The 72,089-nt window shown below is 38.3% G+C and overlaps 1 protein-coding gene across 2 annotated transcripts; it reads right to left on the minus strand.

Moving 5' to 3' along the window:
- Nucleotides 1-1,043: 1,043 nt before the first annotated feature.
- Nucleotides 1,044-60,098, minus strand: LOC148846389 (DExH-box ATP-dependent RNA helicase DExH6-like). Of its 2 annotated transcripts, XM_088956113.1 has the most exons (14): nt 59,791-60,095; nt 36,483-36,573; nt 35,458-35,767; nt 35,237-35,311; nt 34,691-34,735; nt 20,805-20,895; nt 20,641-20,699; nt 20,050-20,211; nt 17,011-17,063; nt 10,805-10,838; nt 10,591-10,680; nt 9,497-10,501; nt 6,783-7,856; nt 1,044-1,966 (listed from the first exon to the last, which is right to left on the minus strand). In XM_088956113.1, exons 1-14 carry the CDS (start codon nt 59,915-59,917, stop codon nt 1,454-1,456), a joined length of 3,729 nt encoding a protein of 1,242 aa, XP_088812239.1. In that variant the 5' UTR covers nt 59,918-60,095; the 3' UTR covers nt 1,044-1,453. The 2 variants fall into 2 exon arrangements, with proteins under 2 accessions (XP_088812239.1, XP_088812240.1); XM_088956114.1 differs by lacking the exon at nt 20,050-20,211 and having other exon boundaries at nt 59,791-60,098.
- Nucleotides 60,099-72,089: the final 11,991 nt, after the last annotated feature.

The following is a 72,089-nucleotide window of genomic DNA, read 5'->3' on the forward strand; positions in this document are numbered from 1 at the left end:
TGAAGAGAAAAAAAAAGAAAGAGAGAGGATGTTGTTAAAGATCAAAAAATGATGCAACATGGGTCTTACCTTCTGTGAAGAACTTGGACAGCATCGGTGGAGAACAGCGAAGGCGATGGAGCACATAGAGGGAACAGCGAAGGCGATGGAGCACATAGAGGCGATGGCGGCGGAACACAGCAACAGAGGTTTGACGGAGGAGCACGCAAAGCCGATGACAGTGGAGAACAGCAGCAAAAGCACGGCAATAGAGGTTTGGCATAGGAGACCTTGCACAAGATATAGGGTTATAGATACTGTGCGTGAAACACATTATCAAAGGCAACCTGTGGAAGAAATCCATCCACGAGAAGAAGTCGTTGCCGAGAAATTAGGGTGTGGATGGAACAGGTCCACAAGATAATATGGACCAGTCCCATCTAGAGTGAACCGAACGCTACTTCCATCTCATGACGTGGACCAAAATGGTCCATACACAAGATGTAAACAATACCGAACAGCACCTTACTCGGAAATGTGGGTCTTATCTCTTATGGTCCACCCAAAGAACTATTGTTCCAACACTACTCTCGCTCTATGTAATGTTATGAGATGACAAAGCTGAGGCGCCCCTTCATGGTTGGTTCATGCTTGAAAACGTATCCTCTGCGGTTTACACCATTTCATTTGAACACAATAATCTGAAGAATCAAGTCATGGTGGGTCTAATTGTCTAATTCAACCTAAACCGAATGAGTCATAACATATTAAGCTTAGCATGACTTCAGTCATGGCGGTGGAATAGATAACTAAAGGAGAGATCAAACAAGCCAGCAAGACAACCCTAGCCCATAACACATTCTACTCTTTGTATGGCTGATGAGTTCCCACGGTTCTAATTCAGGACAGAAAGTTGTTGTGTAATAAGCTGCATCCATGTAATGGAGGGCCGTAGTCAATTGAAAAATCAAGCAGTGAGTTCTTGATGCCCATTAATTGAAAACCTCTAGATTTAACTTGTTATGATGATTCAGCATATCATAGTTAGGTAGTACAGTGGAGAGTTGCACCAGAACACAGTAGACGAATTGATTCATTGTTTGAAAACATAAGGCTAGGACTGCTAAGCTCCACATATCAACCCACACAAATATGTACAGAGGAATGCATGTTTCTAGGTTCAAGCAGAGAAGGCGATTTTCTAAGATACAATCATCCAATCAGTTTGATTGGGGAATTACTGAAAAAAATAAAAGAAAAGATGGAAAGAATTTCCCTTTTTTTCTAGTAACGTTCAATGTTTGGCCTTTTTGCTTTCTGTGTTAGTGTACAAAAAAGATGGATGACTGCCTATTACACTTAGCCACCCTTCCTACTATCTGTTAATTTCCATGGAGCTGCTTTGGCACAACAAAAAAAAAGCCACCTCTTGCTTATCTTCCATCTACAACATTTACCCCTCCACCCAATTTTCTTACCGTGTCCCACTGCCACGATGTCGTTTATATGATCCACTTCTTGGGCCAGATGATCCTTGCCTGCCTGACCCATGTCCACTCAGACCTTGAACTTGTGATGGTCTCTGACTCCCATGTATGGGTACAAATGGCAATGATGGTGACCTGATTTGGGCTGAGGAGCCACTCAAATGTCCACCATTAGATACTGGTTTTCTTGATTTGTGATAACGTGAAGGAGAATTATGGCGTACATCGTAACCTATGTCATCATTCATCAGCTGCCTCAGATAATTATTTGAATTGCTAATGTTTTGCCCAACTACTCTCTTCCCCCCTGACAATGCTGATTTGGAATCTTCACCGGCTGCTGAATTGTTGATCCCTGCAGCATTGACCATTGATGTCAATGAATCAACAGATTCCAAGGGTAGGGAGATCCCAGATAACCCGTCATAAGACAAAATGCAGGCAATTGCATATATTGATGCTCCAAGAGCTGGAGGTAGAACTTCACATGGATGTTTTACCTGCAAATTGAATTTCTTATGATCAGGCTCAGAAAAGAACTGAAACAGGATGAGAAAATGGAAGACCACTCTGAAACAATAAACAATAAAGTACGATTTCATAAGTGATTATAGCAGCAGTTGCCATCGTGATGCCAAAATATAGCTGCTTGAAGTTTTGCAGATGCCATATGCAATTGAACATTATTAATTTATATAACATACAACACAGTAAGAAAGAATGTCAAATATTTTAGAACATTTGCATCCCATTACCAGGCTTCTCTACTCTACAGTGTTCCATTGCAATAACTCTATGTTCAAACAGAATTAAGAATGCAAACCATAGTAACTGTAATCTCTATATAATACCTACATGCCTCGTAAGTAAACCACAACTAATATGAACAAATGAAAAATGACTTAAGTTTCTATATTCTTGGGGAATCCATTATAGTAGAATACCCTATTAGCAAAGTTCAAAGTATCAATATATATCTCTGGGTCTCTGAAACGCTAAATACTTGCGGTTTTTAAGTTTTATTTGTTTTTATATATTTCTATATGATGTGACAACATGTCTGACAAAATATCAAACAAAATAGTAAAAAAATATTAAGCTTTGAGCTTTAAAAACTCTAAATACACAAAATGTGTGTATCAAATGTATCAATACTTTGAACCATGCCTACTAGTAGTTAAGCATATAAATTATAAATTATGCAAAACCAAACAGTTGTGTATATTGCACTGCATGCATGTGGGAATGCTAATGTACAAAATAATCCAAGATTATAATTCCTCCTAAATTTAATAACAATTTGTTTTTTTTGTGGTTAGATTTCATAGAAAGCTGTAAAGACTAAAACGTTAAGTTAAAGAGTGGAATAAAGATCATTTCGGAAAAATTTAGGAGAGAAAACTAACTGCAATCTCTCAAATCGAGCTCTTGGATGTAAAGGAGTGTCAATGTGTGATAGGTGAGGAATACAAGGTTATGAGATGGTCCTTGAAAAGGGAGCTGGAAGAAATCCTATAGAGGGAAGAGACAAGTTGGAGAGAGAAATCAAGGCACCAATGGATTGAAAAGGGGGATCGTAATACTAAGTTTTTCCATGCACTTGCAAATGACAGAAGAATAAAAAAAAATTGTGGAGAAATTAGAAGTGAATGCAGAAGCTCTAGTTGATCAAGAAGAGATTGCTAGTTGTTCACTTGAAATCAGTTTCCAGGAGACAAGAGAATGTGGGGTCTACTTTGGAATGTTTTGATTGGCGTAGGTTGAACACGGAGTTGGTAAGAATGTTGGAAAAGGATTTCGATTTAGAGGAGATAAGGGAGACGATGTTCTCAATGGATAGATCAAAAGCCCCTAGACTAGATGGTTTTATTATGGCTTTTTGTCAGGATTGTTGGGAGATAATTAAAGTGGGCCTTTGAGCAGTTTTTGAGGAATTTGCTAATGAACACTTTATTGGTCTAAGGATTAATTCGACTTTCTTAGCCTTGATTTCCAAGAAGGGAGAAGCCACCCAACTAAGAGATTTCAGACTAATTAGCCTGGTAAACTAGCATTTATAAAATCTTGGCACTTTGATACTGAAGCTACTCATTCCTGTCTTGATAAGCTACCCTCAAGCGGCATTCATTCAAGGTAGATAAATCACAGATCAGAAATTGATAGGTAATGAATGTGGAGGATTTTAGAAAAAGGGGAAAGAAAGGTAATTGTATGTAAATTGGGCTTGGAAAGCTTATGACATTATTGATTGGTCTTTCCTTTTGATCGCTTTAAGAAACTTTGGGTTTGGGGAGAGGTGGTGTGGATGCATAGAATGGTGTTTTAAAACGTGTTATTACTCCATCTTACTTAATGGAGTGGTTAGAGAATTCTTCCAAGCTACTAGAGGTTTGAGGCAAGGGGACCCCCTCTCTCCCTTTTTATTTACCTTAGTGGCAGAGGTGTTTAGTTGTCTTATCTCTAGAGCTCATTGCTTGGGACTCATTAAGGGTTGGAGGGTTGGGGAGAGAATATAGTTGTTACACATTTACAATTTGCCGATAATACAATTATTTTTTGTGAGAATGATGATCCTCAAAAGGCAACCAATTTGAAGCAAGTGATAAAATTGTTTGAATTTGTCTCTAAATTGAAGATCAATTTGGAAAAGAGCTGCGTAGTGGGGTTTAGCTTGGGGGAGGAGATGATTGGGGTAGCAAAGACCCTAGGCTGTCCTATTACTAGTTGCCCATTGAAATATCTAGGTATAACTTTAGGAGCCAACCCTCAGGAAGGAAGATTTTGGAGTCCAATCATTGAAAAATGTGCCAAGGAATTATCAGCTTGGAAGAGGAATTGTGTCTCTAGGGAGTTGTATTACCCTAATTAAGTCGACCTTAGCAAACCTTCCAGTTTTCTTCCTTCCAGTCTTTAATATGCCACATAGGGAGGTGCTAAAAGTAAACAAGATCATGAGGGAGTTCTTATGGGAGCTAGGAGAAGGAAGAAAAGATCACCCAGTGATATGGGATATAGTATGGAAAAGTAAGGAGCAAGGGGATTTGGGGATTGGAGATGGCCTTTAGAGAGAAGAGGTAGTAGGAAGTATTCATGGATGTTTACCTAAAGGTTGGGATGCTAGACTGTCTCAGCAGTCTACTTTGAACTCTCTGTCGAAGGTTATTCGCAATATCCTTCCCCAATTCCTCAACCTCCTCAAGTATGACGTGTGTACTGGAGACTAAGTTCTTTTTTGGAAAGACCACCTGGATTGGTAACTCCATTCTTAAGGACCTTTTTCCAGCTTTGTATTCCCTATCCCCTTTTTAAAAATGAACCTATTAAACGGTTTGTCTCTTTCTCCCAATCCCAGGGTTTTAGTTGGAATTTGGGGTTCAGAAGAGACCTGAGAGACTCAAAGCTTGATCAAGCTGCTTTGTTGCACAAAACCCTTGACAATGTTTGTTTGCAATTCTCTAAACCTGATGCAAGAAATTGGACTCCCAACTCTCAGGGGTCTTTTTCTTCTGCCTCTTTTTTCTTTTAGTTGTGTTCTATCCCTAACCCTCAACCTTTCTTTTGTAAGGAAATCTGGTCTAAACCCGTTCCCCCTTAGGACAGAGCTCTTTGTTGGGAAGTTTCCCTAGGGAAATTAAACACCTTGGATAACTTACAAAAGAAAAGACTCAACCTCTGTATCTCCCCAAGTTGGTGTTTCCTTTACAAAGAAAATGGAGAGAGTTGTTACCATCTTCTAATATCTTGCCCTTTTGTTGTAAAACTTTGGGATAAGATATTTTTGGGGTGCAGGCGGAGGATGCCTTTGCAAATTGGGGGGCTTTTCGACCCTACAACTTTCAGGTGGCCTAAGAAAAGAGGAAGAGTCTTATGGAGTTGTATTAGGGCTACTTTAGTTTGGAAAGTTTGGGAGGAATGAAATAACAGAATATTTAATGATAAAGAAAGGGATGAGGATTCTGGGTGGGAATGTCTGCTGTTTAAGGATAATAATTAAGCTAAAGCTTTGGATCTATTTTCACTTTCTCCTTTGATGACATATGGAGAAACGGGGAACTAGTTGCTAAAGCTTCTTCGATTAAGGACAAATCTGTTATAGACTGGAAGCCCCCAGAAGAAAGTTTCAAAAACTAAACTTTGATGGCAGCAGCCTCAGTAATCCTGAGCCTTCTAGGATTGGGGGAGGAGTATTCAGAAATGCAGGGGACCAGATAGTGGCTTTATTCTCTGGTCCAATTGGAGTTGGGAATGTGGTTAGTACTTAGTGCAGAGATCCAAGCTGTTTTACAGGGGGCTCAAATCGCTAAAGAGATGAACCTCAGAAATCTGATCATAGAAGGAGACTCTAAAGTGGTAATTGGGTGGCTGAAAGAACCAGAGACAGCGGCTTGAACTTTCAGGGGGGGAAGGGGGGGGGGGAGTGAGAAGATTCAAATGGCTAACTTCTAATTTGACAGTCAGAGTTCAGTGAGAGAGAAGACCGGCAAATGGGCTGGCAGACCTACTAGCTAAGCAAGGGATGAATAGGGGTCAATTATTCTGGGCTACACATTAACTTATCTTGTTTTTTAAGGGACCATCTTGGGCCTCTTGAGAAAACTAAATGCTGTATTAGTTGTAAATCTATCTTAAAATTTTTTAAAGAAATGCTTTATTATTCATCGAAAGAAATAAAAAAGATAGACATTAAGGGAGAAATTTGCAGAACAGCCAAAAAAAACCTCAAGAGATCATTAAAAGAAGAAACCAAAAGAAACAAACTCAGGTTGGAGTTCTAGAAGTGAAAACTCAATTCCAATGAATTGATGATGGCAAAAAAGTAGGAAATAAAAATAATCAAAATACAGCATCATCGACAAATGAAGTGGAAGGTCAAATGTTCAAAGGATTCTGACATAAAGTATGATGTTCACGAATAAAAGAAGGCTTCTCCAGGTGTACAAGTTGAAAAGGAAGAAAACAGTGGTTGTCACCGATCAGTGCCACCATCTGCAATAATTTCCTCAAGACACCATGAAGGGGGAGGGGGGGAAGAGAGAGAGAGAGAGAGAGGGCATAAAGATACAATTGTAAACCATGAGGGGAAAGAAAAACAAGGAAAAACAGAGGAGAAACTGAATAATGAAAAAAGAAGTACTTAACCAAAAAAAAGGTAACAAAAACGATGCACTATATTTCCATTACTTTTAGCACTTTCTTTAATGCTGACAAGTAATACCTACATGGCTGACAGCTAAGTTATTCCTTTAATTGCAACCCCAACAGACACAGGAGGCATACATGGCACAAATACACAAGTAATAGAAATAGGAAACTTACTTTGAACAGGATTGCTGCAGACAATCTTTCTCTCAAACAGTAAATTTGAGCAACATCAAGTGCTGTTGACTCAAACTCGAGCCACCGATCAACAACAACAGAAACGGTATTATCAGGGGAGGACATTATTCGCTCTCCTCGTTGTTCAGAAGAACCAATATGCATCTCCATTTCATCCTCATCACTCCCAAATGCAGACACATCTTCGTCGCTGTCCTCCTCATGGCCCTTCGGAGGAGCAACAACCATTTCTGTAGCAATTAACAGTAAAGGGTATGGTCCCACAATGGTACAGTTCCTTATATGCATACCTCCATCACCACGGGTTATCTCATCATATACAACCAGCTGATGTGTTTTAGATTTAGTTTTTGCTAGTTTCATAATTGAGGATTGATGGTGCAATCGAACTTTAGCACCACTAGCAGTTTCCACAAATGGTTTCCCACTTTTATATGGAAGCAATCTTCCAACCATTGGATATAAACCAGCAACAAGGACTGAATGAAGTATGCCTGGGTCCCGTGCATTTAAGCTACAACTTGACACATCTTCTGGGATAAGCCCACTCCGTATTAGTTCATTTTGAAGCTGCATACGCAGGCATGATAACATATTCATAGTGTTTGAGGAGACAAAATACTGAGAACAAAACCGTGCCTCTTGACCCCTATACTTTGCACGTTGCCAGCACTCAAATGCTGCAATGACAATTAGCTGATCACTGTACCCACCATATAATGAGGCAAGCTCAGATTTTGCAGCTGCAGCCTTCTTCCTTTCATCTGGCACCATGGGAAGAATAAAAGGATCTCTATAGTCCGATGCACATGCTAGAGTCAAAGCTGGATCAAGACAGTTCATCAATATGGCAAAGAAAAGCATCTTGCTTGTTGACGGGTGCACTGGTAGCAGACCAAGTTTCTCCCCCAGTTCTGTAAGATCCTCATTCTGTGATAGAGCGCCAATATCCTGAAGAACAATGATGGCATTGCGTATGCTTTCAGAAACAGGAGGATCCAATGTCTTCTGCAAGAAATCTACTATTTTGCAATTTGGATCAAGCAACTTCACCTGTCAGTTTAAAAATAAAAAAAAAATCAGCACAATGCCTCAGCAACGTACAAATCCAAACTAAGTTGATATTCTGAAATTTTAAATTGTGCAAAATCAAAACATTAAATCTGGCAATAAAGCACTTTATTTCAAGAAATTAAGAACATGTAGCTTTAGTTTATTTCAAACTCCATTGTCTAGAAACCTGATTGAATTGCATGATTGGATGGGTTAAACCAGGACCCATAGTTGGCAAATCATCTAGGCGGTTCTAGGCAAGGCCAAGTGAACTAATTGTAGGTTATTTCCCCAATTTTTATTAATCAGCATGCACTTCAACTGGAAAAAAAAATAGTAATGCTCTTTACTAAGAACAACATTTCAAACACAACACTTTGACATGATAAGTACTTAAAAGTGCAGTTGTGTGTCCAAAAAGGATTAAATGCAAGATTGAAACTGAACTCTTGAATCAAGCAGGTTTATTGCAACTCTTGAATTTAGTAAATACCGAGAGAATCAAGGAATAACTAAGACTATAGTCATAAAGATACACCAAAGTGGCTGGCCACATCAATTATTTTATTTTGATAGTCAGCAGACTGAAGAGGATGTTGCTAATAGAATTTGAGTGGATAAAGTGGAGATGGATCTATAGTGTTGTTTGATCAGAGAATACCAATCAGATTAAGAGGAAGATACCACATGAAAATAGGTCAAGCTATTTTGTCCATAGTATTGGGCAGTGAAGAAGCAACAAGCCCACAATCAAAAGGTTGTGAGGTGTTGTGAATCTTATTTATTGGCTGTGTTGGTATAATGTTAGTATGTTGTTTGGTTCTGTGTTAGTATGTGTTAGTATGTTGTCAGCCTAGTCTATCTAGGTGCTGACAGCTAGCTTTCTTTTTTCCTTGTTAGTTGTTTGTTATTAGGAACTGCCAGGGGCATTCTTGTAACTTCAGTTCTTATTACATTAGCTGAATATAAATAAGAAGCTGGGAACCGCCAGCCCTGAGTTTTTGAGTCTCAATCGACTCTCTCTTCTCTTCTCTACATTCTCTTCTCCTCTTTCTTCTCTTCTCTCTCTCTCGTCTCTCTTAGCAAGGAACACATGAGGGTTGAGTGACAGAGGTAGAAATCACAGAATTGGAAATGACTATTTGCGGAAATCTAGGGCTCCTGCAAAATAAGATGAGGGCAAGTACACTAAGAAGTTTAGCACATATGCATGGAAGACCAACTACTGCACCAGTAGTTAGAAGTAATTTATTGCAAGCCAATGCTTCTAGAAGAGCTAGAGATGGACTGAAAAGAACAGTACTTAAGTAATGGTTAAAAACATTTATTATTTGCCAGAGTTTTAGCGTATGTTGTTCTGACAAAGGGGCACATCCACATTGAAAAAGACATACTAACCACTACCTAGTCTTTTTTTCCCTTTCACAAGAATACTTTGCACTGTTAATTAGGGATTTTCCCTATTTATAATAAATGTGATATGCCAAACCTCTCACCACTGTTATTTAAAGTGTGCAATTGTATGCATAGACATATCAAGCTATGGCTCTAATGCATTTAACCATGGTTGTAATAGCCATTCTGAAACCATATCATCTACATGATTTAAAAGAAAGCACAAAACATTCACTAAATCACACCTGTAAGCACAGTTCCTCAATTGGCATCCGCTTGATTTCAGGAACTTGAAAATCTGGCAGAGACATACTTCGAGTCTTTGAGTAAAGATGGTAACAGATTCCAGGTTGGCAGCGACCAGCACGTCCTTCTCGTTGCTTTGCACTAGCTTTTGAAATCCAAGATGACTGGAGTGTAGAAACATTATTATAAGGATCATAACTTTTTTCTTTCATCCGTCCACTGTCAATAACATAAACAACATCCTCTATTGTAACAGCAGTCTCTGCTATATTAGTAGAAAGAATAATCTTACGACTACCGGGAGGTGGTGCTCTAAAAACCTTCTTCTGCTCCACAGATGGAACCATAGAATGAAGAGATATGATCACAAATTTTGAGGAATCCTTGAAAACCGAGGAAGCTAGCAATCTTTCCCGTGCCTTATTTATATCATCCCACCCTGGAAGAAATACAAGAATAGCTCCTTCTTTTGAATCATTACATATCTTCTTTAACAACTTCTCTATAAGAACAGTATCAATATGTTCAGGATTGACAGTAGCCAGATATTTGTCAAGTAGCTGTTGTTCTTCTTCAGACTTGGAAAGGACATTCTCCATGTGTTGTTTGATGGTATCAGCAACCTCGTCTTGATTTTCTCGTTGTGCCCACTCTAATGCATTTGTCCCATCCTTGGCACGTAGATGGCAGTCTGCACCGAATGAGAGGAGCATGCAAACAACACCAACTCTACCTTTACCAGCAAAAACCATCAATGGTGATGCTCCAGTCAGAGAATGCTGGTAATTAAAAATTCTTGGTGTTGTGTTAGAGGAAATTAGTTCTAGAAGGGGTTCAAACTCATCACTTGACCAGGCCAAGTCAATAGCTTCATCCATGGAAACTCTACAATCCTCTGTTAACTCATCATCTTCAACTGTTTCAGCTAATAAAGCAGAATCAAGATGGTTATCATCAGATGATTTCAGGATAGAAAGCACATCCTCCAGGTAGAAAATCTTGACCTAAAGCAGAACACTTGAGAAGTTATAACAACAACAAAAAATCAAGACAAATTAGTTTAGATATTTTACACCTTATGGAAAGTGCTTACAGGATAAGTGAATCCAGGAACCCTGATGACCGGACAACCACCAAAATATTGTGAAAAACGTTCAGCATCAAGAGTAGCACTCATAAGTATCTGTTCAGTTGAAGAATTGACAAGGCTGGTAATCAGATTTAATCTAAATAGGGTGAAAAGCATGTACTGAACAACAGAGGTAGAAAAAACACATAAGCTAAAAATATAGTTCAAAGACACTGACCAGACGTAGATGAGGATATAGTGGGAGCATGTCTCTGCGGATAAGCAACCAAAGTCAGGAGAGAATATATTTTGAAGTGTATTCTATGTAAAACAGATTAATTCTATTACACAATATAAGATGTTCTCAATTGCATTTTCCTTCATTAAAAGCTTCACATGTAATTTAGGTTCTTTTTACTCCAGAAAAAAGCAGTAAAGGTCGAATCAGAGAGAGTGATGGATAACAAAGGAAATTAGAAAACTGAAAATGGTTAACAAGAAAAAAAAAATCCATAAGGTATTGTGTTTGCTCTGGAACTATTGTTACATTCTAGGAAGACTTATGGTGGGAAGACTCTCCACTTAAGGATGCCCAACTGGACTTGCACTCCATCTCCATTTGCAAAGGCAAGCATGTTTCCTCTTTTGCTTCTTCATCTTCTGAAATTTCTTGGAACCTTGGTTTGAGAAAAGACCTGTGAGATTTCAAGGTCCCATCCACCTTGGCTTCCTAATCCTTTGGAACTTCTCTCCTACTCCACTTTGTCCAGTGCCCATACATCCCCCTTTTAACCCATCATTTCCAGCTAAAGAAATTCTGAGTAAATTGGCAGCACTCATGGTGAGAGTCTTCTTATGGGAAGTGCATCATCATAAATTAATACCTATGATGTCATTTGGAGGAGAAAACCAATTTGGTGTTTTATCCCTTCATCTCTGCATTCTCTATTTAGTCTGTGGTTCCATCTACTAATCTCCTGCTGCTTTATGGCTGGATTTTGGGAATGGTTCTTTTCTTCTGGGAAGTGCATCATATCTATGACATCATTTGGAGGAGAAAACCAAATTCGTCCTTATCCCCTCATATCTGTATTCTCTATTTAGGCTGTCGTTCCATCCACTAATCTCCTGCCCCTTTGTGGCTGGATTTCGGGAATGGTTCTTTGCTCTCTTTGGATGCAAGTAGCTCCCTCCCTCTGGTGTGACATACTTGTTCAATGCTTCCTTTCTTAATCCACCAGAAAAGGAGAAAGGCCCTCTGGAGAAGACAAAAGCAACCATTTTGGGTGAAAGGAACTATATAATCTTCAAAGACAAGCATAATATAAGTGACGAGCTACTTGAAGGAACAGCAAGAAGGGTGATATATTGGGTCAAAACCATGAAGACATTTTATCCTTTCTCACTGGAAAATATTAGGAGAATGGTTTTGGGTGGCTGGATCTTCTAATGCTAGGCTAAAGATATACCATCCTTGGAAGCCGCTACACCCAAACTTCGTAAAGTTGAACTTTGATGGGGGCAGCGTATGCAACCCTGGCCCATAGCATTGGAGACACTCTTAGAGAAGAAAGAGGATTCATATAAGCTTTGTTTTCAGGCCCCGTTAGCCAATGACAACTGAACAAAAGCATAGGCTTACTCCACGGAATAGAGCTGGTGGGATCCCTTGGAATTGACAGTTGGTGGAAGGTGACTCTAAAATGGTGCTGGGTTCGCTTTGAAATAATAGCTTGGTTACTTGGCAGTTCAAAACAATTAAAAGGGAAGTAAAAGTTCAGGGAAAGGACATTTACATTATCAAGGGTTTTCAGTGAGTGCCTAAGAATACCAACACAATGGTACACTTTAGTAAAGCAAGGGGTGAATGGACAGCAACTCTATTAGAATACAGATGGGCTTCTTAATGTAAATACAGTGTTCAGAGAACTGGACTGGGCATAGAACCGGAAAAGGTAGAGGTTCATAGTTTAATGGTTCAACCATGGTCTAAGCAGATGTTGAACTGTGATGATGTAATATATATACATATATACTGCAGGTCACAGAAATACTATATATTTTACAAAATATTATCAAACTTGAACATGATGATAGATGGCTAGTTTTTTAATTTTTAAAGAAAATTACCAAGGTTCAAGCCTCTCAACACACATTTTCTTTAAGATATGTATGTATAATTGTATTAAAACAATATATACATTAAAGAGGTATAAATGAGCACAAGTAAACATGTGGATTAATGGTAACGAGACAACACACACAAAATAAAGGTCATGGGTTCAAGTCTTACCATTAGCATTTTATAAGTTCGAATCATTTAGTCACTAGGCAGTTTTATAAAACCAGACCAGTTCACCAGTCAGTTAAACTGGCTGGTGATCCAGTTTTCACCAGTTTTTCATGAGTTACAATTTTTTGAATTTTAGTGTATGATGGAACCAGCCAGGGGCCTCAGTCACAGTTTAACTGGTCCGACCGGCCAGTAATTAAGAAAGTTTTGTTGATTGGGTAAGTGTTGCTGGCCTGCATTGAGTGCTAGGCATTGATTGTATCTATTCATTTTTTCCTCACAACAAATAAATTTGATTATGTTATCCATCAAATAAAAAAAGGCTAATGAGAAAGTCTAGTTCTCATACTGGTCAGCAGGTGTTTATTCTTCTTTTTTAATTATTCTTGGCTGTAGCACCAAGAAACATTGTTTGTGATGACTGAAGTTTAAGGATGAGAGTGAAGATCGTGTGGTATGTCGACTGTTAGGGTTTGTACCATGAGCACTCTACCCAATCATGAAGTGTATAAGAGGGCAAGTAGCCTTGGCAGATGGAGAATTATCATTCCAGGTAATTAGTTAAACCTCTAAGAAGATCTGGTGGGAGTACTTTTCTGTGTAAAAAGGTTGGCTCGCTCTTCTTGATCATATTCTTTGAACCTGTGGACCTCAGATGACATATTTTTGACAAGCATCAGGAAAAGTGAAATATTGCCTGTGTGTTGCATATACACATGGCCTATTACACAACTAGGAGGGTCTGTATGGACTGTTATTCTGTTAATCCATTGGCTGGTGCCATGTGGCCTGTGACAGACGTGAATCTGAATGAACTAGGGGTAGACAGTTTCTTTCATATGTTTTTTGAGTAGGCTGAAGTGCTATTAAAAGGTGTCTGCTGTTTTTCTCATGGCAACTGAGGATTCAGCTGCATCAAGGGTTACCTCCATTCACTCAATTTTAGAAACAGTATGCAGAAGATGAATTTCCACATTTTTTTGAAAAGGTAAGATAAATTTATTAGATCAAACTCATAAAAGTACAAAACAGAACCTGCCAACAACCAGGGAGATTTGAGGGACCCCCATTATAAGCACCAAATTGACTGATTTCTCAGTAAATGAGTTACATTTGTGTCTGAATTCTGGGGTGACTGAAATCCAAGAGAGCAGTTTACCAACAGCTGTCTGAACTATATCCTCGGGTCCTCTCACTCTTTGATTAAAAATTCTGTTATTTCTCTCAGACCAAATGGCCCAAATCAAAGCTGTCGGGATAGAAATCCAGACCAATTTCCCTCTTTTTGTCAAATTACTGAGCTTCTAGCTACATAACAACTCCTTAGCCGATTTAAGCATGACCCAACATATCTCCCCAGTCTTCAAGAAGTAATACCACACCTGGGCAGCAAACGGGCAATGAATGCAGATATGATCCATAGACTCCAGATGATCATTGCAAATGGCACAAGACTTATCTGGGATCTGCAATTCTCTTCTTTCAAGATTGGTTCTGGACAGACATTTGTCTAAGGCCACTGTCCAGACAAGAAAATTAACATTAGATGGGTAAACTGAATTCCAAATCTGCTTAGCAGGGAAATCCTCCACTACCACTCTACTACAGAGTCTACTGGCCATTGATTTTACTGAGAAAACACCATCTTTGGTCCAGACCCAACTCCACTGATCATCCTAATTGTGGTTAATGATTTGAACCAGTAGAATCTCAAACAGTCTCGTAGCTTCTTGAATTTCCCAGTCAAAAAGACCTCTTCTGAACTGGGGAACCCAAAGCACCTCATTGACCAAAACTGTGTAGACATCAGCAACCAAAGCATTCAGGTTGGAGGCACATTGATAAGAGGAACCTCATTAGCCAAGGAATGATTCAAACACCAATTATCTTTCCAGAATTTGATCCTATTGAGGCCGATTCCCCCATCAAACAAGGGGAAAACCTTCATGATACTTTTCCATAATGAATAACCCCAATTAGGTGGGGGGGTTGTTTGGTTCTCCAGTTACCCCATTCAACCCCAAATTTAGATGCAGTTAAGCTTCTCCACCAAGCTCCCCTTTCAGTGGCAAATCTCCAGATCCATTTGCAAAGCAATGCCGAATTTGTCACCTTAATTATTCTCAAACCTAGGCCTCCTTGCTCCTAGGGAGGTAGATTTGGTTCCAGTTCACAAGGTGGGTTTTCCTTTCTTCCTCCCAACCCCTCCACAAAATGTTTTTTGGAGAGTCTCAATTTTCCTAGCCACTTTATCTGAGATAGGAAAAGGAGAAAGAAAATAGGTAGAAAGGTTGGAAAGGGTACTTTTTAGAAGGGTGACTCTACCACCAAAGGAAAGGTACTTTGCCTTCCATGAGGACAATTTCCTTTCCAATCTTTCAATTATTAGATCCCAAATGGCAGAGGAGGAGCATTTCACCCCCAATGGAAGGCCGAGATACTTCACCGGAAGCTGGTCCACCTGACTAGCCAACATATTAGCACATTCTTCCAGGTTAGGGACTTCACCCACTGGAATAATTTGACTTTTATTAAAGTTGACTTTCAAACATGTGACAACTTCAAACCAGCTAAGGATCTCAAGAAGATTTTCCAACCGTTCAAGAGAAGCATCAATAAAGCATAAACTATCATCTACAAACTGAAGAATATTCACTTTTTCACCCTCTAGGGAGATTGCAAACCCTTCTCACAACCCTAAATCAACAGCCCACAGTCAAAAAAGAGTTAGAATTTCAACAATACAAACAAAGAGAAGGGAAGATAAGGGGTCTCTCTGCCTTAACCCTCTAGAACTCTCAAAGAAGCCTAAATTTCAGCAATACAATTTCTTCACTTTTGCCCAAAATCCATTTTTTCCAGAATTTCCACATTTATATTACTTGTCTTGATGGACTTAAATACTTGAGGGGTCCAAAGAAGAGAATTTTTTCATGGGGGGAGAGGGAATTTAGTATACTTGGATGGGGATATTGCTCAACCCAAGTGGATTCAAGATAACTACATGATCATGTCATAGCTTCTCTCTACTATCCAACAAACTTTGAGGAAGAATTTTATATCAGTAGACATTGCAAGGAGGATTTGGGAACAAGATAAGGCTATGTGTGTTGAACAGATATATCATGCTAGAAAACCTCTCTACGTACTTTTTAGCCCTAGCATCAATGTGAAAGGAACTTGATCATTACCAGTCAATATATTGGAAATGTGAAGAGGATGCTAAAGCCAATTGCGCATTTCTATCACAATAAAGAGTCCTGCCTTTTCTAGCTGAAGTAGCCCCTCCAATAAGGGTTCAATCTTTTTTTTTTTTGGGTATGGAGCTGCCCACTATACAGGAGGTCTATGCTCTTATACAGTCAGAGATAAGCAGGAAGATTGCAATGAATCCTGTACAAGGAGAGTAGACTGCCTTATTTGCAAAAGGAGGCAGTAGTTGAATTAAGATTGGAGATATGAATAAGAAGACGTACAGAGTGGAGAAAACCAAATCTCACAAGGAACAACCAATTTCACCAAAGACAGATTAGAGAAACATGGGAAGGATTTTATTCAGATAAGACAATAGTTTAGATTATAATAGCATAGGATTTAAGAAAAAAGCCATATAATTTGCACTATACCCTGTTCTGTATATTTTCTTTTCATCATTAACAGATCAGATAAGAGGCAGAAAACACAGTAGCAGAAAGACAGCAATTGTTGAAGATTCTGATCATACATACAGTTTCTAAACGACATGACTAATACAGGATCCAATGACTAATGAACAGAAAATTTTCTTATAAATAAAATCTGAAGAGACAAACACGGGAGTCTCCTTGGTCCCCACACCAGATTTCCCTGTGGGAGATACCTGGTCATACATATGGTTCCCCAAAAATATAGATACCTACATATACTCGCTAAACAAAGAATCTTAACTTACATTAGTGTAAAGATATAGAACCCAAATTGATATATGCAATGGAGTTCTCACCTAAAAGGTTTGTTTAATTAAACTTGGAATTAAATATTACTCAATAATTGCAACATTTTCAATACATATGCATGGGTTGCCCCCTTACATAAAAACTACCAAAGATATTTATTGGTCTTGTTCAAGTAAGACACCAAATAATTGAATGGATAGTTTCATATGCAAATACCTGAGAATTGCTAAGATGAAGTCAGAGAACCGATCCCTTTCATGAATTTCATCCTACAAAAGTTACAATTGAATGAGTAAAGCAATAAACAGTTCCAATGTACAATCAAACAAATATAGTATCTTCCTAGTTACACACCAAGAAAGTTAAATAAGAGCACAACATATCTCATTGAAAAGTTGCAACTTGGTTTGGTTTCCTTTGAGAAACCACTCCACAGGTGGACGCTCCTAATAGGAACACTAGACCAATACAATCTGGCACTTTCATTCATCATAGCATGCAGAGCTGTTTACAAAGAACGCCAAACCGATCAAACTGACCAAACCGACCCAACTCGACCCAATATGTTCAGTTAATTGATGCTGTCAGTCAGTTTTGGATTGATAAAATGTACAACCCCACCAGTCGGGTCAGCTTCGGTTTATACATTTATAAACTGAAAATAACCCAACTGACAGAATATATGCTAATATTTGTTTTCTCATACAAATTGTAAAACCTGTCACACATTACGATTTACAAGGCCAGTTCAATCGACTGTTAGCTTTCTTCTCTAACTCTTACCCCATTTGGCCTTTTACCCTTTACAGCTTCTATTCGGTAATTTTCATTTCTCATCACTCTGCATACCTCTGTTTCCAATGTAAAAGGAAAATACATTTATAATATCCACTTCATTTACCTCGCCAAACTCAGGTTTTTAATTTGAGGGGAAGATTTTGCCAATCCCCACCTATTATTCTAGTGACATCACTTTACCTGGGCCTTCACAGAATAGGAGAATGGGTTGCATTGTCTTTATAGAGAAAAAACACTAGGGATGAGAATGAAGACAAAGGTGATTGTTTCCAACTGGATGACAAAGGAGTTCATTTCTTGAAGTAGGCTTTCAGATTTGAAAAGGATGAAGCATTTCATCACTAAGGAAAGGAAGAGATTCACCTATGCTCTTGTAGAGCTGCAGCTGCTCATTTCTGCTATGTTCACTTTTTTTAAGACATTTCTGTTGCTTTTCATCGATTTACTGAGATATAGGTATTGGAAGAATCTTCTTTCTCAACCTCTGCAACTGAACTGGAGAAATCCCCTTCTCACTCTTCTTATCCCTCCCATCTCTTTGTCATAATGCTGAGGTAACTAATTTGCCTATTCACAACAAAAGCCCCCTTTCACCTCCATCCTCCAACTCAAGTTACATGAGATCAGGATGAACTACTGCAATAATTGTTACCATCAACCTATTTTGTAATAATATTAGTTTTGAAGACTTACTTTTACTATCAGTCTATCTTTAAATAATACTAGTTTTGTAGATGCAAGCCTTCAATGAAATGCAAAGCGTCATATTCATGGAGGATAGTGGGTTTGATTTTGTGAAGGGGTTTGACACTTGACAAGGATGATGGTATGGTCATCCGACCAAACCGAGAACTCATGTTGAGTTTGGATTTCAAGTTTTCTCAGTTGGTTTTGAGTGGTAAAGATGTCAATCCAAGCAAGTCAGTTCGGTTGAATAAATTGTATAAAACCAAACTGAACCAACCCGTGTACAGCCCTAATAGCATGACCCAAATATCATCAGAAAGAATGTTCAAAGAACTGGACCGGGGTCAAAGCATGATGATGTGGCATATATGTATATATACTACAGATCATATAAATACTATACATAATATATTTTACAACTTTATGGTGGATGGATGGCAAATTTCTTAATTTATAAAGCAAATGACTAGGGTTCAAGTCTCTTAATTTACATTTTCTTTATCTGAAAATACAGGGAAATAATGAAAAGATTTAGATGGTTGATTAGAGACATGACTGTTGGAGTAAAATGGATAAGGAGATCAGCTCACAGGTTGCCTGATTATTTTGCTAAGCGCGGGGTGCATAAGTCATAGTTGTTTAGGCTCAGTTATAACTCTGTTTTTGTAATGGAGGCTGCACTCCGCACCTCTGTATGAATGTTCTCTTTGTAATTTTCCTGCTTCTTAATAAAAAGTTATCATTATTTATCAAAAAATATAAAAGATTGTATCTTCACCTAGTAAATTACTTTAGGTTGCATTTGTTTGCAATGAAAATTTGAACTGGATACAGATTTTGCACCTAGATCAGTTTTGAATCCATTTGTTTGTGACTATGATTTGCACTCTTGCATGATGCAAAATTCGCACTTTGTCTCATTTGCATCCATTAGCAGTGCAAAAGAACAAAAGAGACAGATCTGTGATCAGTGATTTGGGGTTACCTTCATCAGTGGTCAGTGATGATGACATCAGAAGTCAGCCATAATTGCAATGATGTGAAACCGGGAATTGCATGGGCTCCCTACAGAGCACACTCCACAGCACATCCCAACCATGCATTCGGAACATCTCCCCATGACAAGTACAGCATATGTTCCCAATGCACACTAAGATGTTCATGTGGGGTGCACTCTGTGGGCAGCTGATCTGAACTTGTGAAACAAGCCAAAATAATGCTCTGATGCCAATTTGTGATTTGTGGGTATTATAATATGATGTTAAGAAGAAGAAAGAAAGAAAGAAAGAAAGAAAGAAAGAATAGAAAAAGAAAAAATAGAAGAAAAAAATGATGTAATAATGACCTGTCAAAGTTTAAGATGTGGCCCTCTAACTTGTATTTATTTTACAACAAATACATTACAATTAACCCCTTAATTAGCCAAATGACTATACCCTTGCATGGAAAACATGATCTCAACAGGGTTGAACCCAACTCTTGAATAAAAGAATGCATATGTGTAACCATGCAACATAGAAGCTTGTGGATGTGCTAGTTTCAGTTAGTTTTTGGATATGCAGTATCAGAACATCCAAACAGCCACCCAAACATCTTCTACAATATGAAGGGCAACAAAAGAACCACAGAGAAAGAAGAAACATTATGAGAATAAATAAAATTAAAATCGAAGTACAAGATCCTAAATTTCCAAAGGCTACAGATATTCACAAATTTTATTGTTAAAACTATGATTAAATCATCAAATTTATGCATGCACTAGATTATTACCACAATGATGTGTGTTACTTCAAAATTATCTCCTTTCAAGAATCTATTTGAAGGCTGTGTCTTTGAAGAAACAGCTCTTTTTCCAACCAGCACCTTCAGAAGAACCCCATTTGTGCAAAACATAATGGATGAATGCTTCCCACCCTTAGTCTCCAGTCGTATCTAATGATGGAACAAACAAATCAACTTTACAAACTAAAATAGATTAAAACACAACAACGAAATGGAAGAAAAACAGTGTCCAAAATAAAATTTATCATATGTAAGATTTTCTAAGAAAAAAAAATGCTATAGAACATAGGTCACAAGTTTTATGCGGTAACAATGCACCAACATGCATGTTGGAGTCGGAGAATTATACAAGGTATCTTTAAATGCTCAGAGATGTGTAACTTTTTTTTCTGGCTGCATTTGTAATCTTATGATTTTCCTATATTTTATTATTGTAATCCCTCCCCAAACTTAACCCAAAGGGGTGAAAAAAAGAATTTAATGCCTCCTGCATAAAAAATCATCATCTTTAAAGTAGGCAGTGTTCCTTTGGAAGATAAAACAATAGGTATGCTAATATCAACGTATAATAAGCATTACCTTGTATCCAACTGTCTCTCCAACTTTTTCACCCCTTTCAGAAGATATTCTCTCGGCAACTATGTAACACAGGTCATCCCCAAACTAATAAGATGAAGTAACTTTGAAAGACGGGCTAGAAGAAATTAAAAAAATAAGAATTACACATCATGTTCATTAGGTACCTGATGTTGCTGATATACGTCGAGGTTGCGTACACACAATTTTACATGCCTCACCCTTTCTCCACATATGATCCAAAAGAAATTGTGGAACCTGAATTGGCAATAAAGAAAACAAGTCAATATCAAGTACAAACTTCCACTAGAAAAAATTTGTTAATCAAACTAATATCAAAACCAACTTCATGAAGCATCACAACTGTGTGCCTATAAACTCTTTGGTGAATAAGTCATCACCTCCTGGTGGCTAGTGCAACTTGTGTGCTTTCAATGTTTTGAAGGAATAGAGAATCAGAAAGGAAGAAGAGGAGAATGAAAGAAGTGGAGAAAACTCAGATGTGAAATGAAGTTGATAAAAGAAAGGTAGGAAATAGGGGAGTAGATATAAGATTAGGGAGAAGGGATAGGAGAAGAAGAAAGGTAATGAAGATAGTAAATTGCAATGTCAGATGGCTAGGGACTGCAAGGAAGATAAATATTTTGGGTATTCTAGGTAAGGTCAATTTAGACATAATTCTTTTGTAGGAGTTCAAATTATTAGAGGTTAATGCTAGATGGGTAAGAAGTATCTGCACAAACAAAAAACATCCAATTGGCTGAGCACAAACTTTGGAAACTTCAAGTGGAACCATTTTAATGTGGAAATCTGAATTGTTTGACTACATGGAGGAATTGGTCGGATGGAACTTATTATCAGTAAATTTGAGGAATGTGACAAGTTTGAGTGGGTAATGAGTAATAGCAAGCACTCGGGTCAAAACAACATAGAGAACAAATAGAGTTTTGGGAAGAAATTTATGCTATGGAAAGGACCTTGATGTTTGGGAGGTAATTTCAATGTTTTTTTGATAGATAACCAATTTTCTCATAAACCTAATACTCCCAATCTAGCTCATCATCATTTAAGCCTTGCCCCATCTACATGGAGTTGGCTACATGAATCCTGTTTGCCATTCTGTTCCATATGGTGCCATATCCATTGCTAAATTATGGGCACTTAAATCATTTCTTATTACTTTCACCTTTCCAGTTGTACTTGTAGCCCCTCCAACTTGTAAGAGATCACCTTTTCTAGCAGGTGATGTAGATAGTCCTCTATGCTAATGCTGCTAAGGGTTCTGCTCTCACTGAATTACCTTGCTCAATTGGATCTGAAAATAAGGCATTAATGTTGCCTCCCTCATCCCTAATAACCCCTCAAATACCTGAAGGAGCAGGGTTACCCATACTGCTACTATCAAAGTTCAGCTTCTTCCAACAAGTCATTGGGAGAGACCAGACCTCTAGAAGTTTTTGTTTCTTAGAAGAAGATCGTGCAACTGCCCCCCATTTCCAGATAATATCCTCCACTCCAAAGTCTAAAAATAGTTTCAAAGTTCTTACCCAATGAACAACTTTAAGAGTAATACAATCATTTAGCACATCCAAGCTTCTTTCCTTTCCCACAAAGATTCTTGCATTTCTTTCTTCCGACACTATCCAACAAACCGCTGCCCTTGTACATCTCCATAATATTCTGCCTCTTTTTTTTGTACTACTCAAAGCAGAGGGGCTAAACTCCATCCAAACTGGCAGGAGGGTTCCACCTACAACCAAAGAGAAAAAAAAAAAAAAAAAAAAAAAACATTCCCAAATGCAACAAAGAGACAAGAGATTAAGAGGTGGAAAACAGTTTCACTACTCAACTTACACAGAAGCACCAGTTGGAGGATAAGGCCCAAGTTGGTCTTTTCTTTTGCAACAGATCACAAGTATTTATGCACCCATGGAACACTTCACAGCAAAAAGTACTGACCTTTGAAGGAATAGGAATGCACCAGATTTCTTTTACAGGGAAAGTGAGGAGGAAGTAGAAATGGAGTTAAATGGAGGTTTACAAGAAAACTGCCCAATAGATAAAAGGGACCACCACCAAGCATCCCTCCCATCATTAACAAAGGTTACTGATTCGATAACACTCGACAAGTTAGACACCAAATGGAATTCAGACTCGCTTAGATATCTAGTGAGCCCCAAATTCCAATTCAACCCAAAAGAGGAGTGGTGAAGATCAGTAAGTCAGCCATAGGTTTTCCTTTGAAATTGGAGAGGACATAAAGGGAGGGAAAGATGTCTTTCAAAGGGAACTCACCCACCCACACACCCTCCCAAAATCTAATTTTATTACCGGAAGTCAGATCACACCTTACATGGTTGAGGAAAGAAGGAAGAATGCCATGAATTGCTTTCCAAGGTGTAGCCAGAGTTGCCCTTTGCAGACAGTCCACATCCCAGCCATTTATTGACATGCCATGAATATAGCCACCACTCTATGCCATAACCTCTCACATTCCACAGGGAAACATCATAGCCATTTGCTTAGCAGTGCCTGATTTTTCAGTCTCACATTATCAATCCCCAACCCTCCTTCCTTTTGATTAATCACCATTTTCCACCTCACCAAACGATCATTCTTCCTGTCCCCCAATTCCCAGTTCCCAAAGGAAGTCTCTCATAAGCTTCTTTATTTTTTTCACTATTACCTGAGGCATCTTGAAGACTGGCATAAAGTAAATCGGGAGATTAGCTAGAGTGGATTTGATCAATGTAAGTCTCCCTCCCAAAGAAATATAGTTCCTCTTACATCCAGCCAGTCTCTTCTCAATTCTCTCTACCACTAGACTCCAAATGCTAGCCAGCCTAGAGTTATCTCCTAGAGGTAAACCTAAGTACCTTAAAGACAATCTCCACTCTCACATCCCAATGTTTCAACCAAAGATCTAAGCTCTTCACTTTGAATGTTAACCCCAACCAGTAAGTTTGTGATACAATTTACACCCAGGTTAGACATTCTCTCAGAAAGATTGACCACCAATTTCAAGTTAGCTACACCTTCTCTATCCTCCCCATCGCAAAAGATCAAAATATCATCTACAAACTAAAGGTGAGTGACTAGAACATTGTCCGTTCCCACCAACCACCCCTTGAATAAGTACAAACAGTTAGCCCTATATAACAACTTACTAAGGAGTAAGGACATCAACCACCAATGTAAAAATAAATGGGGAAGGAGGATCCCCTTGTCTAAGGCCTCTAATCCCCTCAAAAAAAAAATCCACCACCAATCCATTAACAATTATTGAAATATGACTTGTTTGCAAGCATCCTTTAATCCACTTGCACCATAAATCTCCAAAGCCACAACTCATCAAGATGTTAACGAGGAACTCCCAATCCACTAAATCATATTCTTTTTCAAAATCCAACTTGATTGCAACCCCCTTTTTCCTTGATCTCTTCTAAACCTCAACCCATTCATTTGTAATTAATATTTGATCCACAATCCATCTCTCTTGAATAAAGGCACCTTGAGATTGGGAGATAAGAGAGGGGAGCACCTTCTTGATTCTTAATGAGACCACCTTACCTATCAACTTGTAAATGCTAGCAACCAAACTGATTAGCCTGAAATCTTTTGGTGAAGTAGTCGAACAAGACTACAATCTATCCTGGGTTTTAATGAGAAAAAACAAATAAAGATTGAAGAGAAGAAGAACTCAAAGAGAGGATTTAGAAAATAGAGAGTAGCTTACGATAGCCGCCCCACTCTTATAATTTATATTAGTATTCGAATAACTGTAAAAGGGCTCAATTACCCTTATTGCTTACAAAAAAACTAATAACATAAGGCTGAAATAAACTATCAACTAACAAACTGAAATAAATAACATAACTAACTATCTACTACTGTCATACGAACATAGTGGGGTCCACATTAGTGTTCTCTACACTCCCCCTCAAGTTGGGAATAGATATTTGTCATTCCCAACTTGCATAGGCCTGCCTCTTAACTTCTTCCTTGAACAACCTTGGTGGGAAGATCTACAAGCTGCATGTCGGAGGTGATGTAGGGAAGGCATACTTCTTGAGATGTAACCCTTTCTCTGATAAAGTGTCGGTCCACTTCAATATACTTAGTTTTGTCGTGTTGTACTGAATTATGAACTATATTAATGGCAGTCTGATTATCACAATACAGCATTAAGGGCATCTCATAAGTAATACCCAACTCCTCAAATAGTGATCTCAACCATAGAATTTCAGCCACACCATTTGCCATGGACCTATATTCAACTTTAGCACTGGAATGAGAAACAACACTTTGTTTCTTACTCCTCCAAGAGATAAGATTACCTCCTACAAAAGCACAATATCCAGAGGTAGGTCTTTTATCATCAGCACACCCAACCCAATCAACATCTATGTAAACTTCTATCTTCATGTGATCATTATTTTTTAATAAATCACCTCTACCTGAGCACCTCTTCAAATATGCCAATATCCTCTCAACTACAAGTAGGTAAGTAGTTTTAGGAGAGTGCATATACTAACTAACAACACCGACTACATAACTAATGTTCGGTGGTGTGAGACAAAGATAGAGAAGTTTTCCAACTAACCGTTAGAACATAACCTTATCTTCAAGAGGCTCTCCACCATCTGCACTGATCTTGTGGTTCTGTTCAATAGGTGTGTCAACAGGCTTAACACCCAACTTTCCAGTTTCTTCCAACAAGTTAGGAACATACTTTCTTTAAGAAACAAAAATTCCATGCTTTGACCTAGCCACCTCAATACCCAAGAAGTATCGTAGCTCTCCCAGATCCTTTACCTCAAACTCTTGATGGAGGAGTTGCTTAAGAGACTCAATCTCACTGTTATCACTCCCTGTCACTACAACATCATCCGCACATTCAGCAAGCAAGGTTAAGGAAGAATCCACTTTCTTAATAAACAAGATGTGGTCTGACTAGGCCTGCACATAACTGAACTTTTCAAGGGCTTGTCTGAATCTATCAAACCAAGCTCTGGGAGGTTGTTTTAGACCATACAAGGCTTTGTTCAGCCGACAAACCTTCTTTCCTGTTTCTGCACCATAAAATCCAAGAGGCAATTGCATGTAAACCTTTTTCTGCAAGTCTCCGTTGAGGAAGGCATTTTTAACATCCATTTGAAACAAAGGCCAAGAATAACTAGCTACAAGAGATAATAAAACTCTGATAGTGGTTATCCTTGCAATTGGTGCAAAAGTCTCTAAGTAATCAATGCCATATGTTTGAGGAAATCCCTTTGCAACTGATCGGGCCTTATACCTTTCCATCAGCATTAGATTTCATAGTAAACACCCGTCTACATCCAATCGGTTTCTTCCCTTTGGGTTGATCAACTATCTCCCATGTATTGTTTCTAATAGGGGCATCCATTTCTACCTTCACTGCATCCTTCCACTCAAGAACTGACAAGGCCTCCTGCATTGTTCTAGGAATGGAAGTATTAACAATGGATGCAAGAAAGGACTTGTAAGAGGGGGACAGATGATTATAGGACAAAAACTGGGAAATGCAATGGGTTGTGGATGTGGTGCAACGGCGCTTGCCTTTACGGACTACAATGGGGAGGTCAAGGCCATCCAATGAAGGTGAGGTCTCAACAATGGAAGGTGAGGGCTCAACAATGGAAGGTATCTCATTTGTAATAAAGGAACTGTGGTACCTGGATTTGGATCCGTAGAGGGAACTAGGGTTGGCCTGGACTGTTGATGACCAAAATCAACTTGCCTCCACCGTCTGTGATAGACTCTCAAATCCCGACACCTCTAACAACCCTTCCCATTACATCCCTCATCACTCAATGGGGCAAGTAAAGGAACTTATGATGAATTAATCCCAACCTCACTACTCTCTCCCTAAGATAATAGGGTACATCCTCAAAGAAAGTGACATCCATAAAGACAAATCTCCTCCCAGAAGTGGGTTCATAGCAGTAATATCCCTTTTGAATTTGTGCATTAGCAAGGAAAAAACATTTTGAGGCCTTAGGATCAAATTTGGAACAATGAGGGCCAAGACAGTCATATGGTCAAATGCACCCCGAGTCTATTACCCAACAATGTTCAATGTTACCTAGAACTGAAGCATGATAAGCCGAGGCCCGAGTACTTGAATGAGCAAAAGCTAAGGTGGGAGGAGCTTATGGCAGCTGAGGTAATGGAGCTGAATTACCGACTTCACTTTCCAACTGAGTTGGAGCAGCCCGGACAGCATCTAGAGTGTCTAGTGGTGTACCTCTTGTGCCCAATAAAGTTGCACAATTAGTATTAAAAACCATATTAGAATTACCCTTTTTGTTCTTGAATTTTGTTGGAACTAGATGAGGATGCAACTTCCAACAGGTGTCTTTAGTATGTTTAGGTTTCTTGCAATGTTCACATACTAAGTCCTTCTTGTCTTCCTTCTTCATATCCCTCTCCTTATCACCCCCAGACTTAGATTTAACTGCTACCAAGACTGATTCGAAGGGCTAATGCTACAACATAACCTTTCTCTTAGTCTCTTCATTGTGCGCTAAGGAATAAGCTTGTGATAGGGTCACACTATCGCTTGTCAATAATTGCTGTCTCACAATATCATATTCAGAATTCAAACCAGATAGGAACTCAAAAACCCTATTAGTTTCAACCTACTTTCTGTAAGTCTATGCATTCTTCTGACTTTCCCACTCAACTTTCTAGGTGTTTAGTTTCATGCCACAAGGATTTCAAGGTTGAGAAGTAAACCAATACCGGTTTCTCTCCTTGCTTAAGATTATTAACCTCACATTTCATCTCATAAGCCCTAACAACATTAAGGGGTTGGGCATAGGTCTCTTTCATGGCATGCCACATTTCCTTAGTTGTTTTTTGCCCACAAATAGTTTCAGCTGATATGTGGCTACATAGAGTTGCATAGCCATGTCACTACCAAATAGTTCTCCTGAACCCATTTAGCATAAGTTGCGCCCTCCTTAGTTGGTTCCTTCACATCCCCCAACAAATAGTTCAGTTTTCCTCTACCCCAAACGGCCATCATTACTGATTGGGCCCATTTTAAGTAGTTTGATCCATCAAACTTTAACAACTGTAATCTGAAAGGTGTTCTCGGACATGTTACCAGAACCACCAACCCCAAAAACACCTTCCCCTTGGTTCTTAAACTCCATTCTTGGTTAAGATTTAATTAAAAATATTGTTTTACTCACTGTAATAGGAGAAACTGTACTTAGAAACTGATAACAGCCGACTTAGGGGGATGATTTAAATTCGGCAACTACCCAGAAACAATGAACAGCTCTATTGGATCTTCCAGAGAGCAAAAACAAACTCAAATTGAATGAAACAAGTACAACTACTGCCCCGAAATCAATAATAGACTAGGATTTTAGGGTTTTCTTTTAAAACCCAAAAAAAAACATGTGAAAAGGGATATTTTCTAGTTGCACCTCTCAGAATAAACAAAGATGATCTATTTTTAATATCAATCTCAAGGAAAATAACTCACTTCAAGAAAAAAATCTCGTAGCCACCTTGTAACTGATGTAAAACCCTAATCTTGAGGATTGAAACCTTCTTCTAATTCTTCCTGATCACTGGAACTCTCCAAGGATCTACAATCTCCTTAGTAGCAGCTGCACACTGCCAGTAACCTCCAAGAATCATACGATTCACTTTTTTCTACTGAAAACTTCCAAACCTAGGAAATTCTCATGTAGTCGACCTGATTAGACTAGCACCAGAACTCCTATGTTGGCTCTGATACCAAGTAGTGGAACAAGACTACAATCTATCCTAGGTTTTAATGAGAAAAAACAAATAAAGATTGAAGAGAAGAAGAAGAAGAAGAGATGGGAAGAAGAGGAGAGGAGAAGAAGAATTCAAAGAGAGGATTCAGAAAAGAGAGAGTGACTTGCAATAGCCGCCCCACTCTTATAATTTATATTCATATTCTAATAACTATAAAAGGGCTGAATTACTCTTATGGCTTACATGGAAAATAATAAAAGAAAAAACTAATAACATAAGGCCGAAATAAACTACCAACTAACAAACTGAAATAACTAACATAACTAAATGTCTACTACTGCCATACGAACACAATGGGGACCACATTGGTGGGGTCCATATCAGTGTTCTCTATAAGTGACAAGTCATTCTTTTTTGGAACCAAGGCAGTAAAGGTAGAATTCATTCCTTTATTGTGAAACTCCAAAAAAAAAAAAAACCTTTGATCAAGAGGATGTAGTAAGAGGGTTTGGTAAGAGGGGTGGGAAGAAGTCATTTATTTTAGGCTACACTGTAAATTTCCTTTTGGGGGTGTGGTAAGAGAGTTTACCTCCCCCCACCATTGTATTTTAAACTTTTTTCTTAATTAATGAATGTTTTCTATTGCTGATCAAAGAAAAAAAACTTTGATCAAGTCTGATTTGATTATGTCCCAACAATCTTGGTAGGTCATTGTAAACCCATCAAACCCTAGAGCCTTTGGTCTATTACAAAACATTGCTTCCTTGATTTCTTCCTCCTCAAACCCTCTCTCTAAAAATCCCACCCAATGGGCTCCCAACATATTCCAGTCGAGCCCTTCCACTAACCATCTTTCATTGAGAGGCCTTCTATATATTGGACCTGAAATTTTCTGCAAAAGCATTACCTATCTTCTTTTCTATCAATGGCACCAAAAGAGATTTCATTAATTAAAAGAAATCAGGATTACAACGAGAAGTTGAAAGAACCTGTTCCAACTTTAATAAAATAAGAAAAGGTGAAGAAAATGATAGAAGAAAGAAAGAGAAGAAGATAGGAAGAGAAAGAGAAGGGAAAGAGAAAAAAAAGGAAAAGAGAAGAGGGAAGACTAGAAGGAGAAATCTGTTCACTTCTCCTTATTGTCGCCCCAGGTTGTATTAGCATTCTACTAAGGCTGAAATGACTACAATATCCTTAGGAAAGTTACAACAGATATAAGAGAGAAAGAATAACATGAAAAAGAGAATACTGCTCCTATCAACTACTTCTAACAATTCTAACACTCCCCCTCAAGCTAGAGCATATATATCATAAAGTTCCTGCTTGTTACAAATATAGTCCATCCTTGAGCGACCCACACTTTTAGTAAAAATATTAGCTACTTGGTCTTTAGATTTAACATAGGGAGAAACAACCTCTCCACTTGTCACTTTCTCTCTCACAAAATGGCAAACAACTTCAATGTGTTTAGTCCTTTCATGAAACACTGGATTAGAGACAATATGTGTTGTCACTTGGTTGTCACAAAACAATTTAATGGGTTGACAAATTGTTATAGTCATCTCCTAAAGAAGATGCTTCAACCAGACTAGTTCATAGGTAGCGTGGGCCATTGCCCGGTATTCAGCTTCAAGGCTACTCCCAACAACTACATTCTGCTTCTTGCTCTTCCAAGTAACGAGATTTTCACACAAAAAAGTACAATAACCTGTAATAGACTTGTCCATCAGAGACTCTACCCAATCTACATCTAAGTACCCTACCAGAGACATATCTCCCCCTTTCTTATACAAAAGACCTTGACTATGAACACCCTTTAGATACTCCAACACCCTCATAACACCATCCCAATGAGCAATTGTTGGATTCTACATGAATTGACTGAGGACTCCAACACTGAAGGAGATGTCAAGCCTATGATGGTAAGATATATCAACTTGCCTACAAGTCTTCGATACCTTGTAAGGTCTTCTAATGGCTCCCCTAACTATCAGTCATCTTCACATTGGGATCCATGAGAGTTTCAACTAGCTTGAATCCTAACAACCCAGTTTCATCCAACATATCTAAGACATGCTTTCTTTGGGACAGAGAGATTCCACACTTCGATCGAGCTACCTCAATTCCAATAAAATACTTCAAGGTTCTTAGATCTTTAGTTTGAAAGTGTTGTTGTAGGAAATGTTTCAACTCACCAATTCCATGTGTATCATTGCTAGTGAGAACAATATCATCAATATACATTGCTAGAATGATCTTCCCAGATAGCGAGTCTCTACTAAACACAAAGTGATCAACACTGCATTGTTTCAAGCCAAAATCTTGCACCACACTACTAAAACGACCGAACCATGCCCGCGGTGATCGCTTCAACCCATAGATAACCTTCTTCAATTGACACACTTTTCCTGATTCCCCCTGAGCAACATACCTAGGAGGTTGCTCCATATATACCTCCTCTTGAAGATCACCATGGAGAAACGCATTTTTTACATCAAGTTGTAACAAGGGCCAACCAAAGTGGGCATTTAAAGAAATGAGCACTCGTACAGAACCTATTTTAGCCATAGCAAAGAAAGTTTCTAAATAGACCACACCATAGGTCCAAGTATACCCCTTTGCAACAAGTTGAGCTTTGAACCACTCAAATATTGCCATCTTGACAGTGTTTAACTGTATATACCCATCAACAACCAACAACCTGCTTCCCAGGTGGTAAGAAAATGAGGTCCCAAGTATTATTGGACTGAAGAGCATGAAATTCTTCATCCATCGCCTTCTTCCAATTAGGAGATGAGAGGGCTTCCTGTAGAGAACACGATAGAGAAATAAAAAGGAAAATGAAACGTTGATGTTGGGGAGACATACCAATAAAGGGAGTGATCTGTGCAAGTACGCTTACCTTTACCATGTCTAGAGTTACACTCTATAAACAGATGGTCAAATAGGCTCCTCCATAGTAGGCAAGGAAATAAAGACATCACCAGAAAGGAAAGAGTACAAAAGGAGAAGGTTCATGTTTAGAGAAATAGGGTAAACTCTCAAAGAAGATAGCATCCGAAGCAACAAAAGCTTTCCGTAAAACAGGATCATAGCATTTGTAACCTTTTTGAGTACAAGAGTAGCCAAGAAAAACACATCTAATAGCTCCATAGTCAAATTTATCATGGCCTGGACCCAATTTGTGAACAAAACACACAACCAAACACATGAGGTAGAGTGAAAGGTGAGGTGGAAGAAAACAATATAGAGAAAGATGACTCACCATCTAAGACTAAATAAGGCATACGATTTATGAGAAAACAAGAGGTGAGAACTACATCACTCCAATAGATTTTAGGAACTAACATTTGAATCAATAAGGCCCAATTAGTTTCAATCACATGGCAATTTTCCCTCAGCCACACTATTTTGCTAATGAATGTGTGAACATGAGGACTAATGAATTATACCATGAGAGTCAAAATAAGATTGAAAATTATTATGAAAGTATTCATTGGCATTACCAGAACGAAACATTTTAATGCATACACCAAACTAATTCCTAATCTCAGCATGAAAAGATAGGAAAATAGAAAACAATTTTGAAAGATCCTTCATTAAGTAAATCCATGTCGATCTTGAATAGTCATCAATAAAACTACAAAATATTTGAATCCATTATAAGATGACACACGACTAGGACCCCAAACATCTGAATGGACAACTAAAGCAAAAGGACTCAAGACTTTCTTATCATCCCTAAGAACAAAAGACACTCTATGATGTTTACTCAACTGGCATGACGTACAATCTAGCTAGTTACAAACTCCAAGGTTGGTACTTGCTTTTTCAAAACACGCAGAGAATGATGACCAAGACAACAATGCCACTAATATGATGTAAGAGAGGAATGAAGAGCCTTCTAAGGACCATGGCCATCTAAGTAGTATGGCCCTCCAACTTCACGACCGCCACCAATCGTCTTCCCCGTCTTGAAATCCTGAAAGACACAATATAAAGCATAAAATGTTATTGAACAATGACGGGTTTGAGTAAGCTTACTTACAAACAAAAGACTAAAGGGAAATTTAGGAGCATAAAAAACCGAGCGTAAACTAAGGTCAGAACCAAGAAACACATTACTAGTACTAGTAATAGCGGAAGAAGAACCCTCAGCTAAGGTAACAAATTGAGAGGTAGAAGGTGGTGACAAAGATACAAACATATTAAAGGAGCCAATCATGTGGTCTGAAGCTCCAGAATCAATTACCCAAGGTGAAGATGAAGAACTAGAAGCGAGACAAGCAATACCTGACTTCACAGGAATAGCAGTGGTAGAACTAGAAGAAGCAAGCTGGCGAAGCCCTTCATACTCCTCACGTGAGATAGAGGTTGTGTCTTTATCCTTACGAACATTGGAAGTAGGAGCATATTCAGTCACACTAGACTCCCAAAATCACCTTCCATCATTGCTTGGTTAGCCCAAGAAGATGGGAGGGCCATGAAGATCATAACAAAAGTTGACTATGTGACCTCGTCCACAATGTGAGCACTCACGGGCTTAACCACGACCACTACCACTACTTATTCAGTGATAGTTTTCTACCTATGTAGCTCTTTGAGTGTCTAATCTCTGTGCACATCTCCTCGTGCACCTTCTTGTCTTGAATAAAGTTAACTTTTTCTCAAAAAAAATGTTGACTTTTGTTGTTTGCACCTCTTTTTGAGTTTGACTCTATTTCATCAAACTATTTTTTACTCTATCTCCTTTTTTATTTTTACTGAAATTTCTCTTTTATTTATCATCAAAAAAAGTAGGGTGTCCCTAACCTGCCTCTCTATATAAATTTTCAGCTCATGTTCTCTTAGTAAAAACACAACACATGTTTTTCATTGCTCTAATCTCATAACTTATAGAGCTGCTTCAAATTGCACACCTTCAGCTGCTAAAAGTTGCACCTACAAGAAGTTTTCTAACCTAACAACTTCAAAACTTCATGTTTTCTCCACCTTAACCCACCAGTCTCCTTAAACCTACTAAAAACATTCCAAATCAATCATCAACTATTCAATACCTTTTTTTTTTCTTTTTGCTAATTTATTTCATAGTTGCAATAGCCCATCACAACTCTATGTTAGAATTTCTTCCTTGCATCTTACAATTTTTCTTGGTAATAGATAAAAAAGAAAATTTTATTAATGGAAAAAAAGAGAAAGTGCTGCAATAGAATAGGTGATGAACAATCAACACAATTTTTCAGTCACTTAAACAATGAATAAAACACAAGAAAGGAAAAAAAACACTTGTTTAGTATTCCAGAAAACTAAATCCATCTCCAATATCTTATTTTGGCACTCCTTCAAATTCTAGCAATATAAGAATCCAATCCAAAATTCTTCTTCCATAAATCATTGCAACTTGAACTCTTTCTTGGCTTTGTCTTCAAATATCCTTCTTTTTCTCTCCTTCCAAATTTCCCAACAGATGGCTAAAGGGACGCAGCTCCATGAATCTTGGGTTTAGAATTTCCACGTAATGTAGGCCAGCAAGAAAATATCTCTCCCAAGGTTCTAGGATCGAAGTGTTTCAATCTAAATATACTAAAAATTAACTCCCAAATGATTTTTGAATAAGGGCAACCAAAACAGAGGTGAAGTACATCCTACTCAGCAGCTTTGCATAAATAGCACCTCCCATCCAACAGGGTTCCTCTGTGCTGAATATGATCCACTGTAAAGATACTATCTAATGCCACCAGTCAAGGAAAAGCTTCAACCCTCGGTGGAACAGAGTTTCCTCATCAGCAAACCTTAATTCAAGATTCTCAAACACATCCTCATTCCATCTCTTCACTTCTTCCCTCAAACACTTCTTTAATTCCTAAAAAGAATAATTTGCCTTTTATCAAAACCAAAGGATGTTTACCACCTTACCAAACCAAAATGCACGGCAGCTTGCAATACTTAAAAACAAAAGGAAGGAGCACTTTCCCAACCCTCAAACATCAAATAAAGGGGGCTCTTGACCTGACATGAGACAATGAACATTTCTCTAACACTAGAATATGTTGAATTATTAACTTCTCAAGGGGATTCTAAGATATGTTATCATCACATTGTAATTCCTCTACTTAATAAGGTAAGCAAGTATCATAAAATCTTTCAAGCAGAAGATATGCAAATATTTTATAAAGGATATTTTTCTTCTCTTTATTATATAAAGGAACCTATGAAAGAGAACTTCTGAAGCCATAATTTTCATACAGGTTATAAGTGTACCAGAAAGAAGAAAAAGCAAAGAATTGGTAACCTGTGTGGTTTTCCCACATCCAGTCTCACCAGAAATGAGCACAATCTGCTTTGAAACATAAGACCAACAAATTCTTAGAAAATGTTAGAGACCGCAAATATTAAGCTGTGGTTATAAAAATCAACAACGTAGGCTAAAACAGGCATAACCTTTAACTGGCACAAATATCCTACAGAGTAAGTCTGGGTTAAGAAATTATTTGCAAACGGCAGCTCAAAATAAAATTGCATCCATGATGAGTGGAGTAATCTCTGTTCTTGATGTTCAGAGATATGGATACAATCCAGATATCCAAACTTCATGCCCATCCCTGATGAAGCCAATTTCAAAAATTCATAAGGTCAAAACTGTCTAGCACATGGCACTCCAGACTGATGCCCATGCATGCCACATGTTTAGTGACAAAACCAAGAAGGAAGACCCCCTCATCTTCAGAAATATAATGCCTTCAAAATTTTTATCCCTAAAGGTAAAAGATAACAGGACCTCCAGTCCAATCAGAGGAAGAGAACTAAAAAAATTGCACATGTAAAAATATAAAAGAACCTGCTGAGAATCCACTGAAGATGTAATAGCATCCCTGAACGATGCAATTGGAAGCTTGGACCTGTCTTCAGTAATCTGCATGAAAGAAGCAATAATAAGCCTTCATTGCAAACCAAGATATAAACAGAAGACAATTATCTTTCATGAGCATTTACTCCAATAACTGTCAAACATTAATAGACATTTGACATTTCCAAATATATTTGGTTGGTGGACTGAACCTGTCTCAAGTTTGCATCCTTATTTATTCTAGAAGCAAGTGCCTCCAACTTCTTTGTAATTTCAACCTTGCCCATTGATGGTTTGCAAAAATTATCATCACTCTTCCCCTGTATAATTCCAGTCCTTGCAGTACGGTTCTCAAGTTCTTTATTCTCTCCATCATCGGGAGGATACCGTGTAAATAAGTCCTGTAAAACTATTTTTGACTCTTCTGAAAATGTCAAACAAGTAAGAATTTCCTCCCCATTCATGCCATTCCCCTTCTTCTTCTTGCTTTTGTAAACAGTAACACATCGCTGTTTGCCACGCCTGTAAAATTTGACTTTCATAGTAAACTAAATTTCAAAAACGTCAAAATCATTAAGAGGTTCAAAAAAGGCAAAACAACTATATAGAAACATGCACAGCTCATCCAGAAGATACAGCTGCGAACTGCTAAGTATGGCTGTAATCAGGTTTAATTCAGAATAGAACCAACCACATGCAAATCCAATCTGATTAGTAAAACTTAAAACCAAATACAATCTGAAATCCAGTCTGATCTAGTGGTTTCTGATCAGATTCAGATTTAATCCGAATCCACTATTATTTCAAAAAGAAAGGAAAAAACTAGAAAATTGTAAAAAGTAGGTCATTTTTACATAAATATGAAATACTGTATTTATTAATTAAAATTATATGCACATATAAATAAGCCATGTATGTAAATCACTTACCAGATAAAGAAATTATCTTGTATATGTAAGTATTATGCATAATCTTTGAAATTTAATCAGACTCAGATCTTAATCAGACCGGTTAGGGTCAAACACACATGCAATCCAATTATTAAATGGATGCAAGCTCCAAATTAGAAGTTCAATCCGATTATATAAACAGATCATCCAAATCTGAAATAATTGGATTATATGTCAGATCAGGTGGACCTTCCCACATCAAAGCATTCTATCCAATGCAATAAATTTGATAATAGACTTATTGCAACATCTGTAACCACATTATAGATTGGATCATCTTGACTCACCCAGAACTTTTTGACACCATACCCATCTTCCTGCATAATTCATGCACCACCGCCCGTTCAGGATTTGTCAGGCCAGCTTCAAATGTGTACACTGTATGTGACAAGCATGAAATAGAAATGGTGTTCTTTAGAAGTTCCCAAAGGTTGATGTGCAGAAATAGAAATATGGAGAATAATAAAAAATGATAATTATCATTGAAAGTTAAAAACCACCAAACCATTATACCAGAAACCTACCTTCTTTTCAAACTAAACCCTAAAAATAACAAGTAAACCAAATAATGGAACTCAAGTAATACAAAGAAAATACATGGATTATATTGAATAGAACACTGAATTTTATTCAATTAAAAATTATACAAAGAAATTACATAAAATACACTGATTAGGCTGGCACCAGATACCTAAAACCTGAAGAATATATACAATTAAAGAGAGCATAGACATAACTATCCCTCCCCAAACATTCTTTTCAACTTAGCCCACAGCAAATGATCTCTATTAACCGCTCGTTTGGCTAATGCATCAGCAATCCCATTAACCAATTCTGGCACCAATTGAATCTTAACTTGAATATCTTTAATCATGCACTTTGAACTTCTTAATCTCATTTCTATACATCCAAGGAACCCTCTCCCTATTGAGTGAGCAGACAGCTAATTACTACCTTAGAAACACCTTCTATAAGCAATTTATTCATGTTCATTTCAGTTGACTTCTGCACACCTTGCATCACAACCATAAGCACAGCCTTTGTAGAATCTCCCTCTCCCACTGTACCTGAGAATAAAATCACCACAGGACCCTCTTCATTTCTAAAGGCCTTCCCTGTTCCTGGTGGTCCTAGGTTCCCAAAGCTGCTATTATCAGAATTCAACTTTATAAAGCCATTCTCTGGTGGTGCCCCTCGCCCATGTATCAGACTTTTGTTAGGTTAGGTTCCAGGCTTCCAGCCACTTCTCCAAAAAACAAACAAAATTCCTTTAACATACAACATACCTAATTAAACTGAGAAACTAAGGGAGAATACCATGGGCAGCCTTCTAGGGTGCTATTAATGTAGCACGATGTGATACCCTATCATCCCAACCATTTTCCAAGCAGCCATGAATGCTTGCCACACTTCATGCCACAAATTTTCTCTCTATAAGAGCCATCTTCACAACCATTTCCATAATTGAGCTACATTCTTTTTAATAACATTTCCTATACCCAGTCCAGCACCCTCCTTGCACCTAAACACCATCTCCGACTTGATTAAATGGTATTTTTTACTTTTCCCAAATCATAGAAAATCCCTCATTACATTCTCTAGCTTCTTAGCTTCCCTAGAAGGAATCCTAAAAACTGAGAGGAAATTAATCGATAAACTGCCAAGTGTAGCTCTTATGAATGGGATCCTGCTTCCTAAAAAAATACAACTTTTTCCACATAACCAATCACATTTTAAACTTCAAAAATTGGGAAACAAAATCTAGCCTCCTTGGGGTTAGCACCTAGAGAAAGGCCTAGGTAAGTCATAGGCCAGGAAGTGGCGAAACACTCAAGACATAACACTAATATGTCCCTATCCTCCACATTGGCTCTAGCGATTTAACTCTTTTCAAGGTTGATTTTCCTTTTTTGTAATAAATAAAAAGAGAACTACTCAAAAGAATGATAGAAGTACAAGCAAAGGTGACAAGTTATCAACCACAAGAAAAAAGAAGAAAAGCTCAACACCCTCCAAACATTTTTTTTTTTGATAAATAAAATCACATTTCATTAAGATCAAGAAGAAAATACAGACCCTTGGGGAGGCGTGATGCTGCCTCTCCAACACATGAAATCCAAATAACAAAACTATAAAATTAGAACAAGGAATACAAGAGTGTTACTACAACATTACAGTTTAGCCCAAAATAATGTTTCCCTATTTGTCCCTTGTTTTGTCAAAATATCAATGAGGGCATTCGCTGATCTTTTAAGGCTATGTTTGGTTTGAAGGAAAATGTAGGGAAAGGAAGGGAAAGGTAGGGAAACCTTTACAAACATTGTATTGGTTTCCCTGTCTTTCCCTTCTTTTCCCTACCTTTTCCTTCAAACCAAACATAGCCTAAAGAACAACTTTGAGCTACTTCCCAAACTTCTACAAAAAGATCCAAACACCTTTCCAAGAAGATACAAAATGTGTAGATATATTTTTTTCCAATTCCAAAAATGCTTTTCGAGCAAATTCCTCTACACCCAAAAAACGCAACCGGCAATCACGTAGGCCTAAAATCTTGCTCACTTGAACCTCCATTATTATTTGGGAAGATATTTGGGTGAGTACTCAACCCCTAAAAGACCGCTTTCCTTCTCTCTATTCCATCTCCCTCTTTAAAAAGAAACCAATTTCATGGTTTCTTCCCCCCCCCCCAGTTCGCCCTTTGGATTTAAACTGGAATTTTGGGTTTCGAAGAGGGTTAAGGGATAAAAAACTTCTTTGTGTTTCAGAGTTCTTGTTGCTTCTAGACTCAGTGTGCCTGGACCCCCCTAACCTAGACAAAAGGGTTTGGTCTCTAACCTCGGTTGGCTCCTTCACTTGTGCTTCTTTCTTTAAAGCCCTCTGCTCCAATCCCTCCTCTCAGGTGTTCCCTGTTAAAGAGGTCTGGTCAAGGCCAATTCCTCCTAAAATAGCAGTGTTCTGTTGGGTAGACTACTTGGGTAAGATCAATACAGTGGAAAACTTGCAAAACAAGAAACCTTACTTGTGTTTGTCCCCAAATTGGTGCTTCTTATGTAAAGTGAAGGGTGAGGACTGTAACCGTTTATTGATATCGTGCTCTTTTACTGCCAATATTTGGAACTAGGTTGTTGCACTATTTGGGTGCAGGTGGAACTTGCCCTCCGAAGTAAAGCTGTTGTTCGTTCCGGCTGCCTTTGGGAGATTGACAAAAAGAGGGAAGATATAATGTGGAAATGTATCTGAGCCGCTACCTTGTGGACTTTATGGGAGGAAAGAAATGCTAGAATATTTCAAGAAAAGGAAAGAAGTCTTGCTGAAATTAATGAATGCATAATTGACAAGGACAGTCTCGTGGCTAAAATCTTCACACTTGTTGGCAGATTACTCCTTTGATGACTTAAGGAGAAACTGGGCAGCAGTGGCTTCTACAGTCCCCACAAAGAACAAATCACAAGCTGAATGGGAATCCCCACAGGATGGAGTGGTAAAACTGAAATTTGATGGTAGCTTCCAAGGTAACCCAGGGCCAACTGGAATAGGAGGGATTCTGAGAGACAAAGATAGCAACATGTTGTCTTTATTTTCAAGACCAGTGGGTGTTGGTGATTCTGTAAGGGCAGAGATACTAGCAGTGGTACAAGGTATACAGATGGCCAGTCAACTTGGAGTGAATAATTTGATAGTAGAATGGGACTCCAAGGTAGTAGTGGGCTGGTTGACAAGTCCAGAAACAGCTTGTTGGGGCTACAGGGATCTGTTAAAGAAAGTTAAATGGCTGACAAGGAATATGTCAATCAGGTTTCAGTGGGTCAGCAGATCAGCAAATGCAATGGCTGATTCTTTGGCCAAGCAAGGGGTGTCAAGGGGAGATCTGTTTTGGGCCACTGTAACTGTGTTTCAGGCTTGTGTTTGTTTAGTGTTTATGACTGTCCTAGGGGGAGGTAACACCCCGTGCCTCTTCCTAGGCTGAATGTACTACTATTTTTTGAATTAATAAAACTATTCTCATTTATCAAAAAAAAAAACAATTTTTTCAAGACCGAACTCCCCTTCCATCTCCCTCACTTGACCAAAATCACCTCCTCGTCTTCTCTTGGTCTTTATCATCCCTTTCATCGACTTTAATCTCTCCTTCCACCTCTTTCCAGCCCAACCCAATTTCTTCTCCTTGAGAATATGGAGTCATTTTCAACTTCCTTTTCTTAATCTTCCTCACTCTTTAAGAGCACAACTTTTCTTCTCATCACCTCTCTGAATTTTATTGTTGGTCTTCGCTCCTTCTTGTAGACCCCCTTAAATCTATTACATGGACGATGTAATACTTTAGTAACATGAATCAAGTGTCCAACATTTGTTCCTTTCTTATTTTCATGTTCTCTAGTAAGTTGTTACCCCTCCAGCCACTTGTGACCTTTTCTTGCCTCAAGTCAACCCCTAATTAGACCACAAACACCTCTCCCTCACTTGACCAATAATCACCTCCTTGTCTTCTCTTGGTCTTTATCATCCCTTTCATCGACTTTAATCTCTCCTTCCACCTCTTCCCAGCCCAACCCAATTTCTTCTCCTTGAGAATATGGAGTCATTTTCTACTTCCTTTTCTTAATCTTCCTCACTCTTTTAGAGCACAACTTTTCTTCTCATCACCTCTCTGAATTTTATTTTTGGTCTTTGCTCCTTCTTGTATACCCCCTTAAATCTATTACATGGACCTGCCCCCAAAAGACAATCCTCCAGACGATTTAAAACTTTAGTAACATGAATTAAGTGTCCAACATTTGTTCCTTTCTTATCTTTATGTTCTCTAGTAAGTTGTGACCCCTCCAGCCACTTGTGACCTTTTCTTGCCTCAAGTCAACCCCTAATTAGACCACAAACACCTCTGTAATCTTTCCTTAAGTATTCAACTCTGACTCTCCTACCAACAACTTAGGATCACAAAGACTCCCCCGCTCCTCCTTTACCTCATATTGACATGTACCAGCCTACCAGACTCTGAATCTGGAACAACATCAAACTCTAAACAACAAACATCCGTTTCTGCTTCGAACTGCCTCCAGTTCAGATCTTGAACACATTCTTCTTGATTATGCACCATGACTAACCTGGAAATAAGAGAGGTTGTTTCATTTGGATCAACCACACCTGATAGGAACTGTCGCCCCACCCAACAACAGCTCTGTCCCTTTCATCCTCTTTAACAGACCTTGCCTTCTTCCTTTGTCCAACATCCTGAGATTTTCTTTAAAATGAAAATCCACTTCATTTCGAGAAAACACTGCCTTGTTTAAAGTACAAGCTGTCTCTGACATCTCCTGGCCAGCCTCAATCTCTGTTGAAACATCTCCCCATTTTGCTGAAACCTTTTCTTCCTTCTACACAAATCTAGTAATAACTCACTCACAACAATCATCATTAAGCTTTCCTTTTCTAGAGTTTGGAAACATCTTTTGTTTCTTTGTTTCTTAAAAACTAATTCTTTCTAAGACTTTACGGCACCTTTTTCGCTCAAACAACCTTGAAGCACCACTCCTTTTCCTTCCCCTTCAAGAACAAGACAATGATGGACCCAAACTACAGTCCATCATCAACTCCATAAACCTAGTCACATGCTCTTTAGATGAGTCACATGCCCCTTTGAGTCTTGGTATAAAGCCCAAGCCTGGCAATCCTTTCAAACTTTTTTATTAACTCTTTTAAACTCCCAACCTTCCTAGAATCTCCCCCTTCACAAAAGTACAATGTCATCTACAAATTCAAGGTAAATAACCAACATTATTTCAACAATTCAACCTACTCTCCAACCCCTTATCTCCTCCCTATTAGCATAAGAAATTAATTTGCTCAACACATCTGCTAATAAAGTGAAAAGGAGTGGTGAAAGGGGATAGTCTTAAACATTTACAAGCTAGAAATGATAGAAAAGCATGCATCCACCCACTCATTTACACCATCTCTCCCCAAATCCACAATTTCTCATCACCTTAATTAAGGTCCACTGGTCCAGTCCACCAAATCATAAGTTTTCTCTAAGTCCAAATTACAAGCAAAAACACTCCACCTAGATCTCCTCATCTTTTCTATACATTCATTAGCTATCAATATTTGATCCATTATTTGTCTCTCTTGTGTAAAGGCCCTTGATGTTGACTGGTGATGGATGGAAGCACTATTTTGGTCCTCAAAGACAAGACCTTAGTAAGAATTTTCAAAATGTTGGTCACCAAACTAATGGGTCTAAAGTCTTTTGGTTGACTAGCATTAAGCTTCTTTGGGACTAGAGCTAGAAAGTGTCATTGACTCCAACGCTTATTATATGTTTCTTTTTCTTCGAACTCCTTAAAGACTTCATACAAATCCTCTTTCAGCACTTCCCAACGCTCTTGATAAAAAGCCGTAGTAAAGCCATCCAAACCCAAAGCCTTAGATCTATCCACAAACGAAAACACAAGTTTTATCTCTTCTACTTCAAAATTCCTCTCCATCCATCTTATTGTGTCATCACTTGACCTTGGCAAATCAATCCCTTTCATCCTCACTCTATCATTCAGTGGCCTTTTGTAAATGGATTTTGTTAGAGTGAGCCGAATAAGGGTAGTTTAGTCAACTTGTCTTTGTTAAGTTGTATGCTTATGTGGCAGTTTTATTAGAGACACTCAGCCCCACACTTAAGTAAGGGCAATTTAGTCTTTGTATAAGTAATTAGAGACTAATTACTATTAAGGGGTCAATTGATAGGGTTAACCCATCAGATTCGACAGTCCTTCTTCTTCTTCTTCTTCTTCTTCTTCTTCTTCTTCCTCTTGCTGGTTCGGGTTACTGTAGCAGCAGTCGAAACATGGTATCAGAGCAAGGTTCCTGACCTACTTCAGTTCGTGAACATCTCAGTAGTGTTTGTGACCTCTCTTTCTTCGTTTCTGGGCTGTCAATGGAGAAAACTGGTTTGTCCTAGGTCTGAAACATCTCAGCTCGTCTCTCTCTGCTGCACATAACCTTCTTCAATAAGAAAATGACTTCAGCAATGAATGGTTGGTTGAAACTCTCAAAAGAAGGTCAGTAATTTCTTCTCCTTGTGTTGTTGGTATTTCTGGGTAGAAAATCTTCAAGAACCTGCGAGTACTGATCAGAACCTAGAAAACTAGGTTTATTGTTACCCTAGTTCTTGGAAATCCCAAGATCAAGCTGTGTTTACAGTAGCCAAATGGTGTAAGGGCTGTTGTAAGTGGCTGAATGGTGTAAGGGCTGCTATAAGTGGCCGAATTGTGCAAAGTGTAATGCAGTGACCTAACTGAGTTCTTTGTGGTCGTGTAGTGCCCTCTTAAAGGTGTTAAACAGGTATGTACCGGGTGTAACAGATATGACTATGTGGTGGTGCTTGTGACGCACAATCTTTGTTGAGTGATTGTAAGAGGGCTTGCATGTGATTAGTAAGTGTTGAATTGATGTTTATGTGGTTCGTGGTGTTGTGAAATCAGTAGTGGTGTGGACAAGAACAAGGCTTGTGTACCTATTATTGTGCTTAGGGACTGCTATAGGTGCTGGAACATCAAACTCCTAATAAAAGCACTCAGTTGGTAGTTGGGAATTCAGGTTAGAGCAGCGGTGAAAGAGTATCATGGCAGCAATGGGAGATGGGTATAATGATCAGAAACCTAGTGTGGTAGTTCCCTCTGACTATCTAGGTGTACAGATGACCTCAATTAAACTGAATGGTGAGAACTATGTTCCATGGGCCATATCAATGGAGGTTTTCCTCAAGGCAAAGAGGAAAGTGAAGCATGTAAAAGAAGATAAACCACCGGCTGACTCTAGGGTTTGATGATTGGGAACAAGATAATGCTCAAATCATGACCTGGTTATGGAATAGTATGGAACCAAAAATTAGTGCCAACTTCATGTTCCTAGATACGGCTAAGGATATATGGGAACATGCTAAGAAGTTGTATTCTAGACAAGATAATACTACATGGGTATATCAACTTTATCAGGAATACTTTGATTTGCAACATGGAAACAAAATCCTAAAAGAGTACTATGCCTGCATGAAGAATCTCATAAATGAACTCAATGTCTATCATCCCCTCACTCCATATATTAAAGTTCAGCAACAACAGAGGGAACAACTAGATGTTACAAGATTCTTAGTGGGGTTGAAATCGGAGTATGAACCAGTTAGAGCCCAAATATTAGGGAGCTCTATTCTTCCTACACTTGAGGAAGTATTTGCACGGCTTCGTAGGATTTCTTTGGGACAGACAGAGAATCCCACACAGTCTAATAAATCAGCACTTGTGATAGCCAGAGGAGGTGGACGTGGTACAAGAGGGGGAGGACATGCCTTCCGAGGAGGCCGTGGTAGTTCCATGTTTGGTCGGGGTGGTGATCGTGACTCAGGGGGAGGTCGTGGCAAAGGAAAGTGTAACTCTGCAAGGAAATGTACCCATTGAGGCAGGGAAGGACACTCGGGGAATTTCTGTTATGATCTACATGGCCCTCTCTCTAAATGGGCTAATCATGTTGTAGCTGATGAGGTTGATATCAGTGATAGTAAACCGGCAGACCTAACTCCCTCCACATCTACATCTGCTTCTGGGATGGAGATGGTAAGTGTACCGTGTGATGAGTATGAACGGTTCCTTCAAACCACTTCACAGCATACCACTGCTACTCTGGCCCACTCAGGTATTGTTTGCATGTCATCTAAAACCTCTCCTTGGATTATTGACTTTGGAGCCTTTGATCACATGATCGGGACTCCAGGTGTGTTCTCCTCTTTCTGAAACTTCCACATCACAAACTGTTACACTTGCCAATGGTTCTTCATCTCCCATCTGTGGTGCTGGTAATGTTGACATGGCTTCTCTTTCTTTATCATCTGTTCTATATGTACCTAAATTTCCCTTCAATCTTATGTCTGTTAGTAAATTAACCAAGACTCTTAACTGTTTTGTTACCTTCTTTCCTTCCTCTTGTGTTTTTTAGGATCTCAAGACGGGGAAGAAGATTGGTGGGGGGCATGAAGCTAGTGGGTTGTATTATCTTGACGGTGGTGGATCCTCAATTGCTCTTCAGACTTCACTTACTCCTCTACAGTGGCATTGTCGACTAGGACACCCTTCTCTCAAGGCACTCAAGATATTAGTTCCGTCTTTGAGTCATTTGTCAGTTTTACAATGTGAGTCATGTCAATTTGGAAGTCGTATGTTGAGTCCTAGAGTTGAAAGTCGTATGTTGAGTCCTTTTTTTTTGTTCATTCAGATGTTTAGAGCCCAATCAAGATAGAGTCTTATAATGGGTACAAGTATTTTGTCTCTTTTATTGATAATTGTTCAAGGATGACATGGATTTACTTAATGAAAGAAAGAAGTGAATTTTCTCCATTTTTCAAAAATTATATGCTGAAATGCGTACACAATTTGGTGTTCCAATCAAAGTTCTTCGTTCAGATAATGGTCGTGAATACTTTCTTACTTCGTTTCAACAGTGTTTAGAATAGCATGGCATTATTCATCAAACCTCATGTGCATCCACTCCTCAACAAAATGGGGTGGCTGAACGAAATAATCGTGAGCTCCTCGAAATTGATCAATCTATTCTTCATCATATGAGTGTTCCTAAACGGTTTCGGAGTGATGTTGTACTCACTGCATGATTCCTCATCAATTGAATGCCCTCCTTCATTCTTAATGGTCGGTCCCCCTTCTCTATCTTATTCCCCACTTTATCTCCATTTCCATTAACTCCTCGTGTCTTTGGTTGTGTATGCTTTGTTCACAATCCGAGTCCTGGAATAGACAAGCTAGATGCACACTCCATTAAATGTTTTTTTCTTGGCTACTTTCGAACTCAAAAAGGGTACAAGTGTTATAATCCCATTACTCGGAAATGCTATGTCTGTCCTGATGTCACATTTTTTGAGTTTGTCCCCTTCTTCTTAGGACCTGATGCACCTTTGTCTCCACCCTTACTTCCTCTTCCTCTTCCTGTCAGTGATCCAGTTCCAAATGTTCCTGTTAGAGTAGACTCATCACCTCATCCAATGCAGATCACTACTGAACAACCACCGATTTGGCAAGTGTATACACGTCGAACGACACTGGCCCCTCCTCCAGCTTCTACCTTATCTGTGGATCCTGCCATGGCTCCTGTTCCTGAACCCTCAGAACTTGACCTACCCATTGCCTTACGGAAAGGTAAACGCAGTTCTACTCTCCATCCCATTTCTAATTTTGTTTCATTACCTCACATTCCCGCCTCACATCGTCAGTTTGTTTCACTTTTGTCATCTATTTCCATACCTAACAATGTCCAAGAATCTCTTAGTTCACTTGGGTGGCAGCAGGCAATGGAGGAGGAACTCTCTACTCTTCAACATACTCAAACGTGGGAGCTCACTACTCTCCCACCCGGTAAGCATGTTGTGGGCTGTAAATGGGTGTATATTGTTAAACACTTGCCAGATGGTAGTGTGGAGCGTCTGAAGGCCAGACTCGTTGCTAAAGGTTACTCACAGTTGTATGGAGTGGACTACATGGAGACATTCTCTCCGATAGCTAAGATTGGCTCTGTTCGTGTGTTAATTTTCCTAGCAGTTATGTATGATTGGCCTCTATTTCAGCTTGACATCAAAAATGCCTTCCTTCATGGTGACCTTGTGGATGAGGTATATATGGTGCAACCACCTGGGTTTGTTGCTCAAGGGGAGGATGGTAAGGTGTGCAGGCTAAAGAAGGCAATTTATGGATTGAAACAATCGCCGCGTGCTTGGTTCGGGAAGTTTAGTGAAGTGGTGAAGAGTTTTAGAATGAAGCAATGCCAGGTTGATCACTTAGTGTTCAACTATGACTCAGAAGCTGGAAAGATTTTATTAGTGGTCTATGTGGATGATATTGTCATTACTGGCAGTGACAAATTGGGGATTGACAAACTAAAGGTATTTCTGCAAAATCATTTTCAAACAAAAGACCTTGGAACATTGAAGTATTTCTTGGGCATAGAAGTTGTCAGATCAAAACAATGTGTAAATCTGTGCCAAAGAAAATATGTTCTTGATCTACTGGAAGAAACAAGATTGTTAGGTGCAAAACCAGCTGAAACCCCTATGGAACCAAATGTTAAGTTAAGCAGTGATACAAGGGAAGTATTTGAAGATCTTGAAAGGTATAGACGACTAGTGGGGAAGCTGAACTATCTGACTATCACGAGACCAGACATTTCCTTTGCAGTCAGTGTGGTGGGCCAAATCATGCAGAACCCTCGTATACCTCATTGGGATGCAGTTCTTAGAATTGTAAGATATCTGAAGGGAGCTCCGGGTCGTGGGCTAATGTATAAACCAGGAGGAAAACTTGAAGTAGTTGGGTACACAAATGCAGACTGGGAAGGCTCAGTGTATGACAGAAGATCTACTACAGGCTATTGCACATTTCTTGGAGGAAATCTTATGACGTGGAAGAGTAAAAAGCAGACGGTTGTGGCTAGAAGCAGTGTTGAAGCCGAGTATAGGGCCATGGCACACACTACTTGTGAATTAGTGTGGTTGAGGAATCTCCTACGAGAAATCGGGTTCCACATGGATAAACCTATGAAATTTTACTGTGACAATCAAGTTGCACTCCATATCTCATCCAACCCTGTTTTTCATGAGAGAACGAAGCACATAGAGGTTGATTGCCACTTTGTGAGGGAGAAGGTTCTTGCTGGAGAGATAAGAATAGAACATGTGGGCTCGGGTGATCAGTGGGCAGATTTGTTTACAAAAGCTCTAAGCTCAGGGAAAATGAACTATCTATGTAACAAGTTGGGATTATGACATATATTCTCCAGCTTGAGGGGGAGTGTTAGAGTGAGCCGAATAAGGGTAGTTTAGTCAACTTGTCTTTGTTAAGTTATATGCTTATGTGGCAATTTTATTAGAGACACTCTGCCCCACACTTAAGTAAGGGCAGTTTAGTCTTTGTAAAAGTAATTAGAGACTAATTACTATTAAGGGGTCGACTGATAGGGTTAACCCATCAGATTCGACAATCCCTTCATTTTCCTTCTTCTTCTTCTTCTTCTTCTTCTTCTTCTTCTTCTTCTTCCTCTTGCTGGTTAGGGTTACTGTAGCAGCAGTCGAAACAGATTTAATGTGATCCACCAAAATTCTAGCTATCTCATCCTAACTGGAAACCACCTCCCCATCTATCTCCAACTTTGTTTTTTTGCTTTCTTCCATTAGCTAAAGGCCCAAAGCATGGAAAAATTTTGTGTTCCATCCCCTTAATCCACTTATGCCTTGATTTCTACCTCCGACAAATTCATCTCTATATACGAGTTAGGACTTCTTCCAACTCCTTTTTTCAGTTTGCACCTTAATTCTCTTTCTTCCTCAATAAGGTTCCCTTGAGTCTTCTTTTCATCCAATTCCTCAATTTGGAACATAAGCATAAGCTTTTGTTCTTCTACTCTCCCAAAATGCTCCCTATTCCATTCCTTTATTTTTTACTTAAATCTTTGAAGTTTCTTGTGGAATCTTACATCCTTCCATACCTAACCCCCCCTAATTCTTAATTCCACCATTCCACCACTTTACAAACTTCAGGTGTTTTATAAATTTGCACATGTTATATATCTTAAAATTTTTATAAATTATTAATTAATATTTTAGCTTGCATTAAATATTAATATATTTATTATTACAAAAATAAGATATTGTTCACAAAATATTTAAAAATATAATATAAATTGAATCTATCAAATCCAATAATCTTCATCTATATAAAATATAACTTTTAAAATGTAGAAAATTTATAAATAAAATATTAATCATGGAATAAATACTTTAGTAATTAAAATTTATGAGCTTTCATATGATATGCATCTTCAAAATTTTACTAGATTTGATATATTTTAAGTTAAGATTATATATCTTTATAAATTATTAATTGATATTTTAATTTACATTTTATAATAACATACTTATTGTTTCTAAAAATAAAGATATTGTTTACCAAACATTTGAGAATTGATTTTTAGTTGACTTTTTTGCTAATGTTTTTTTTATTAGCAAAGAATAATTTTATTTGAAATTAGAGTTAAAAAGTGTTACAACTTTGTGTATGGGGTTAGAGCTCCCACACTATTACATATTTCTGTCCCTCTTTACATTGTAGCCCAAAACAGTTGGTGCCAAAGAGCCCTTTGCACTCCTTCTAACCCATTTAAATTCAGCCTCTACATCCCTTGCGATCTTTTCCACCTCCCTTATCACTTGTTTGAAAGTCCACAAAGTAGCTCTATTGTTTTTAGCCCAAGAGATGATCACCTTGGAGTCCCCTTCAACCTCAACATGCATCATTCCTAGTTGCTTAGCTATCTTCAATCCTTGTAGCAATGCAATTAACTCAGCTTTTAGAGCGTTGCCCATGCCGATAGGTCCAAAGAACAATGCTATTATTCTCCTTTCAGAATTTCTGATTACTTCCCTGATACTTGACAGTCACGGATTTCCAAAGGAGCTTCTATCAAAATTCAGTTTAATCCTGTTACTTTCTAGAGGTTCCACTCCATCCGTACCCTCTCTTTCACTCTTGAAGATTGCGCTACTTCTATCCAAGATCTTATAATCTCTGTAATTGAGAACTCTTGAAAGATATGTAAGGATCTTATCCAATGAGCTACTTTAACTATAATTGTGTCAATTACCTCCTCCCTAGTTCTACTCTTATCTAAAAAAAATCTGTTATTCCTTTCTTCCCATATTACCCAACAAATAACTGCCTTTGTAGTTTTCCACATAACCTTCCCTCTTTTCATTGATTGCCTCAAAAAGTCTCGATTGAAAAGTCCTACCACGTTATGAGGGGAAACCCACCTACAACCAAAGAGAAAACAAAAAGAATCCCAAATGTGATGCACAAAAGAACAAGATAAAAATAGATATGTCAAGGTCTCACCACTTTCCTTACAAAGGGAGCACATGTGAGGAGAAAGGCAAGCAGAAGGCCTTCTTCTCTACAGCGTATCACAAGTATTAACCTTACTAAGGAAAATTTCCCAATAGAAGGCTTTAATTTTGGGGGGAATAGGCTTGCTCCAAATTTCTTTAACAGGAAAGTCCCCAACCGGGTTGCTAGGTGTGGCAAGAACACTAAAGGAGGAATAAGAGAAAAAACCATACGAGGAACCTTTCCAAATTCTAGAATCTTCCAAGGATGGGTCTAAATGAACTTGTCCTAGCAGATCCAACAATTGAACTAAAGAGGCACGTTCATTTTCACTGAGGCCCCTCCTGAGTCCCAAATTCCAATTGACCCCATTTGGGCCAGGATTACCCAAAATGCTTATTATTTCCCCTTTGAAGTTTGACAAAGTGTAAAGGTTAGGAAAGAGATCTTTGAGTGGACTATCTCCTACCCAAAGGTCTTCCCAGAAACGAACTTTATTACCCTAGCCCACATCAAACCAAATGGAACTAAGGAACGTTGGATAAATTTCAAAAATTGCTTTCCAAGGAGAAGATAAGGAAACATGAGGAGCAGTTTTTGCATCCCAACCATTTCCCACCAAACCATGAATACTCATAATGACTTTGTGCCACGACCTATCTCTCTCAAACGAGAATCTCCACAACCATTTTCCTAGCAGAGCTACGTTCCTAAGTGAAATATTTCCTACTCCTAGACCCCCTTTATCCTTGGGCATTCTAACTTGGTCCCAATTTATCAGGTAAGACTTCCTCTCCTCCCTTGGGTCCCAAAGGAAATCTCTCATCATGTATTTTTCTAGCCTCCTTGTTACTCTATAGGGTATTCTAAAGGTTGAGAGGAAGTAAATAGGGATGCTTGCCAACATGGCTCTAATCAATGTTATCCTTCCCCCAAGAGAGATATAATTCCCCCTCCATAGAGCTAGCTTCTTGGCAAATCTTTTAATGACTGACTTCCAAAAACCTTCTGACCTAGGGTTACCACCAAAAGGTAAACCCAAGCTTTTTATTGGTTCATTGAATACTTAATTGAATTGAGCTCGAGTCAAAAAATATAGTTCAAGTCAAACTCGACCTCGAACTCGAACCTAGTAGTATTTTAGCCGAGCCAAGCCAAGACATGCCAAAGTTCAGCTCGACTAGGCTCAATTACAAACCTAATCCCCACTCCTTAAGCAAAGTATTCATATGAGAGAGGCATCAATTTTTCTGCTTCTTTTGGAGCCCATCACCAATATTTAATAATATGATTAGCAATCCCCCAACAAAATACCTTCACCTTAGGAGGACAAGGCCATACTAGAAACCTTTGACAGGGATCCAACCATAGATCTCTCTTTTAGTTGATGTACTCTCACTATTTGAATGATTGAATCTTAGGGCCTGTTCGTTTGCTCTAAAGTCTAACATCTGAAAGTATAATAATTGCATTAAGAGGTAAATTAGTATTGGTGAATTTTCTTTCCTCTGAACTCTGAATGTAGAGAATGTTGTTCTTAATTCTGAATTCTGAATTCTAAAAACTATCAAATATCCATTTTGACCCCATATATGAGAGTTTTTGTTTGTCTTTTTGGAGGTATCATTGGAAAACAAAAAGTTGTATGATTGCACTTTAAGAGATAAGAGATAAGAGGAAACAAACAACCAATTTTCTCTTAAAGTTAAACGATTCCTCTTAAGAGATAAGAGTAAAGAGGAAACGAATAGGCCCTTAGATGTTATAATTTTGACTTGGATGTTTATACACTACATATTCCACCAATAAGTAATTTTTTCAGCTCAAATGTCACTTAAGGAGGGGTAGTTTAGTTAATCAATGTCATAATCATCCATGCCTTTTCCAACTATATGGAATCGGTTACATGAATCATGCTTTCTTGTCATAAATATTAAACTGCTGCAAGTGGGGGTGGACTTTTCCCAAGGTATTCCAATGGGATTTATTAGGATTCAGCCTGCCCTTGAATCCTATCGAGCTGATAACAGTCAAGAAGAAGGAAGAGAAAGAGAGAGAGAGAAAGAAGAAGAGAAGAAAGAGATAGAAAGAACTAGTTTGAATGAGAGAAAAAGATCACTCTCCCATTCAGCCATAATTGATTTATATTACTTATATTGTGGAAAAGACACATGTGCCCCTACTTAAGGGACACTAAATCTAACATAATCTTACACATCAGCACATAAACATAAGTATAAAGACAGAACGAGCCCCTACATATTCGACACTAACACTCCCCCTCAAGCTGGAGAATATATATCATACAATCCCAACTTGTTACATATGTAGTTCACTCTTCCCCGACTCAACCCGTTAGTAAAGAAGTCTGCCCACTAGTTCCCTGTGTTAACATATGCAGTATCTATCACTCCACTAAGCACCTTCTCTCTCACAAAGTGACAATCAACCTCTATGTGCTTGGTTCTCTCATGAAACACTAGATTAGAAGAAATATGAACTGCAACCTGATTGTCACAATAAAGCTTCATTGGAGTGTCAACAACGTATCCCATCTCTTGTAGAAGGTTCTTCAGCCACACTAATTCACAAGTAGTATGTGCCATAGCTCTATATTCTACCTCTGCACTACTTCTTTTCACAATTGTCTGCTTCTTACTTTTCCATGTCACCAGCTTACCCACAACTATCTGTTTTTATCCTCAAGGGACATAATTCTCACCATTCAGTTTTATAGAGGTCATTTGCACATTCAAATAATCAGAAAGCACCATCACACTTGATTTGTATTCACTGTTGTCTCCCATGACTGCACAAGAAAACAATGGGAAGTTGTACCACTAAATTGTTCCTCTACTACCCTAAAACATCATCACACTTCACACAAAGGACTGAACACCACTAGGTTCCTAGTACCAGGTTTCAGCAACAACACTCAACTATTCACCACTATTTCAGCAACAATATTCACAACTATTCACCACTTTTAGCAACAGCACTACTGTTACCGTCTACTGTCAGCACTAGAAACCCTCACAACACCTCACGAATAGGATATTCAATTCTACAACATATAAGAAAAACTTGCTACATACCACAACTTAGTTTGAAGATCATGTACCTATCGAGTAGAGGGTACCAAGTCTGCACTGTCACCATCACAAAACCAGCCCTCTTTGAATTGCCGAGTAGAGGGTTTTCTACCAACTACACAAAACCATAACGACTGCACTCATTAGAGGCATGGAAACCCCCAGAAGAAGAAAATGACCAGTCCTTTTCTTTCTTTCTGGAAAACTCTCTAGGTATCAATGAGAATTCTGCAAAACCCTAGAAAGGAATGCGTGAAATAGAGAGAAAAGGAGACGATTGATCTGAACTGATTATCGTGGCTCTGATACCATGATAAAACTCATACTAGATGTTCATATAAGTTCATATCAGAAGAAAGAGGAGAAGAAGAGAGAGAAGAAGGAGAAGAAGGAAAAGAAGGAGAAGAAGAAGAAAAAGGAGAAAAGGTCACAGCCAAACTAGAGAGAAAATTTCAAAACCCTCTAGTTGGCCCTTCTTTTATTTATACTCTTCTAAGATATACAAGAATTACCATTATGCCCTCACTTAAGTGAGAGCCACATCAGCTGAACAATACATATATAACTAAACATAAAAGGACTATACTACCCTTGTACAGCCGGCTCTAACACTCCCCCTCAAGCTAGTGAGTATATGTCATATAGTTCCAACTTGTTACATATGTAGTCTACTCCACTGATTCAACCCTTTAGTAAACAGATCCGCCCATTGATTTCCTGTGTTCACATATGTTGTACTTATCACTCCACTAAACACCTTCTCACGTACAAAGTGGCAATCCACTTCTATATTCTTCGTCCTTTCATGAAACACTGGATTAGAGGAGATATGAACTACAGCTTGATTATCACAGTACAGCTTCATAAGAATGTCAATCGAGTATCTCATCTCCACTAATAGATGCTTCAACCACACTAGTTTGCATGTTGTGTGTGCCATAGCCCTATATTTAGCCTCTGCACTGCTGCTTGCTACAACTGTCTGCTTCTTACTCTTCCATGTCACTAAGTTCCCACCAAAAGAAGTGCAATACCTATAGTGGACCTTCTATTAAATATGGACCTGGCCTAATCAGCATCCGTGTATCCCTCTATCTCAAGACTTCATCCACTCTTATACAACAAACCACGACCTGGAGCACCCTTCAAATACTTTGCAATCCTTAGGACTGCCTCCCAATGTGGGATTCGAGGGTTCTGCATAAACTGACTCACTACACTGACCGCAAATGAGATATCAGGTCGAGTGATGGTTAGGTAATTAAACTTACCCACCAACCTTTTGTACCTTTCCAGATCCTCAAACTCCTCACCTGTATCACTACCCAATTTAACATTCAATTCCATAGGTGTTTCAGCTAGTCTAGCACCCAACAACCCTGTTTCTTCTAGCAGATCAAGATCATATTTCCTTTAGCACAAATTAATACCATTCTTGGACCTCGCAACCTCTATCTCTAGGAAGTATCTTAATTTGCCAAGATCTTTTGTCTGGAAGTGATCATGCAAGTAAGTCTTCAACCTATCAATCCTTGGTATGTCACTGCCTGTGATAACAATGTCATATACCACCAAGAGAATCTTCCTAGCATTTGACTCATAGCTGAATACGGAATGGTCAACCTGACACTGCTTCATTCCAAACTTCTTCACCACTTCACTAAATCTCCCAAACCATGCACGAGGAGATTGTTTAAGTCCATAAATAACCTTCTTAATTCTACACACCTTCTCACCCCCCTTGAGCAACAAACCCTGGTGGTTGCTCCATGTACACCTCCTCAAGAAAATCACCATGTAAAAACGCATTCTTAATGTCAAGCTGAAATAAGGGCCAATCAAACATAACAGCAAGAGAAATCAGAACACGAACTGACCCAATTTTGGCAACCGGAGAGAAGGTGTCTATGTAATCAATACCATACTACTGTGAATAACCTTCGGCAATTAACCAAGCTTTTAACCGTTCAACACTCCCATCAGGTAAGTATTTAACAACTGTGTACACCCACTTACAGCCGACAACATGCTTACCAAGCAAAAGAGTGATGAGGTCCCACATATGAGTACAAGTCAGGGCCGAGAGTTCTTTTTCCATTGCTTGGCGCCACCCTGGAGAAGTGAGGGCTTCCTGGACATCCTTTGGAACAAAGACAGAGGATAACATAGAAACAAACTGTTGATGGGATGCCGAAAGGTGAGATACAAAAACATAATTGAAAATGGGGCGAAGAGTGCAACTGCATTTACCTTTCCACAAAGCAATAGCAAGATCAAGGTCAGAACTTGGGGTTGGGGCTGGGGTAGGAACAACTATCGGAACTATAGGTGGTGACAAAGCTGAGGGAGAGCCGATGCCTGACGATGTGTATACACTTACTGGATAGGTGGTCCTTTCTCAAGTAGCGGCACTAGATGCAAAGACTAGGTCAAACTAGAACAAGAGGAACGAGATCCTCAACAGGAACGGGAAGAGGGGGTGATGGCAACGGAGGAGAAGTATTCGATCTAGAGAAGAAAGGAACAGACTCAAAAAATGTAACATCAGAACACACAAAAAAAACATCGAGAACGAGGATTGACACACTTATACCCTTTTTTAGTCCTGGGTAGCCAAGAAAGGCACACTTAGTGGATCTAGCATCTAACTTATCCACTCTAGGCCACAGATTATGAACAAAACACACGCATCCAAAAACTCTAGGAGTAAGGGGAAAATGAGACATGGGAAACAGAACAGAGAAAGGGGACTGACCTTCAAGGATAGACATGGGCATGCGGTTAATAAGAAGCAGAATGTAAGTACAGCATCACTCCAAAAGGGTTTGGGACATTCATCAGATGTAAGAGAGACCGAGTAGTTTTCAAAAAGTGACGGTTCTTTCTTTCAACCACCCCATTTTGTTGAGGGGTGTAGGTACATGAGGTTTGATGGATAATGCCATGTTATTCCAAATATTCTTGAAAGGGTGTGGAAAAATACTCGCAGCCATTATCAAAACGAAGAATTTTAATATGTACACCAAATTGATTGCGAATTTCAACATAAAATTTTTGGAAGATAGAAAACAATTCACTCTTTTCTTTCATAAGGTGAAGTCATGTCATCCTTGAATAATCATCAACAAGAATTACAAAGTACTTATAACCATTATAAGACACTACTCTGTTTGGACCCCAGATGTCCGAATGGACTAAAGAAAAAGAAGTCAATGTATGACTATCAACTCTAAGACTAAAGGAGACACTATGATGTTTTCCAAACTAACCGAATCACATTTTAAATTAGAAAGACAACTCAACGACGGAACGAGTAACTGAAGAGCTCTAAGAGATAGATGACCAAGTTTGTAGTGCCACTAATGGGGGGAGAGAGATGATTAAAGAGCTATTGTCGAACCACCTCCATCAAGATAATATAGTCCACCAACTTCATGCCCTCCACCAATCTTCACCCTCGTCTTGAGATCCTGAAACACACAAGAGGAAGGGTAAAAAGTTATTGAGCAATTAAGAGACTTAGTCAATTTACTAACAGACATTAGGTTAAAGAGAAACCCGGGAACATATAAAACTGAGGAGAGGGATAAAGAGTCTATGTCAGCATTTCCAACACCACGTATGGCTAATGTAAAGCCATTGGCAAGAGTAACAGATTGGGAAGTGGAGGAGGGAGAAATGGATGAAAACACTCATGGAGTTCAAGTCAAATGATCGGAAGCTCCAGAATCTATAATCCAACGGGAAGATGTGGATGCCAAACAAGTCGTACCTGTGTGTGCAAGTGTAGCCGTGTTCTGTTGAGATGTACCCTGAATGAATAGCTCATACTCATCCCGTGAAACACTCACCATCTCCTTTTTGGAAGCATCTGTAGATGTAGTGGGGATCTAATTGGTAACTTGAGATTCTTGTCTTGAGCTACCACCATTTACAACTACATGATTTGCCTAGGTTGAAGGTGGGCCATGCAGATCATAGCAAAAGATGATAGTATGTCCCTCCATACCACAATGAGTACACCTTCTATGAGTATTACCACATCTCCTACCACAGGCTCCCCCTAAGTCTCGTCCTCCAACACCACCACCATCATGATTATACATGCCACCACCACCACGACCATACATGGGTCCACCACCACTACCATGACTATGCTGACCCCCTCTACCACCACGACCTCCCCCTCTCGTAACTGCAAATGCAGACCTATCTAACATAGTGAAAGTCTCTGTGGGTCCAATTAAAATCCTCTGAAGACGAGCAAACAATTCCTCAAGAGAGGGAAGAGCAAATCCACCTAGTATTTGTGCCCTTACGAGTTCATACTCAAATTTCAGCCCTACTAAAAATCTGGTCACATCCAACTACTCTCTGTTGCTGCTGAATTTTAGGCATTCAGGTAGTCAATAGGGACCATCACATTAGTCTTGCTACCACTGTTTTCTCCCATAGCTGAATTCTGATATTGTTGAATTCGGCATACTGCACACTAGACCACACCACACACCGGTTTCAGCACTTAGTACTGCTGAAAATTGCACTCTTTACACCACAAACCCTACCCCACAACTACTTGAACACTCACCACATTGTTTGAGGACCACTCCCCTTTCGAATCATACTGAAAGAAAACATAAACCCTAGCACGCTACAACCTAAAATCTCACCATACAATTTGAAACAGACCTATGATTTGATTCACAGCACGAAATTGTATAGAAATCTCTTACCTAATCACCAGAAAGTCATACCACACGAGACATCCATTGCACCACACGAATCAGCCCTTTTCTCTTCATCAATTAGGGGAGGGCTTCTTAGAAACCATAGCAACCAACCATAAACAACACAACTGGAGGCATAGAAACCTCCAAGGGAAGGGGGCGACCACTCCTTTTCAGTCCGTTCCCTTATCTCCAACAGATGGCGAAGAAACCAAGAGAAAACCCTAGACTAGGTGCACAGAGAACAGAATTCTAAGCAGGTCTGATTTGCTCAAGTTGGCTCTGATACCATATCAGGATTCGACCTGCCCTTGAATCCTATTAACCTGATAATAGTCAAGAAGAAGGAAGAGAGAGAGAGAGAGAGAGAGAAAGAAAGAACTAGTTCAAATGAGAGAAAAGATCACTCTCCCATTCGACCAGAATTGATTTACATCACTTATATCATGAAAAAGGCACATCTGCCCCTACTTAAGGGACACTAAATCTAACATAATCTTACACATCAGCACATAAACGTAAGTATAAAGACAGAACTACCCCTACATATTCGACACTAACAGGATTTATTCTTTCAAAACAAGAGTGGTTTGCAGGACAGTGAAAGTTTCTGGTTATTTGTGGGGAGGGGTTTTACATGTTTATGGTTTGTCCCTGTATTAGGCTGTTGTTTTGGTAGCCTATTTGTAAGCCAGTCCTATTCGTCACTATATTACTTTACCTTTTCAAAGCAAAAAAAGGTACTTCTCTATACCTAATACCACCATGGATATTGACTTGCCTATAACCTTGCACAAGAGGAAAGGACTGCACACAGTCTTCTACTTGTGTTTCCTATCCTATTTCCAATAATATTTCATATAATTATTTTATCTCCATCCCATTGTATCCATCCATCTACAACATCCTTTGTTTCAATTCCTAAAAGTATAATAGTAGCTATAAAGTCTTCTCAATGGAAGGGTACCATGGCCCATGAGACGGAGGCTTAGTTATCCTTCCATGATGCAAGATTGATCACAGCTTCACCAGTTAACTTGCACAAAAAGAAGGCAAGAACTAGCCAATAGCCACTAACCAATTCCAATGACTAATTATCATAGATGCCTTCACATGCATGATATTAAAAAAATGGAAACCAATTTCTTGGATTAGCAAAATATGAGGACATAGAATGATAATAATCTTTCTCATTGTCAACACCACCAACAGAAAAAAATAAATAAATAAACACAAAATAAGCATACAGGAAAACAACAAAGAAATGGTATTGATAAGAAATGGTTGAAGGAAAAAGGAAGAATGAGTAGATGAATGAAAACTATTCTTCTTTGTACGACCAATAATTCAAAAACAAAACTAATAATAACCATCGTCTCTCTTCACCTGAAATAGCAATCATAGTAAAGTTTTCACTAATCATTTAGATATGATTCATCTGTACTCCACAAGAACCAAGACATAATCGAATTAATAAAATTCCTAATGCCTTCAAACATATCAGATTTAGTGTATCAAAATAAAGCTCACATTATTTCCTTACCAAATACAAATACCGAAATTCTTAATCATCAAAACTCACCTAGTCAAAATCAAATTCCAATATCCAAAAACTTACTAATCTTTTATGGGGACCCTTCAAAGAAGTGAACGACAACACCCAAGTAAAAAAAAAAAACACGGAAATAACCAAAACCCATTTCTTCATTCAGCCTAAAACTCTCGAAACACTGAAATTTCTTGGTTTCCATCAATGCTCACTTCAACGAACAACCAACCCAATGCAACCACAAGAAAGAAAGACCAGGAAAATACACATTAACTCTCATTTCAAATGAATAACTGGCAAACCTTCAGCGGTTCCCGTACGAAACTCCCCCAGTGTTTTGGCTATTCGAATTCGGGTGACTTCTGTGACGGTAGGGTTTTGTTGCTCCCCGGCATTTCTGTTCTTGCCTTTCTTTCCTGATCTCGTCATCTTCTATTCTTGGGTTCTTTCTTGCTCTGCGTCTTCCCGGCAAGAGAAGGAGAGCTTGAGAAGAGAAGCCGCAGCTTATCAGCTTTCTCTGTGTTTGTCTTTCTGCCCTTCCGTCCCGAGTCCTGCCTGACCTATTATTTGTATGTGCTGTTCATTTAGGTAACAAACTGAATGTTTTTCAAACAGGAGCTCTGGTGGTACGAGTTCACAGTTATACGGAACTACAATCACCGTTGAAGTGGAATTACCATATACATGGGTCCCAGATGTTATTCCACGTGGACGATGGCAAAAGCATCCGTACCGTGAACCGAATGGCTAGGATTGTTTTCCACTGTAGAGGAATGTTCATGTCAGAGCAGGAGATGGTGCGAACTGATAGGTTCTCTCCCTACCCCTACATGTAGCACATATTTAGTGGGCCACAGACAAAACTAGGCGCTCCGATAACCCGTCCTAATTACAGGGTAAGTATTCTTATATTTTTTTACGGTCATCTACTAAAACATCTCATATACTTTTATGAATTTATTAAAATTTATTTTATAGTTTGTATTGTATTATACTATATCCTATAATGTATAATCAACTTATTTAATCAATATTTTATTAGAATTTAGAAGAAAATGAAAAATAACAGTTTTAAACCTAACATCCATTCAAATAAGATTAATGTAGTAGAGTTTTTATATACATTTTATTTCAATTATATTTCCCATACCTAGTGTTGGTAAGATAAAAGGCATACCTTCACCATTAGGACTTTCCATGACAATCTTAGATTCGAAATATTCAAGTATAAAGTGTTTGTTGAATAGGGAAATATGTTAAAATATTTTGAATACAAGATGTGAATTAAATTCTTACGTGTATATTTATAAATTTATTTTTTTGAAACCTCTGTACAATTATTTTATATTATATAATAAAATATAGTATAATATAATATAATGTAACGTATATTAATAGTTATGTATGTACAATGTTACATAATATAGTTGGGTTGAGTGGGCAAATACGATTCCCGCCCTGTTCCCAATTCCTAGAGTTTCAAATTTCCTTGATCAATAGTCAAAACACCCACTTTAACCAGGGTGGAGTAGAGAGAGGCCCCACAAGGAGTGATCAAATTGTCATCTCTAATTTTTATAGATTGAACATGCATTGTACGAAAGCCTTTGTTCAACGTCGTCAACAAAATGTAATATGCCCCATTATTTGATAATATTGTTAATGCGTGTGTGATGGATGGTGATTTGACCCGACTTCATCATAAGAGGACACGTAGACGTGACTACATAAGTGACAACTCAACGTGACCAGTCCGCCAAGATCCAGCGTGGCAGTTCGGTATTAGATGACACTCCGATTAATCCAAGCTCTCTCTCAAGGGAGGAGCGCCCCGAGGTCCCTCCAGGTGAGGAGTCCTGAGCTCCTCCCAAGTAAAGGAGCCCCCGAGCTCCTCCTCAGTAAGGAGCCCCCAAGCTCCTCCTCAAGAAGGGAACACCCCGAGCCAAGATTCTTCTAAGGAAGCATCCCGAGCTAAGGTTCTCCCAAGCTCAAGGCACTTCGAGGTGAGCTCGGGAGCCTCCTAAGTTAGAATAAATTTATTCCTACTCAAACCTAAGTAGGCCACCTCGGGTAGAAGCACCTCGATATAGCACCTACAGCTCGGCGTATCACAGGAAGATCAGTCTGACAACTGTACTTGCCAAATCTGGGGAACTGCACCCACGTCTCTTGCCAGGCGGCGGCGTGCCTGCCAACCCTGAGAGGTGTCTTCTGCTTGGCAAAGCCATACTCTGCAACAGTTACCTGCGCAACCCTGACAAGTAATGGCTACAGCAAAGGATCAGAGGCGGTTATGCTTTATTTGACAAGACACCGCTATATAAGAGCTCCAACCCCCAAAGAGCAAAAGTAATTACAAATTGCGCATCTCCACTCTTAGCTTATTTCTCTACAATTATTTCTTTCTTAACTCTCCACCAAGTTCTGACTTAAGCATCGAAATGTTCCCACCGGGAAAGCTCCCCGGGAATCCTTCACCTTCTTCCTCGCAAGTATCTTGTCCAACACCAAATATGAGCACAGCCTCTACCAGATAGGAGTGCTCAGATCACGCACCATCATGTATAGAAACAAATGCTTGAAAAGGGTTAATAAATGTACTAATAGAAAAATGTAACCATAATTATAACTTTGTTTTTTATTAGTATGAATAGTACATATAATGGTTAGAGGGTTGTTAAGGAATTGAATAAAGAAAGAGTTATTGGTTTATCGACATAGCCTATTACGAAGCCGCTCAACTATTGCTTATAATTCTTGGCTAGGTGTAAGTATAAATTATACTATACATAAAAGTTTATTTGTTCGGTGTGCTAGATGTAATACATTGCCGAACCATGCTGTGGGTTGGATTTTAGTAAAACTCGTCATTTGAACCAAAAGCGTTTGAGGGCAGTTAAATTGCATGTTAATCCCTTCAATTCGCTAAATGAGTCGTGGGTTATACATAAAATGTGTTTGTAAATTTTTCAAAGGCCATAACTTTGTATTATGATTTTAGGCCATAATTTTTGTCATAAAATCACAATTTTTAGCATTTCATAAATAAAAAATTAAAATCTGAATTAAAAATATAAATTAAACATTAAATAATATTTATATATACATATATTATATTTAAAAATGATTATACATTTTTTTATTGATAAAATACATGTTTATACATATCCATACATACATATATATGCACAAATTTTTAAATTTATTTTTTTCAACTTTTATATATAATAAATTAATGTAAATTTAACATACTAAAATTTATTATATATATTCATATATAATATAATATATACAAATAATTTTAAACATAATTATATAGATTTCATATAATAAAGTCAATAAAATATTTTAATAATAATATAATAAAATTCAAAATTTAATATGATCAGATGGATTTAAATTTGGATCCTATTTGATTATTAATCAGATATGGATTATGAAGTCAAAGTATGATCAAATTATGTGCTTGTTTGGTAAGTTTTTTTTGTTTAGAAAATCTATTACAAGATCTAATGGTTAAAAGACCAAGTGAGCTTTTGCAAATAGATCTTAGAAGACCAAAGACTATTTGATTGAAACATTTTTCATAGATCTCGGAAAAGACCATAAAAGCTAGATGATTGTTTGGTAATGTGATGAATATATATAAATGTCTCATGTGTGGACCAGCAAACCATTCATTTAACACATGTGAGACCCACACACAAGTTTAAATATGCATTTCATAGTTGTGGGCCCCAAGTGCATTCACCATAAATGGGCCCCACATTAAGTCCACTTATACATATCCTTCACTATGGAGTCCACAAATATTTTTTTCAATGTGGTACCACATACATTTCAAAATAAATATAATGCATAATATGGACCCCACAAGCATTTCAACATATGCATAATACACAATGTGGGCCCCACATGCAATTCCAACTATGTTTATCCTTCATTATGGAGTCCATAAATATTTTTCAATGTAGGCTCCACATACATTTCAGCATATGCATAATGCGTAATGTGGGCCCCCCATGTAAGTCCACTTATGCATGTCATTCATTGTGAAGCCTATAAATGTTTTTCAAGGTGGACACCATGTACATCTAAAAATTTGTATATCCATCATCATTGGTGTCTACCATGTCAAGCCTCACTAAAAATTATTCTTAATTCATTTTATTGATAATACATAATATCCAAATTTGATTAATTATGATGGATAATATTTGATTCAAATTCAAATATTATTGCTAACAGGAATTCAAATCTAGATAAATTTGATCTAGATCCAACCCATTTACAGCCTTGAATAATAATGAAAGCTCTAGAGAAAGAGATGTGCAACTCGATCTAGTGAGTCTGAGGTCAATTTGAATAAATAGCATGTTTTTTAGGCTCTAATTGATTAGATTAGATCTAGAGGGTCGGTGTATGCATGCTTTTCACTAATCCTTATGCTTTACATGTTCAAATATGTAGCCAATCTTTATAACTTGGAACCAACTAGCAATACAAATGATTCTGACAGAGCAAAATCTGTTTCACCCAATGATTCTAATATTTGGTGTACCACCTCACTGTACTAGTGCTCTTAAACCTTATAAATCTATAAATTTACTGAGAGCCTTGCCAAATTGGCTATCCAGACCATTCTTGTTGAATTATTGTTGTGGTTGGATGGATATCTATGATAGTTTTCTATGCAACAGGTGGAGCCTAACCTATTGCTTTTTTTAGGTTAATTGATCAATGGGATGGTTCTTGGGAGGGCAATGAGTTGGATTTGATAGGGATTGGGTCTAGGAGACAGCTCCAACTCCGACCCAACTGCCTGAATTTTAACCTCTTTGACACTAGCTTGGTTATTCACCCAACTGACTCAAGAACAAGGAGGTGGTGGGAAGATGGGAAACCAAAAATAAAAAGAAGAAGAAGAAGAAGAAGAAGAATCATGAAAGTAGTTTGAATCATTTCAAAGTCCAAACTACAAAGCTAATTCAAATTTCTAAAGCAATAGAGTTTTAGCTTGTAAACAAATGCAAGTTGAAGGGATGATGTTGTTAATTATCTATTTGCATAAAATATGTTCTAATATACTTTGAATTCTTAAAACATAATAGCATTTTATAAAAAAAAATATAGCCTATTCTTCTTCTTCAGAATAATAATAATAATAACAAGATAACTATCAATAATATGTTATAGCCTAACCATATTTGAAACAATCCTGAATTGTTTGCACCTTCCTAAATCCAGAGCATCTAAATGCAAAAGTAAGCTATGGAAATGACGAGATAACTATCAACTTCCTCATCCACTCAAAACCCACCCATCCACACCCAACTCATAATCACACAGAAAGTGGCTTATCAGTCAAAGAGGCATTAGGTTCTAATTACAGCCTAGGAAATCCATCATCTCTTTGTGCAATGGAAAACCCTCATCAATTTTGACACTATTAAAAGAGAGTGCTGATCTGGAAGGGACTTAGGCAGGTAGACACTAGACAACAATGACAATACTCAAAATTTGTTGAAAATCAGGGAGCCACAATGAAAACCAGAGATGGAGAAATAGTTTTGGTGAAAATAAGGGATGATAGTAGGGCAACAGTTTTTGTAGGACTAGAAGCTATAGGTTGGCTTAAGGGATTACAGACAAAGAAGGGTTTATACTACAACAACAACAATAAGAGACGAAGAAGGGAAATGGGATTGTACCTACCTTGTTAGCAAGTTTTCAAACCTCTAATCATAGTAAGTTACCTTCGATGGTATACCTACAAAAAGGAGAGAAAGATTAGCTCGTGGGAAGAAGAAAAAGAAGAAAGACACTTGAAGAAGAAGAGAAGATTATGTAGGTCGACAATGGCAGAGCTGAGAGTTAGAGCTCAAAACTTCTGAGAGTTTTATCGAAAGATTTGTATTTTCTCACAAGCGTGTGCATTGTGTCACACGTTCAAAGAAGATAGAAGATTTTTTTTGCAAAACACATAGGACCTTCATTAGGATATACTAGAAATATTACATATAGGATCACTACTGCTACTTTCTACTAGGGTTTTGTGATATTTACATGCATTATACGCGAGTTCACGTGTAGTAGTATTTGTTATTCTACTTATATGGTTTATACATATATTATCAAAATCAAGAAAAATATTTTGAAGTTGATATCTGAGATGTAACATGTCCCATTCTATGTCACTATCTTCCAAGATATCTTGTACCACATTCGCTATCACAAAAAGAAACTAAAACTGGTCTAATTTTAAGCCCAATAACTACCTTTAAGCCTTTGATTACTACTCACCATTTAGCTTGGGTTGTTGATAAAGCTTTAACTATTCGTCCTTCTGCATGCAAAACTGATAAGTCCTTAGAACCAATAGCTGCATTCCCTGTACCTATTCTAAAGGCTCCATCTGTAAATATCAACTTGTCCAATTGTTGACAAGGGACTGTTCTCTTTTGAATTTTATCTGTTACATGTGTACTTGGACTCATAAATGACTTAGCCATTTCAAGTATCTAGGTTGGGTGTGAATTGGGTTGTCCATGAAATTTTGCATTTCGCATATCCCAAATGAGCCTAAAAAGAATAAGAAATTTTGTAATGTAGCTCTGTTGGGTGTTAATGAAAGATATTGATTGAGGTGCCTATTCTGAAGGTCATTAGGATTTATTCCTATTTGTGCAAGGAGCCACACAACTCTAGCATAGTGGCATGAGAAGAACACATGTTGTCAAGTTTCTTTATACACGTTGCATAAAGAGCACAATTGTGTTGGGCCCAGACCATTATGGGATATTGACCCATATTATAGCCCACTCTCCTTCAGCCAACTGTTTTTTTTTTTCAAAAAAAAAAAAAAAGAAAAACAAAAACTAAGGTTAGATTTTCTTTTGCGCGTGGCGTGTTGAAGAGAGAGAGGAAAAGAGAGAAATCGAAATACTGTGCAGATTTCTCAGTGCGCAGAGTTCATCAAATGGCCGGAACTTTCCGATCCACCGTCCGATCGACCAGAAATTTGGACGGTAAGTGGATAACTCATTTTTCTTCATTATGAACGGTCGGATCTTTGATTGGAGCTCTGAATCGCCGGTTATTTGAGGTCGAACAGAAGCAACTCGTAGTTATTCGGGAAAAGAAAACATTTCACGGCAGTCTTCATCAATTATTCTGATCAAGGGTCATTTGTGGTTCGATTTGGATGAAATTTGGTGGGATTGTTCGAAATTCAAAGACCTACGATCGGAACGGTGGAGATCTGATTTAGAGTAGTGAAGGTCTCCATGTTGTGGCCTGAACAGTAGCCGCGTTTGTGAGTTTTTCTGACTGTTATTTTCACCGCTTTTGGTATTCTCGTTTGTATGTTTGAGAATCTGTATTTGCTCTAAGTTTGTGAGCATATTGTTGTGTTTGAGTTGCTGTAATTGTTACCTCAAGTTATTAGTGGAGATTTTTGGTTGGGTCTCCTTGGCCCCGTGGTTTTTACCCTTCACATTGGAGGGGTTTTCCACGTTAAATATCGTGTGTGTCTCTCTTTGCTTAGCTTATGATTGTTTTTGTTGATATCTTGTTTGGAATTGTGATAGCTGAATATCTACAAGTTTTTATTTTTGGGAGAGAAATAGTTTGTGGATAAACTTACTTTCTTCCCAACAAATTGATCTTGTTCTTTAAGAAAGATCATTTTTTCTTTAGTTTTTATTCTATTCCAACAATCTTTCCACATGAATAATTGGAACCTTGGAGGGGCTTTTGTTCTCTAAATGGTTTTCCATGGAGTAATTGGTTGTGATGGTGAGGGGTTTTGCTTTGTAAAAAATCTATAGCCCGATTTTACACAGTAGATAGATGCTTTTGATTCATTCCAAACTAGTCTGTCTTCACTAATCTGAGATGATTTGTAACTAAGTGATGTGTTCCACAGTATTCTCTGTGAATAGGTCTTTCAATGCCTCTATATTCCAATTTCCATTCTCAAGAAGGATGTTCTTGACTCTAGTGATGTTTGTGGTAATGTTGACATCTCTTTGTAGTTGAGGCTTCCATCCGGAAGTGTTGGAATGCAAGGATCAAAGTATATGAATCCTAGAGTTGTCGTTGATTTGCCAAAAAAAGGTATTTTTTTTTTTCCTCCAATATGGTAAGGACTTTTTTCCACCATGGGGAATCATGGGGCTTCTTTTTCAACAAGAACAGTGATTTGTTCTTAATGTATTTTTCCTTAATGATTTGAACTCACAAACCTCCCTCTCATTTTGGGTTTACACATTTTGTACCATGCTACTATGTGCATTTGTTGAAGAACCTCCCCACTAGAAATTTCTTTGTATTTTTTCCATTTGGTTTATTGTTCTTTTTTTCCATAATGGAGGTCGACATTGTGTATGTAGGCAAGGCCTACAAGACTGATTTGACAAGGATTGATCAGGAATTTAGGTTTCCAAGTGGCCAATTTAGAGTTCATCTTCTCCACTATCTCCTGATGGGGCAAAACATGTTTTCCTTGTAATCAAAGTTTCTCTCCTAGGTACCCATATTGAGATTTAAAAAAATTCATTTGTAGCACATGGAGTAATATTTTCTTTTTTCTTCTATGTACACAGTTGCTATACATGGCTCTTGATTTTGCTAGATTTATTTTCTCCCTAGAGATATCCTCAAACTTTTTTAGGATTGCCTTCATTTTTCTCACCTGAGTTGGATCCGCTTAACACATTATTAGGCATTCATCAACAAATAGTAAGTGACTAACTGCAGTACCTCCTCTACATATTTTGATACCCTATAATTTCTTATTCTGTTTAGCTTTTTCAATAAGGCTGGAGAGAGCTTGCATTCATATTATAAACAAGTAAGGTGATAATGACTCACCTTGTCTAATCCCATTATTAAGTTGGAAATGTTCTTTTTTGGTGCCATTAATTTTTATGGAAATTGTAGGGGTGTTAATACAAGCATTTATTAGTTGACACCCCTTTTCTATAAAACTCATCTCTTTCAACATCTGGATAATAAAGTCCCTCCTCACTCTATCATAAGCACTGGACATATCTATCTTCAATAGAACTCATCCAATTCCTTTCCTTTGTTTTCTTAGCTTGTGGACTACTTTTGCCACCAGAATATTATCCACTCCTTGTCTTCCTTTTTATAAAGGCTGATTGGTTTGGGGCAATTAATTTATCAAGAAGGACTTGCATTCTGAGGACCGGGAATTTGGCTATAATTTTGTACAACACATTGCAGACACTTATGGGTCTATATTGTTGAATTTTTTCTGGGTTTTTTTACTTTTGGGATATATACAAGGTTAGTGGAGATCAGGTTTTGGGGCATTTGGCCTGAAACAAAGAATTCTCTAACAAACTTGCATATGTCTTCTTTTATTATTCCCTAATATTTCTAGTAGAAGAAGGGGGTGAAACCATTAGGTCCTGGTGTGGAATGAGCTCTAATGGACTTAACAACTCCTATTTCCTCATCTGATGGCAATCTAACTAGTTTTGTAGCCTCTGTTTATGAAATCTTGTTGTGTATCAGGCTTTGGTGTTCAAATTATTCTTTCGGTTGGGACCACTTGTAATGATTAGATGTTGCTTAAAGGCTAGGGCTATTTCTTCCAATGTTTGGACATTACCCACCTCATTTTTCAAAAACTCAAGCGAGTTTCTGTTCCTTTTAAATTCTGTCAGTTGGTGGAAGTAGCTTATATTTCTGTTTCCATCCCTTAGCTAGAGTTCCCTAGATTTTAACCTCCACAGTTTTCTTCCCTTCTCAGATCCATTCTTCTTTTGCTATCACTGCATTCTCCGATTTTCTCCATCTTTAGTATTTCTTCCTCCACTTCTTTTAGTTTCTTCTCATTTCGTCCAAATCTCTCCCTATTCCACTTTATGAATTTCTTTTTGCAATTTTTCAAATTTTGACACACACCTCCATGGTTATGTTCTTGATTCCATTCTTCTCTAGTAATATCATTACACTCATCCTCTTCAGCCCAGATGGGTAGGAAATGGAATTGTTTTGGACTTGATATTGTGTGTGGAGTAGTGTCTACTAGGAGCATTGCATGGTCTGAGAAAATACTTCTATAGCCTCGGATTTTTGCTTCGCCACCATGGTGTTGCCAAACCCCACAAGATCCCTTTCTTGCCATTTGACCAAGTAATTTTAATCCCCTTGGATTCAATTTCGAGGAGGGCATGGTCTTGAATTAGTTTATTTAAATGTTTGGAAATTATGTTGGATCGAAGGTTACAACCTCTATAGTCTTGTCCTTCTGTTATATCATTTAGATCACCCACCATCATCCAATTATTTTTGTTCCCGATCAGCTCTACAAATTCCTTCTAATAGCTAGCTCTTTGTTGAGATTTGTTTGTGTGTTCATAGATCAAACATAACCACCATGGGGGATCGGATGGTCCATTCATATTTAATATAATGTTTCTCTCTGAAGTTTTTTTTTTTTATTAATTTCTATAAACATACCACTCTTCCAGCAGCACATTAACTTCCCAAATAAACCATTTACTGCTACCCCACATCCATGCTCGTAACCTAGGGTTTTCCCCAACCTTCCCATTTTTTGGTTGTTCGCTTTTGTTTCCGATACGAATAGAAGGTCTGGGTTTTTCTCTTTTATTTGTCAAGTCAAGTATCTCCTTTTATGGGGATCATTGCATCCTCGTATGTTCCAATTCAAAAATTTCATTGCAACATATACAACTATAAGCTTGAGGAGAAAACAAAATACGACAAGAAAATGAATAATATTAGAGGTTAGGATTACCTGGAACTATTTATAGAGTGGGAGTACCACAAGTAATAGTTCACTACCCGTAGGGGTCAGGTCGTTGAAGGTTCTTTCCTAGTTGAGTTTCTCTCTAGTGTCCTTACTAACAGATTTGCTACCTAGGCCTAATGATGAAGGTACGAGAAGATCTATAGACATCTTGCTGGTTACGGGCCACTACGTCTCCTCCTCGTGACAATTTGGTTCCTGCTCCTATATTTGAAAAGCTGCCTATCTGTTTTCTAGTTCAAGGATTAGGGCTTTTGAGAAAGGAATGGGAATTTTCTTCTTGAGCCCCTCTACTATTTGAAGATGAATGATGTTGTCAGTCACGTGCACTAAAGCTCTCGACTTTGGATCAAACATGGTCTTCCTTGGTCAGTCCAATTACATTAAGCTCAGCTCCGGTTCGGTAAAACCAAAACATCCTATCTTTGTAATATAGTTTCTCCATTTTTCTTTTTTATTCCACATGTTCTTGTACAAAAACTTGGATTTCACTTTCTCACCACATATTGCGACGTCTCTTTGTAAGCTTTGTTGCATGAGTAATACCTGTAGTGTTTGAACTACCATTTGGAGTAAACTTCCTTTTTCTTGTATGCTGAGTTGACTCGCCCGAGTTCACCGAGTGGATGGTAACTTGGCCCTAGCTTCCTCTTCCTACTTGTTTTAGTGACACCGTTGATCTTTCATCCAAACATTGACATTTCTCAAATCCTCCTTCATCTTTTGAGTCCTCACCAAATTCTGTATCACTCATCTTGATTTGTTGTATCTTATAACTAGCAGTGTGATGATGGTATATTGGGATTTTGAGGGGTTTTTTCTGAATGAAAATCAGCCCTTAGCCATTCACCAGGTTCATTTATGTATCTATTTTCTATCCCCTGTTTGGCTACTTGTAATGTAACTGTGATTCTTTTGCATCTAAACCATCTGTGACCTAAAAGTTCACAATATGCACAAACTTTTGTTAAGCCGTCATAGTAGAAGCGAACCCACTTGTGTGTTCCTTCAACATTAATAAACATACTCGTGCGGAGTGTCTGTCGAATATCGATGATGACATGCACTTGTATATATAGGCCTCTTATTAAGTGGCCAGTGGGTAAAGGGAGTTGATCTTGGACTATTTCTCCTACCATTAAGGCCACAGCCTTGACTCGAGCATCTTCCACCACCGACCTAGGGATTAGATGTAGTTGAAGCCATGACTTTTGATGGCAAATTTTTTCAATGGTGCCTTCCTCACTATTGACCATGGGGCAACCATAAGCCAACTGGCTCTAAAGAACCAGGGTCCCCCTTTTAAGGCATGGTTTCGCTCATTAATGTCCTCAAAATGGATTCCTAATAAATTTATTTTGTACCCCTTGTTCCAACTTCCATATTATTTTTACGTGCCTTTCAAGGACTTCTACTGTAACTTAGAGTTGAAAAGATGTGCCAGCACACATTTTGTCATCTCCATTTCGATTTGATTCCCCTTTCTTGTAGCTTTTTCTGCCAGCATCTGGGCCAACTTTAGATTGTCTTGGTTATCTCTTCTCTCCTCCATCTTGACTTTGCCTTTTGGATCTTCCATAATCCTCACGTGAAAGTGGAATCCTCCTTGAATCTCTACCTTTTTGTTAGGCCAGAACAACAACTTGTAGTAACCAACACTGTTAAAGAAAATCAACTAAGACTCAGTTAACGGAGACCTTACCCCCACGGTATGTGTTGATTTTAATACATGGTTTTAAGGTAACAACATGACACTTCACAGGAAAGCTGTTCACAAGAAAAAACTTATAGTAA

The sequence above is a fragment of the Nelumbo lutea genome, chromosome 7 (assembly GCF_056320005.1).
Source record: "Nelumbo lutea isolate HS-2025 chromosome 7, American lotus-T2T, whole genome shotgun sequence".
Lineage (NCBI taxonomy): Eukaryota > Viridiplantae > Streptophyta > Magnoliopsida > Proteales > Nelumbonaceae > Nelumbo > Nelumbo lutea.

What these genes read in the sequence shown, in the direction of transcription:
- LOC148846389 (XM_088956113.1), bottom strand. Translation starts at nt 59,917, where the DNA reads ATGACGAGATCAGGAAAGAAAGGCAAGAACAGAAATGCCGGGGAGCAA. An exon ending in TTCCTGGATTCACTTATCCT is followed by an intron (nt 10,502 to 10,590) that starts GTAAGCACTTTC and finishes GTTCTGCTTTAG; the next exon opens with GTCAAGATTTTCTACCTGGA. An exon ending in CTGCAGCAATCCTGTTCAAA is followed by an intron (nt 1,967 to 6,782) that starts GTAAGTTTCCTA and finishes TTCAATTTGCAG; the next exon opens with GTAAAACATCCATGTGAAGT.